Here is a 72089-nt window from a genome sequence, read left to right on the forward strand (position 1 = left end):
GGTCGTAACACATCTGAAATGTAACTTCCACTGTTCAAAGTGCCGTCAATGCGAACAAGAGGTGACCGAGACGTGTAACCCCATACCATCACGCCGGGTGATACGCCAGTATGGCGATGACGAATGCACGCTTCCAATGTGCGTTCACTGCGATGTCGCCAAACACGTATGCGACCATTGTGATGTTGCAAACAGAACCTGGATTCATCCGAAAAAATGACGTTTTGCCAATCTTGAACCCAGGTTTGTCGTTGAGTACACCATCGCATGCGCTCCTGTCTGTGATGCAGCGTCAAGAGTAACCGCAGCCATGGTCTCCGGGCTGGTAGTCCATGCTGCTGCCAACATTGTAGAACTGTTCGTGCAGATGGTTGTTGTCTTGCAAACTTTCCCATCTGTTGACTCAGGGCTGTACCATCCGTTACAACCATGTGGATAAGATGCCTGTCGTCTCGACCGCTAGTGATACGAGGCCGTTGGGATCCAGCACGGCGTTCCGTATTACCCTCCTGAACGCAATGATTCCATTTTCTGCTAACAGTCATTGGATCTCGACCAACGCGAGCAGCAATGTCGCAATACGATACACCACAGTCGCAATAGGCTGCAATCCGGCCTTTATGTGATGGTACGCATTTCTCCTCCTTACACGAGGCATCACAACAACGTTTCACCAGGCAACGCCGATCAACTGCTGTTGTGTATGAGAAATCGGTTGGAAATTTTCCTCGTGTTAGCACGTTGTAGGTGTCGCCACTGGCGCCAACCTTGTGTGAATGGTCTGAAAAGCTGATCATTTTTATATCACAGCATCTTCTTCCTGTTGGTTAAATTTGGCGTCTGTAGCACGTTATCTTCGCGGTAAAGCAATTTTAATGCCCAGTATCTATAGGTTTTGGTGAGTGAATTTCCGAGTATCTGATACTGTGACGAACACAGCCGCATCTTTTCATTGTATTGACTTAGAAACTGAAATTATTTACTTCGCCAAGGGGCCGTGGACTTTAGTACATGAATCAGGTTTCAAATTGTGGGTCTTGCTCTTCCAGAGAAAAATGTTTCTTATCAGTTGAACAGATAGATAGCGGGAACGAGAATGATCCTATAAGGGTTCCGATTTTACCGACTGAGGTGTGGAACCCCAATAATATAGATATGATGAAAATAAAGAGGTTTAGCAAACCTGAAACTAACCGTTTAGTTTAGAAAACAATGATGATGAGGTCCCATACTCCAAGGAGCGTAGGGGACGATGCGGGAGACCCGCACCGCCGTACTAGGCAAGATTCTAGCGGAGGTGGTTTGCCATTGCCTTCCTCCGACCGTAATGGGGATGAATGATGATGATGAAGGCGACACAACAACACCCAGTTAGAAAACAAAACTATTGTAAAAAATGGTCTCTAACTCGAAAGAAACTGAGAACGAAGAAGGAGGCTAGACCATCGTCAGGATGGCACGACCCGGTATTCCCTGGAGCAGCAAGGCGGGAGAGGCCGCTCCAGAGCTCGAAATGCCAAGGCCAGCTCACTGAGTGAAGCGGAGAGCGGGCACTCGAGCCATGCCCAACACCTGAAGACCTGCGCCCACGATGAACGCGTCGTATTCCCCGATTCTCACTCTCCCGCGATGCACCGCACAGCGGCGCCCACTATAAATACGCCGCGCAGCGCCGGCTGAGGCACACTCGGTCGCCGATCACAGCCTCCTCCGGAAGTCCATCAGCCACGATGCAAGTACTGGTGAGTATCGCTCAGGCCTCGAATAGCCAGGTTCTGCTCCCAGGGCACGCCCTTCGTGCCTTGTGGGATCCTTAGCGGGTGGGATTGACGGAGGACATAAAAAAGGGTGCAAAAAAGGGCAGCTCGTTTTGTATGATCACGTAATAGGGGAGAGAGTGTGCCAGATATGATAAGCGAATTGGGATGGAAGTCATTAAAGCAAAGATGTTTTTCGTCGCGGCGATATCTATTTACGAAATCTCAGTCACCAACTTTCTCTTCCGAATGCGAAAATATTTTGTTGAGCCCAACCTACAAAGGTAGGAATGATCATCAAAATAAGAGAAATCAGAGCTCGAACAAAAAGGTTTAGACGTTCGTTTTTCCAGCGCGCTGTTCGGGAGTGGAATGTTAGAGAGATAGTATGATTGTGGTTCGATGAACCCCCTGCCAAGCACTTAAATGTGAATTGCAGAGTAATCATGTAGATGCAGATGTAGATTCTTCTATACAGATGCGCTGAACGACGACATTCCTATGGCAACCTGTACTCTAACGTTTCTTTACTTTCTTTAAGAAAGATGCAAGTCGCTGGCAATTCTCTCACAGTGATGTTGTGCATATGAACAGTTTAGATTAACGCATTAGGCGATAATTAGCATTTCGTTGGGCAGTTCAGTTTTCGCTGTCACTTGCTAGCCTCACTACATCATTTCCGCTTCGCCCACATCTTGCGATTTTGTTTGTTTATTAGGACAACTACTTCACTATTTCCACTGTGGCTATGGTATCCACAGCACAAATGAGTGTACGTAATTCATGAGGTTAATGGTGACGAAGACTAATTTCGCTACGGTCGCAGGTTCGAATCCTGCTTCGGCATGGATGTTTGTGATGTCCTTAGGTTAGTTAGGTGGAAGTAGTTCTAGGTTCTACGGTGCTGATGACCTCAGATGTTAAGTCCCATAGTGCTCAGAACTATTTGAACCATTTTTTGAACTAATTTCCTTTCTTCAATAAGGATAATACCAGTGGGCGCTCATTCTTTTCTTTCTGCGTCCTTTTCTGACCATTTGATGAAGTAACAATAAATGTGAGCAAACACGTGCCAAAACATCGTTAACATATATCTCCTTAGATTTGGAGCTTTAATGTCACTCTACGTTGAAACTTCCTGGCAGATTACAACTGTGTGCCGGACCGAGACTCGAACTCGGGACCTTTGCCTTTCGCGGGCAATGCAGCAGAGCACTTGCCCTTGAAAGGCAAAGATCCCGAGTTAGAGTCTCGGTCCGGCATATAGTTTTAATCTGCCAGGAAGTTTCATATCAGCGCACACTCTGCTGCAGAGTGAAAATCTCATTCCGTTACCCTACGTCATTTAGTTTAGACGAGTATTATTTTGAATGGAGAAAAAGGCCATCATGTACTTTAAACTCTCCAAAACCTAAAATGGTTAAATTTTTCAGTCCAATTCCATTATAATCCCTCACACATCCGTAGAATTTCAGGTAGGACTGTGGAGCGCTAGCCAATACAGCGTTCGAAGCATTCATGGGTGTAAGGAAGCAGTCTCTAATCTCTAATTGTGGCCAGTTATCGTTTCCAAGAAGAAGAGACTGGATGATAGGACACCTGTAAAAACATCAGGGAAAATATTCCATATTACTAGAGGGAACTGTTGAATGTAAAATCAGTGGGATAAGAAGGGGATTGTAATACACCCAGCCTATGATTGACGCCATAGGTTGCAATCAGACGACTGATGACTAAAATAAAAGAAAATAGCAAAAAAAGAGGTCGAAGTCTGGTGAAGCCATGCTTACGAGGGCATGAAGCTAAGTTTTGTATCATTATTGCAGTTATAATACACACTGACTCATTTAGATGTACATCTATTTTATGTATATCTGTTTTACTGTTGGCCAACAGCCTTGCCGCAGTGGTGCCATCGGTTCCCGTCAGATCACGAAGATAAGGGCTGTCGGGGTGGGCTAGCACTTGGATGGGTGACCATGCGGTCTGACGAGCGCTGTTGGCAAGCGGGGTGCACTCAGCCCTTGTGAGTCAAACTGAGGAGCTACTTGATGGAGAAGTAGCGGCTGCGGTCTCGGAAACTGACATACGGCCGGGAGAGCAGTGTTCAAATGGATCAAATGAATCTGAGCACTATGGGACTTAACTTCTGAGGTTATCAGTCCCTTAGAACTTAGAACTACTTAAACCTGACTAACTTAAGGACATCACACACATCCATGCCCGAGGCAGGATTCGAACCTGCGACCGTAGCGGTCTCGCGGTTCCAGGCTGTAGTGCCTTGAACCGCTCGGCCACACTGGCCGGCTGAGAGCAGTGTGCTGACCACATCACCCTCCATATCCGTATGCTGTGACGCCTGTGGATTGAGGGTGACACGGCGGCCGGTCGGTACCGTCGGGCCTTGATGGCCTGTTCGGGAGGAATTAAGTTTAGTTATTTTACTGTTACTGCTTCTCCTCCCAGTCGAATGAGGTGGCGCACAACTTAGTGTTGTGCTGAACCCAGTTGTCTCATATAGGGTGCCTAGGAAACCTGCTTTCTCGGATCGCAAGACTACAATTCAAGCAAATCGTATTACTAGATTTTTATTACAGTAAGGTAAACGACAATACTTAACTCTGATAAATTTGCAGTGGGATGTCGCAAGCAAATTGCAACATGGAACATAAGCCATCTCTTCAGTATACTCAATTTCCAACACAAGCGACACAATACGCATGCTAAATCGCTACTGTAGCGTTCGTAAAAGGGCTAGTCTTCAACTGTATGTAGATGGTATCTGTACTTTCTGACATGTGAACAGATACCACCGGTGACCATGCAGTTCTCTTAGAATGAAATGATAATTAAATCAAGACCCTAAGCTATAGACAGGCGCTGATATACATCAGTGGAGACAGTCGAAAATGTGTGCCCCGATCGGGAATTGAACCCGGGATCTCCTACTTACATGGCAGACGCTCGATCCATCTGAGCCACAGAGGGCACAGTGTATAGCGTGACTGCAGTAATTTATACCTGGCACATTCCCTGTGAGACCCACATTCCAAACTTAATGGCCACACACTGCATTCGTAGTGTTCCTGCCCATTACACTCGTTACTCGCGGCAAACAATCTTATCGAGTACCGTAAGAGTTCTGCACAGAATCAGAAGGTCAATCGCCGGTTAGCTTTAACTATATGAAGATGGTATCTGTTCTCACGGAATTCGGTAAGGTGGTCTGCCGCGAGTAACGAGTGTAATGAGCAGCGGCACTACGAATGTAGTGTGTGGACATTAAGTTGGGAATGTGGGTCTCATGGGGAGCGTGCAAGGGATTAATTACTGCCGTCGCACTATCCTCTGTACCCTCGGTGACTCAGACGGATAGAGCGTCTGCCATGTATGCAGGATATCCCGGGTTCGAGTACCGGTCGGGGCACGCATTGTCAACCGTCCCCGTTGATGCATATCAGCGCCTGTCGACAGCTCAGGTTCTCGATTTAGTTACCATTTCAGTCTTCAACTGGGCCGTGGCCAGGCGCCGCGGTGCTCATGTCCTCCTCGTTCTGGTCCTCGTGCCAGCGCTTGGCTGTTCGCCGAAACATCTAGACTGGCAGTCGGGAGGTAGGTGGTTCAAGCCCTGGTCCGACCAGTAAGTTTTAGGTTTTCCGTAATTTCCGCAAATTGCTCTAGGCAGATGCTGGGATGGTTCCTTTGGAAGGACAAGGCTGATTTCTTTCCCTGTTCTTGAAACAATTCGAGCTTGTACTCTGTCTCTAATTACCTCGATGTCGATGGGATGTTAAAGTCTAATCTTCTTTACGTATATTCCACCAGTATCCTAATACACAATACCTTCAAGTTGAGTACGTGCACTGCTTAGGTTCTGTGGTGAAAGTATAGTTTTCTCTTGGAGCAGTTGTTGTTGCGTTTGAAACTTGTAAGCTTGTTTGTGTAGAGTTACTATTTACACTACTGGCTATTAGAATTGCTGCAACATGAAGATGACTTACTACAAACGCGGAATTTAACGAAGAGGAAGAAGATGCTGTGATATGCTAACGATAAGCTTTTCAGACAATTCACACATGGTTGGCGCCGGTGGCAACGCCTACAACGTGCTGACACGAGGAAAGTTTCCAACCGATTTCTCATACACAAACAGCAGTTGACCGGCGTTGGCTGGTGAAATTTTGTTGTGATGCCTCGTGTAAGGAGGAGAAATGGGTACCGTTTCCGACTTTGATAAAGGTTGGATTGCAGCCTATCGGGACTGCGGTTTATCGTTTTCGCGACATTGCTGCTCGCGTTGGTAGAGATCCAATGACTGTTGGCAGAATATGGAATCGGTGGGTTCAGGAGGGTAATATGGAACGCGGTGCTGGATCCCAACGGCCTCGTATCAGTAGCAGTGGAGATGACAGTCATCTTATCCGCATGGCTGTAACGGATCGTGCAGCCACGCCTCGATCCTTGAGTCAACAGATGGGGACGTTTGCAAGACAACAACCATCTGCACGAACAGTTGGACGACGTTTGCAGCAGCATGGACTATCAGCTCGGAGACCATGGCTGCGGTTACTCTTGACTCTGCATCACAGACAGGAGCGCCTGCGATGGTGTACTCAACGACGAACCTGGGTTCAAGAATGGCAAAACGTAATTTTTTCCGATGAATCCAAGTTCTGTTTGCAGCATCACAATGGTCGCATCCGTCTTTGGCGACATCGCGGTGAACGCACATTGGAAGCGTGCATTCGTCATCGCCATACTGGCGTATCACCCGGCGTGATGGTATGGGGTTACACGCCTCGGTCACCTCTTGTTCGCATTGACGGCACTTTGAACAGTGGAAGTTACATTTCAGATGTGTTACGACCCGTGGCTCTATCCTTCATTCGACTCCTGCGAAACAATGCATTTGAGCAGGATAATGCACGACCGCATGTGGCAGGTCCTGTACGGGCCTCTCTGGATACAGAAAATGTTCGACTGCTGCCCTGCCCAGCACACTCACGGGATCTCTCACCAACTGAAAACGTCTCGTCCATGGTGGCCCAGCAACTGGCTCGTCACAATACGGCAGTCACTACTCTCGATGAACTGCGGTATCGTGTTGAAGCCACATGGGCAGCTGTACCTGTTCATGCCATACAAGCTCTGTTTGACTCAATGTCCAGGGGTATGAAGGCCTTTATTACGGCCAGAGGTGGTTGTTCTGGGTACTGGTTTCTCAGGATCTATGCACCCAAATTGCTTGAAAATGTAATCACATGTCAGTTCTAGTAAAACATATCTGTCGAATGAATACATGGAACTTCAGCGCACACTCCGCTGGAAAGTGAAAATCTCATTCTGAATACCTGTTTATAATCTGCATTTCTTCTTGGTATAGCAATTTTAATGGCCAGTAGTGTAGTAGGCACAAGTGTACCAGTGTGCACGCATTAGTCGATCATCTGGCCGCCCGTTGCCTGCAGACGGTGCTGAGCTGCCTGCTGGCCGCCGCCATGGCGAGGCCCGGCTTCCTGGGCGCCGCCCCCGGCTTCTTGGGCGCGGGCTACGCCGGACCTGCCGCCTACGGCGGCTACGCGGGCGCACACCACTTCGCGCCGGCCAACATCGTGATCGGGCCCGGCGGCGTGCCTTTCGACACCCCCGAGGTGGCGGCCGCTCGCAAGGCGCACCTCACCTACGTGGCCGAGACGCGCGCCCGCGACGCCGCCGTCAACGCCGCCGACGCCGCCAGCGGCGCCGCCTACGGGGGCTACGCCGGCGCCACCTACGCAGCCGCTGCTGCCGCTTCTGCTGGCTACGCTGGAGCTGGAGCCTACGGTCCCGCCGGCCTGGGCTACGCGGGAGCCGGTCTGGCCGCCCCCAGCATCCTGGCGCTCAAGGCCGGTCACCACCTGGGCTGAGCCCCAGCCTTCCTGACCCTCCGAGACTGACCGACGGACGCGTGTAGCTATTTATGAAACACACCTCATATGTATTTGTACAAAGTTATTTATGAATAAATGTAGTTTTTGCAAGTGAACACAGTTTTGTTTTCTCCATTAACAGAACTTGATCAAGGTACACCAGCTCGCATCTAGTTCAGCTTCGTGTGTATGTGACTGCTAAACAGATGACGCCATATCTCCATCGGTAAAAGTAACGTTTTTTCGCTGATAAAAGGGACATTTTCGTCTTCTCAGTCTCATATCGACGAGAAGTTGCTTGAAGTAGCGTCTTCTTGAATGAGATTTTCACTCTGCAGCGGAGTGTGGCTCAAATGGCTCTGACCACTAGGGGACATAACAGCTTTGATCATCAGTCCCCTAGAACTTAGAACTACTTAAACCTAAGTAACCTAAGGACAGTACACAACACCCAGTCATCAAGAGGCAGAGAAAATCCCTTACCCCGCTGGGAATCGAATCCGGGAACGCAGCGCAGTGTGCGCTGATATGAATCTTCCTGGCTGATTAAAACTGTGTGCCGGACCGAGACTCGAACTCAGGATCGTAAGTCTTGCTTGGGTAGCTCAGTCGGTAGCGCACTTGCCCGCGAAAGGCAAAGATCCCGGCACACGGTTTTAATCTGCCGGGAAGTTTCATATCAGTGCACACTCCGCTGCAGAGTGAAAATCTCATTTTGTAAACATCCCCCAGTCTGTGGCTAAGCCACGTCTCCGCAATATCCTTTCTTTCAGGTGTGCTACTTCTGCAAGTTTCGCAGGAAAGCTTCTGTAAAGTTTGGAAGGAAGAAGACGAGGTACTGGCAGAAGGTGTGAGGACGGGTCGTGAGACGTGCTTAGGTAGCTCAGTTGGCAGAGCACTTACCCGCGAAAGGCAAACGTAAGGAGTTCGAGTCTCGGTCCGGCACACAGTTTTAATCTGCCAGGAAGTTTCATACTAGCGTAATGAATGGAGAGTGCTCCACTTTGTTCTCACTCAGCAGTTACATAGAGGATAAAGATAGGATGATTCAACACCGTAAAGGTCCTTAATCCTAATGAAGAAGTGACCAATATTTACACCGCCAGAAAAAGAAGCAGAACAACCAAGAAGAGTTTTCCAATTCATTCGCGACTCACTTAGTGGACATAATCATCTTGACAGATTCAGCAACTATTTACATATTTAAGATAATTCTCATTTATCGTTCCATTTCAATGGCACATTTTTTAATTGGATCATATGTCTCGATCACTCTGAATCACCTTCAAAGCTAAATAGTTGCGTCAGCAACTCCTCTTGTCTACTCAGAACCACGTATCAGAGTGGAGAAACACGCAGTACTCAGATATTTGGGTTTAAGTAGACACGACCGGTTGCTAAAGTGGCCACTTAGATCTGAAGATGATCCAGGGTGATCTAAACATATGATTTAATTAAAATTTGCAGCTAAGACGGAAAACGAATAAGAATTATTTTAATTATTCAAAAATGTTATAAAAATTGTACATGTAGAATAAATGGTATGATTGTATTTGCTGGAACATCCATATTGGTACGCAGTTTAGCCTCCAGAAGTGGCAAATTCAGTCAATGTCTCTGGCATGCAGTCGATCATAAAGGTAAATACTCTCTCGGGATATGTTATTCCATGCCGGCCGCGGTGGTCTCTCGTTTCTAGGCGCTCAGTCCGGAACCGCGCGACTGCTACGGTCGTAGGTTCGAATCCTGCCTCGGCCATGGATGTGTGTGATGTCCTTAGGTTGGTTAGGTTTAATTAGTTCTAAGTTCTAGGCGACTGATGACCACAGATGTTAAGTCGCATAGTGCTCAGAGCCATTTGAACCATTTTATGTTATTCCATGCCTGGTCGACTCGTTCATTGTACGGCTTATAGGTGAATGAGTCGTATGAGTCACATGGCGTATCAAATCTCACCCATGTTCGAATGGAGACAAGTCCAACGTCCATGATGGCCAGGGAAGTCACTACACGTCTTGTAGAGCAAGCTGAGTTTAATTGGCAGTATGTGGGTGAGTATTACATTGTTGGAACAGCACATCACCTTCCTGCAGCAAGAATCGCACAATAAGTAGTCAAACAGCACTATACATGTATCGAACCCTGGGGCGTTCTCTCCACAAACAGCAAATATGAACAAGAGTTGTAGCTTGTTGCATCTCAGACGCAAACGCAGTGGGTGGGACGAGTGAATTGTTCGAGACGGCGTTCGCCATGCAGACAAGGTCTGATTTAATCGGTGGAATCGACGGCGTGTCATTTCACTCTCCTGATATATTTCTGACGGAACCAGTCAAGCCGTTCACATTTTGAATTGAAGATGAGCCAAAGATTGTGCCGATCTACAGTGTATAGGTGAACGACCGTTACTTACATACAGGTAGCGTTACTTACATACAGGTAGCATCTGATTCAATCGCTGGAGACCACGGCGTGTCATTTCACCCTCCAGATTAATCGTTGATGTCACCAGACGAGCTGTTCATGTGGATATTGTGTTTTTCAAATGGCTCTGAGCACTATGGGATTTAACTTCTGAAGTCATCAGTCCCCTAGAACTTAGAACTACCTAAACCTAACTAACCTAAGGACATCACACACATCCATGCCCGAGGCACGATTCGAGCCTGCGAACGTAGCGGTCGCGCGGTTCCAGACTGTAGAGCCTAGAAGCGCTCGGCCACTCTGAACGGCTATTGTGCTGTGAGTGGAAGGTGTGCCCGTAGTCCCACTGATGGTAACGAGTTCACAACAGTTCGTGTTGACACTTATGAAGTCACATTTATTGAGTCTATGCTGTAGTCCGCCCCTGGTAGCTGAGTGGTCAGCGCGACGGAATGTCGTACCTAACGGGCCGAGTTCGATTGCCGGATGGATCGGAGATTTTCTTCGCTAGGGACTGGGTGTTGTGTCGTCCTTATCATCATCATTTCATCCCCATCGACACGCAAGTAGCCGAAGTGGCGTCAACTCTAAAGACCCGACGGGAGGCTCTAGCCACATGGCATTTCCATTATCTATGCTGTAGAAACCGTAAGATATGCCACTGCTTCACTTGCAATAGGCCAGTCTCGGCTGGCATCTATGCTGTGTGGACGACCACAATCTCGTCTACAAATGTAAGAATCCTCACACAACCACTGTTGCCACCACCGTTGCACAACTGAAGTGATACATCTAAGTTTTTTCAGAAATCTGCTACCAACGTGCCACTGGGAAAGCTACAGTGCTACTCTTCCCAAGCTCGTTAAGTTGACTACACGAAGCACGGGTTCCTCTCTATAACATGATGCCTACTTGCTCCATATGTCGGCACCATGCTGATCCGTATAACCATGGGTACGGTTACACACATAGCGTTCTGGTAGCTATGCCACTACCCCATCTCTTGGTGTATGACCTTAAAACCGTTATCAGTACACTCTCCGGGTAGTATATTCTGTCATCGAATCAAAATCTACATCGTCTTTCAAAGTGGTTTACTTTTTTCCTTTCTAGCAGCGTACTGGTCTTGTGGATACGCAGGTTACTCCGTAGGTATCTGATTAAATTTCCACCCATCCACCTCAGGTTAAAAAGTCTGGTAAGGGTATAATTTATGAATAAAACACTAAGAGCTTCCATGACTAAGCAGTGGCATTAACAAGAAATCTTCCAAGCAGGCATCAAATCAGATTGATTGATTCATGTTGTGAGCCACACTGCCGTATGATTTCCACCTATAATAAAAAAAACATTATCAATAACTGTGAAAATTCTCCTGATTGTACCGGCAGGAGTGGCCGAGCGGTTCTAGGCGCCCCAGTCTGGAACCGCGCGACCGCTGCGGTCGCAGGTTCGAATCCTCCTTCGGCCATGGATGTGTGTGATGTCCTTAGGGTACTTAGGTTTAAGTAGTTCTAAGTTCTAGGGGACTGATGACCTCAGAAGTTAAGTCCCATAGTGCTCAGAGCCCAAATCTCCTGATTGTAGCACTCAACATAGACAATCGCAGAACAGCTAGGTATAAACATATTATACAGTGAAGAGCCAAAGAAACTGGAACACCTGCTCAATAGCCCATGAGCACGCAGAAGTCCCGCAGCACGATGTAGCATGGACTCGACTAATGTCTGAAGTAGTGCTGGAGTGAACTGACACCATGAAACCTGCAGGGCTGACAATAGATTCGTATGAGTACGATAGGGTGGAGATGTCTCCTGAACAGCACCTTTCAAGGCATTCCAGATATACTCAGTAATGTTCAAGTCTGAGGAGTTTAGTGGCCAGCGAAAGTGTTTAAGCTCAGAATGTTCCTGTAGCCCCTCTGTAGCAATTCTAGAGTTGTGGAGTGTCGCATTGTCCTGCGGGAATTGCCCAAGTCCGTCGCAATGCACAGTGGACATGAATGGATTCCGGTGATCAGACAGGATACTCACCTACGTAGCGTCGTATCTACACGTATCAGGGGTCCCATATCACTCCACCTGCACACGTCCCACACCATTACAGAGCCTCCACCAGCTTTAACAGTCCTTTGCTGAACTGCAGGTGCCATTCATGAGGTTGTCTCCATACTCGTATGTCCAGGCAAAATGTTTCCAATCATCAACAGTTCAATGTCGGTGTTGAAAGACCCTGACGAGGCATAAAGCCATGTGTCGTGACGTCATTTTGCTATCAAAAGCTTGAAATTTTCATCAATTTGCTTATTTGCAGTCCAACAAATATACATTACTTCAGCTTTGCTCACTCAATTCAGGAAGCTTTTCTTCCAAATGACTGAAGACCCACAAGTAAATATAGCTGAAAAACTCAAAAATCTTATGTATTGTGACATATTAAAGGTAGATACGGGCTATATACACGGAAGTACGAACTAATTGATAAAATCACATGCCAGAAGCAAAATGGCTGATGAGTAGTGTTATTTTGTTGAATACGTTAGGTATGTGGGACAGAAAATCTATAATACAGTAAGGCATAAATAAGATAGTCAGTGAACTGTAACTCATTATTATTAATATGGCTCATCATGTCACATAGTTAGGGAATTAACACACTTAATCACATTTGTCAAATTGTTTGCTAGCCTCTCAGTGAATCATTCCATTAACTACGGTTCCGATGGCTTGTTATTACTTACGTTATTGGTTAATTAATTACTTAAATAAACATATTGTTAATATTTGTGGCCATTATCCTGAGCTTCTTTTTGTTGTTGTTGTTGTGGTCAACAGTCCTGAGACTGGTTTGATGGAGCTCTCCATGCTACTCTATCCTGTGCAACCTTCTTCATCTCCCAATACTTACTGCAACCTACATCCTTCTGAATCTGCTTAGTGCATTCATATCTTGATCTCCGTCTACAATTTTTACCCTCCACGCCGCCCTCCAATTGTTAAATTTGTGATCCCTTGATGCCTCAGAACATGACCTACCAACCGGTTCCTTCTTCTTGTCAAGTTGTGCCACAATCTCCTCCGCTTCTTTTAATTATATTTTATTATGTAGATAATAAACTTTATCTTTAACAGCTGAATGTTTTTTACATGTCTCAAACATTTTTCGTCGATTAATAATCTTCACTGCTCTACACAATGTACAAGAAAATTATTTATTTGTAACACATATTTTAATAAGAGATCTGTAGCGAATTTTGATAGCTCCTTCAAATTAAATATTTGCAACTATATCCTTGAATTTTCAGACTTACCTCTTTTTTTATCTTCTTTTCATTTATCCAAGTGTTCTTCTGTATGCACTAATTGCATAAAGATATAGTACACTTAGATTCCCATCGATAGGTCACATTCACATATGTTACTGCATTTAACCTATATCGCAACGGATCGCACATGATGGTCACATGCTTAAGGGCTGATTGAGGAGTCGCTGGAGCTGTTGAGATTAAGAGCAAAGTAGGGTGTTGGGGTGAGGATAGAGGGAGGGTAAGTGTTGTGGGACAGTGTGTGTGTGTTTATGTGTGTGTGTGTGTGTGTGTGTGTGTGTGTGTGTGTGTGTGGCATACAACTCACATACAATAATAGTAACATCTTCAATAAACAAAAAATTAATATAGCCTTGAAGCACGCAACAGAATAAACAAAAAACAGTTGCAGAAGGGAAATATCAGTAGAATAGTTCAGTAATATAATATAAATTAATATGTTAATATGTAATAACAGCAACTCTAAATCTATTTGGATCTTTTTTATATTTGGTGCAGAGAACATATAAGGGCACCGAAGAGTGAATGCACCCACTCCACATATCCAGAACATCTTATAAAGAAAATCACCATGTACAGTGACAGCTCCGCTTTCACACACCCCTCCAGGTGTCAGAATGCTCTGTATTGGCTGTACTGACTGATGGTTAAATCGCTTCCTATGGACTCATATGTTTTAATTTATCTGTAGCGCAATAGATAGGAAAAAGATGGCTATACAAACATGAAACAATTGGTGTCAAAACTCACAACATGAATTAAAAAGAGGGTCAACCAACTATGGAATGAAATAATGGTCCAGACTTGCTAAGAACATACATGAACAAGAATTAATCACAAAATCGTTTCGAGCATTAAAAATATAAAGAATACGAACACTGACACTGATATGAAATAGTTGTAATCCACCACTTAAATAACCTGGTGAAGACTGGATAGGAGTTAGGTGAATTGGAAAGAACGGCATCTTACAAATTCGCGGTGGACACATAATGATTGCCTAAATGCACCTTAAAACGGAAGACTTTTACAAGCAAACAATTTCACTGGTCAAGTCATAAGAATGAATCATCACTCGCTCAAAAAAAGTAGGAGATTTGCTGAACCTATTTGATCCTAACAACGCATCTACAAACGACCATCGCCTCGTAATAAGAAATTCAAGGACGGAATCGTTTAAAACTACTTCAGTAAAACTAGAAAGTAAGATCTCTCTCAAAACCATAAGAAATCTTGGTCTTGGGTTGAAGCTGGCTGTAACAAAAAAATTAGCATATAAGAATTTCATGAATTTCAAGGACGGAAGTATAAATGTAAAATCAGAATGCTGAATTCTGTTTCCAGCTATTTCCACAGAAACCAAAATGTAACCTAGCCGCTTTTTTCTTTTCGTGTCATCTCTTAACTCTGACTTAAGTTTTAATTTTTACTTCATCACTGCCATTCTCACTGATAGTACCAAATTCATTTCATCTACGTCTTTACGTCAAAAATGTAGACTTACTGTTGTTGTTGTTGTTGTCTTCAGTCCTGAGACTGGTTTGATGCAGCTCTCCATGCTACTCTATCCTGTGCAAGCTGCTTCATCTCCCAGTACCTACTGCAACCTACATCCTTCTGAATCTGCTTAGTGTACTCATCTCTCGGTCTCCCTCTACGATTTTTACCCTCCACGCTGCCCTCCAATGCTAAATTTGTGATCCCTTGATGCCTCAAAACATGTCCTGCCAACCGATCCCTTCTTCTAGTCAAGTTGTGCCACAAACTTCTCTTCTCCCCAATCCTATTCAATACCTCCTCATTAGTTACGTGATCTATCCACCTTATCTTCAGTATTCTTCTGTAGCACCACATTTCGAAAGCTTCTATTCTCTTCTTGTCCAAACTAGTTATCGTCCATGTTTCACTTCCATACATGGCTACACTCCAAACAAATACTTTCAGAAACGACTTCCTGATACATAAATCTATATTCGATGTTAACAAATTTCTCTTCTTCAGAAACGCTTTCCTTGCCATTGCCAGTCTACATTTTATATCCTCTCTACTTCGACCATCATCAGTTATTTTACTTCCTAAATAGCAAAACTCCTTTACTACTTTAAGTGTCAAATTTCCTAATCTAATTCCCTCAGCATCACCCGATTTAATTTGACTACATTCCATTATCCTCGTTTTGCTTTTGTTAATGTTCATCTTATATCCTCCTTTCAAGACACTGTCCATTCCGTTCAACTGCTCTTCCAAGTCCTTTGCCGTCTCTGACAGAATTACAATGTCATCGGCGAACCTCAAAGTTTTTACTTCGTCTCCATGAATTTTAATACCTACTCCAAATTTTTCTTTTATTTCCTTTACTGCTTGCTCAATATACAGATTGAATAACATCGGGGAGAGGCTACAACCCTGTCTCACTCCTTTCCCAACCACTGCTTCCCTTTCATGCCCCTCGACTCTTATTACTGCCATCTGGTTTCTGTACAAATTATAAATAGCCTTTCGCTCCCTGTATTTTACCCCTGCCACCTTTATAATTTGAAAAAGAGTATTCCAGTCAACATTGTCAAAAGCTTTCTCTAAGTCTACAAATGCTAGAAACGTAGGTTTGCCTTTTCTTAATCTTTCTTCTAAGATAAGTCGTAAGGTCAGTATTGCCTCACGTGTTCCAACATTTCGACGGAATCCAAACTGATCCTCCCCGAGGTCTGCATCTACCAGTTTTTCCATTCGTCTGTAAAGAATTCGCGTTAGTATTTTGCAGCCGTGGCTTATTAAACTGATAGTTCGGTAATTTTCACATCTGTCAGCACCTGCTTTCTTTGGGATTGGAATTATTATATTCTTCTTGAAGTCTGAGGGTATTTCGCCTGTCTCATACATCTTGTTCACCAGCTGGTAGAGTTTTGTCATGACTGGCTCTCCCAAGGCCGTCAGTAGTTCTAATGGAATGTTGTCTACTCCGGGGGCCTTGTTTCGACTCAGGTCTTTCAGTGCTCTGTCAAACTCTTCACGCAGTATCGTATCTCCCATTTCGTCTTCATCTACATCCTCTTCTATTTCCATAATATTGTCCTCAAGTACATCGCCCTTGTATAAACCTTCTATATACTCCTTCCACCTTTCTGCCTTCCCTTCTTTGCTTAGAACTGGGCTGCCATCTGAGCTCTTGATATTCATACACGTGGTTCTCTTCTCTCCAAAGGTCTCTTTAATTTTCCTGTAGGCAGTATCTATCTTACCCCTAGTGAGATAAGCTTCTACATCCTTACATTTGTCCTCTAGCCATCCCTGTTTAGCCATTTTGCACTTCCTGTCGATCTCATTTTTTAGACGTTTGTATTCCTTTTTGCCTGCTTCATTTACTGCATTTTTATATTTTCTCCTTTCATCAATTAGATTCAATATTTCTTCTGTTACCCAAGGATTTCTAGCAGCCCTCGTCTTTGTACCTACTTTATCCTCTGCTGCCTTCACTACTACATCCCTCAGAGCTCCCCATTCTTCTTCTACTGTTTTTCTTTCCTCCATTCCTGTCAATTGTTCCCTTATGCTCTCCCTGAAACTCTCTAGAATCTCTGGTTCTTTCAGTTTATCCAGGTCCCATCTCCTTAATTTCCCACATTTTTGCAGTTTACTGTATATAAAGGATTATTATTAGTAGGTTACTATTATAGTTGCTAGTACGATTATTACTGGGATATTTAGGGTTACTGGAACATCTAATTACACATAAGAGTTTAACGAAAAGACCTCATTAGATGTAGAACAGAACCTGAAGACGGTAATGGTGTCGTGTAAAATAAATACATTGTTAGAAAATAACAATGTGCCATATACTGAAACACACGAGAGCGGTTCGGGAAGTTGAGCCTGTATTCCCGAAAGCATTTTTTGAACGACAGGTATTAACCAGAAGCGCTTTAGGAAAGATCAGAACAACAAAATTCGCCTCGCCTTACTGAGATTTCAGTAGTCAACCTAGTGAAGATCTATCCTGCTTGGTTTTGGCCACACACAGTAGGCTACTTTCGTAAAAGCACACCAAAACAGCACAAAACGAAGTAAAATACGCCTTTTTGCATCACCCAAAAACAGTTTTAAGTATTTGGCTCTCCCGTTGTTCGATTTTTAACGTCACACTTTCTCTGGTGCCTTGATGATCGCCGGCCCGAGTGGCCGAGCGGTTCCAGGCGCTACAGTCTAGAACTGCGCGACCGCTACGGTCGCAGGTTCGAATCCTGCCTCGGGCATGGATGTGTGTGATGTCCTTAGGTTAGTTAGGTTTAAGTAGCTCCAAGTTCTAGGGGATTGATGACCTCAGAAGTTGAGTCCCATAGTGCTCAGAGCCATTTGAACCATTTGAACGTTGATGCTCGTCTGAATACACATAAATTCTGGCCAATGTTCAGAAAAGCAGCATAGAAAAGAGGGAAACTGTACCTAAATTGATTATATTCCGAGATGACATTCGTATCAGTAAGATTTTACGCATGAAATTAACGTATTCAACATATACGTTACGTATTTTCATGTCATAATTAATTTAAATTATACAGTTCCCTCCGGAAATTCAGGACATTAAGAAACAATAAGTTCGCTAACATTCACTTGTAAAGAGTAGTTAAATTGCAGCGGATAAGAAATCTAATTATTCAACATTAATCTTTATTTCAACACAGCAGAAGAAAACATAACACAACTCTCTGTTAATGATCTATGTATTTAAAGAAGTTTAACCTTTTTCAAATTTATAATATTTTTCATCACAAAAGTTGTTTTCCTCTCACAAATTTACATGATTTATTCAGAAATATTGTAAATAGAGAACTCGCCATGATTTTAGCACAATTGTTGATATTGCATTTATATTGGGCTTTTTCTATAGTGAAATCAAATTTGAAAAATACACTTAGGAACAATCATACCTTAACGTAGCCTATCTGAGCAACAAAGCCTAACTGTGTGCATTATGAGCACCTTCTTAACAGCAAGTTCGTCCACATGTGGAACGTAATGCAGTAGCAAATCCAGTGGCATGAATTCGAAAATTCAGTGGTAGGTTAGTTGAGATACGCGGCTCAAAATGTCTACGCAGAGGTCATGCATGCCCGCAGATTTGATGACTGAGACATCACGTGACTTCACTATCATGCTTCTCAAACGAGTGTACCTCTATTGTGGGCTTGTGATAGTTATCCTGCTGGAAGATACAGTCGTCGTGGAAGATGCAGTCGCTGGGGAAGATGCAGTTGTCAGGGAAGATACAATCGTCAGGGAAGATGCAGTCATTGGGGAAAATGCAGACGTTGGGGAAGATGCAGTCGTCAGGGAAGAAGAAGAAGTCGTCAGGGAAGATGCAGTCGTCAGGGAAGGTGCAGTCGTCGGGAAAGATGCAGTGGTCCGGGAAAATGCAGTCGTCAGGGAAGATGCAGCTGTCAGGGAAGATGCAGTCGTTGGGGAAGATGCAGCTGTCAGGGAAGATGCAGTCGTTGGGGAAGATGCAGTCGTCAGGCAACATACAATCGGCTGCGCATATGCAATAATCGGAGAAGAGATCATCCAGTAGAAGATGCAGGTAGTCTGAAATAATGTTCACGTAATCCACAGCTTTCAGACGGACTTCGATTGCTACCATATCTCCCGTGGAAGCACTGATGAATCTCACCCACAGCATAAAACTGCCACATAAGGCCTGCATATGCTGTGGGTAGTAGTGCATGTTTCGAGTATCTGTTCTCCTGGATGACAGTGTATTCCAACGGGACCATTGACAAGATGTAACGAGAAGCGTGAGTCATCTGACCAGGCCACCAATCTCTACAATACCAAAATTATTTTGTTGGTTCAACATGGGAACAACTTTACATAGCAGGCAAGTCTCCTTCCTCTGTGTTCTGTGATGAAACTTCGACGTCCAACCAACACGTTGTCGGGTAACGGAGGTTACATCGTCCTTCAGCTGCTTTCCACAGATGCTCGCGGCAGTAAAACGCGAATAGCCGACCTCCATCACCATTTGTGGGGTGCTCGTTTCCAGGCCAAACTGCTCTTCCTCAAGTAGATTATGCCAGTGGATTTCTCCACCTACGGCCTCTGTAGACTTTAGTATGATTCCACTTTCGTCTCTGCTCATGTCACATATTTTTCTCAGCACTTCATTTACTTGCTACCTCATCAGGGGCGTTCAATTTCTCGGTGGGCATTGATCATAACGTTCCGACTCATCTAAGCATATTTGGTGTTTTCACGAAGTGCCCACTGCTTTATAGTCGGGACCTAGGCCATCTGCTTCATTGAGCGTCAGCTCCAGACGATACTCCTATTTAGACGTGTGGCGGAGGCCACAATGAGCACATGCACATAAAAATGCCCTATTACCTATTTTTAAACGAAAAACAAACCGTCGACATTATCATGAAGCTATTGCTAGAAAGAAAACATGTACGGAGCAAAGCTCGCATGTGCGGACGACGTAATGTTACTTAACAGAGGATGTGTAGACTGCAGTCAGACAGCTCGAGATATTTAAAAATGGGCAGGAAAACGTAGGTTTATACATTCCATTGGAGAAAACTGAATTCTTAAGTTTAAAGAGAGAAATTGTAGGCCTGAAAAAAAAACGGCAAAATCAACAAAGTCCCGTACTTACATCGGAAAACTCATCCAAAATGTCGAAAAATATTCAGATTAGTCCATAATCTCTACAATAAAAAATCCACGTCGTCTGCACTAGAACATACTAACAAAACCAAAAGTCGTCTACGCATGTGAAACACTGACACTTGACAGAAACCACGAACTTGAAGGAATCAAAAAAGAAGGGAGGGAGATCATGAGGAACATTTTAGGAGTAAGACATACCAAAGACGGTCACAGGGTGCAATCAATCAAAGCAACAAACAGGTTTTCAAGCGTGGAAACTGACACAGAGACAAGGCGAATGAAATTCTTTGGTCATCTCAACAGACTACTAGTAAAGGGACTAACAAAAAGAATAATAAGCTGTGTACCATAACTTAAGAACTCTACATCTTGACTGAAAGAAATTCGAAAGGATTTAAAAAACGGAAACCGACAGCATCAGACACAAAGTAGACAAATGAGAATTTACATCAGAGCAACCAAAACAAAAACAATACACACCAAAGTGATCGAAAGAGCGTAAACAAGACTTCTCAGAAACAATGAAATCCTACTGGAAAACCAAGAAGAACCTACAGAAAAGATGACAGAGTCATTTGCTTAACTTTTCCATTGATTCGGAGAATTCGTTAAAATATATTAATAACAGTAATAATCATCGTTTGAGTCGTTATTGTTGTCGTCATCCAGTTTACATCCATCCTCGATCAAAGATCTTGGTACACTTTTCAGAGCGCAACGGAAGAGCTATATGTCACCATGTTATTGCTGTATATTTCGCAACGAAATATACCAATTTTACACTAGGTCCTTATTTCAGCATTTTCATACGTGTTTAAATCCGGAATATAGCTTCATTAGTCCAACCATTCGTGCGGTTATATGTAACATCCTCATCTTCTTTACAAGCACTGCAGTTTATTCCTTGATGAATCTTTTTACCTGTCCGTTTTTCCCTGTAATTCGCAACATAGAACTCTGTGATGGTCACTGACCAGCTTTCAGCTCTTCAGTTCCCTTCGCGTTAAAAGTACATGTTCCATTCGCATTTAATTCTACACCTACATCTGCATCTAGTACATACTCCGCAATCCACCATACGGTGCATGGCGGAGAGTACCTCTTACCACAACTAGCATCTTCTCCCCCTGTTCCACTCCCAAACAGAAAGAGGGAAAATGACAGCCTATATGCCTCTGTACGAGCCATAGTCTCTCTTACCTTATCTTTGTGGTCTCTTCGCGAAATGTAAGTTGGCGGCAGTAAAATTGTACTGCAGTCAACCTCAAATGCTTGTTCTCTAAATTTCCTCAGTAGCGATTCACGCCTCCTTTCCTCTAGAGACTCCCACCCGTGTTCCTGAAACATTTCCGTAACACTCACGTGATGTTCAAACCTACCAGTAACAAATCAGGCAGCCCGCCTCTGAATTGCTTCTATGTCCTCCCTCAATCTGACCTCATGGGGATCCCAAACTCTCGGGCAGTAAAGTATAGGTCGTATTAGTGTTTTATAAGCGGTCTCCTTTACAGATGAACCAAACCTCCCTAAATTCTACCAATGAACCGAAGACGACTATCCGCCTTCCCCACAACTGCCATTACATGCTTGTCCCACTTAATATCGCTCTGCAATGTTACTCCCAAATATTTAGTCGACACGACTGTGTCAAGCGCTACACTACTAGTGGAGTATTCAAACATTACAGGATTCTTTTTCCTATTCATCTGCATTAATTTAGATTTATCTATATTTCGAGTTATCTGCCATTCTTTACACCAATCACAAGTCCTGTCCAAATCATCTTGTATCCTCCTACAGTCACTCAACGACGACACCTTCCCGTACACCACAGCATCATCAGCAAACAGCCGCACATTGCTATCCACCCTATCAAAAAGATCATTTATGTAGATAGAAAACAACAGCGGACCTACCACACTTCCCTGGGGCACTCCAGATGATACCCTCACCTCCGATGAACACTCACCATCGAGGACAACGTACTCGGTTCTATTACTTAACAAGTCTTCGAACCACTCACATACGTGGGAACCAATCCCATATGCTCGTACCTTAGTTAGGAGTCTGCAGTCGGGCACTGAGTCAAACGTTTTCCCGAAGTCAAGGAGTATGGCATCCGTCTGATATCCTTACGTACTCTTAATTGCTGTCAGCTGTTTTGCGATGACGACATTCACTGTCATTCTGTACGTCTGCTAAAGATTAGCATTAGCGTATACGAACATGTACACGTCAAACGTCTAGAATCGCTACACCACATTTATCCTGGCCAGTAGGTGGAAGTCACGATCCTAGGTCGCCTAGGGCACAGTTACTCAGACGTTCTGCTGCAAGTAATTTTCTCACGAGTCTAGTTTCGCGGAGTGTGAGTGCAGGTTATGACGACATCGGCATACCGCTATTAACTGCTCGGCACGTAACATCGTCAGCAAGGTACGTGGTCATCGCGATGTGTCTCTGCTTAACGAGCGGTGTCGGGTAATTAGCGCAACTGCGGTTCAGAACTGAAGCTACTCGAGCGGTCAGGGTTATGACCCCACAGAAAGTGATATGTAGTGTGTGTACAGTGGGTACTTCCCGTAATAGTGAAGCGCGAGGGACAGTTCCCGCGGTCGAAATGTCAAGGCTGGCGTCCATGGCCCACGCCCCTCCCGCCTGCTCCTCACGCCCTCTGGGGAGGGACGGAGGCGGCTGGGAGGAGACTTTCTCGCGATGAACCCTGGCCTGGCCGGGCTTCGCTATAAAAGCGCCAACGGCCGGTACACAGAGCGCAGTCGCTCCCAGTCGTCCCTGGTCGTACAACCATCCCCCAGCCAACCATGCAGATTCTGGTGAGTAGCGCAGCAGCAAAGCGGCACCATCTCTTCTCTTTCTAGTAGAACTTTCCTGTTATCTCCTTTCTACATCTACTCCCATTCATCCTGAAATCGTACTTCATTCACTTAACTTTGTTATGCACTATCATTCGAAACAATCTAACTTCTCAACACCGCAGTAACTTTCTATCTGACTTGCTTAGTGTACGCATTTTGCATTCATGCAGTCCTGCAATTAAGGTGTACGGTATCAGAAACGCCACCCTTAGTTATCAGAACATAAATCCAGAATCTTTGATTGCAGAACGCCTGCAGTGTGACGATTCTTTTGAAAACCTAAAATTCTCAGGGAACAGCATTTTACCAAAGAAACCAAGGCAAATCTCAGAAAATTTCAGAATTTATTAAGATCTCGAGAAATTTTGTGCTCTTAAACTAAGATTGGATTTTAATTTTATTGAGCTTTATAAACCATAGATTTTGAAACACTGGGTGATCAAAAAGTCAGTATAAATTTGAAAACTCAATAAACCACGGAACAATGTAGATAGAGAGGTAAAAATTGACACACGTGCTTGGAATGACATGGAGTTTTATTAGAACAAAAAAAATATTGCTATACACGTGAAAGATCTGTAGCGCGCGTCGTTTGGTGATGATCGTGTGCTCAGCCGCCACTTTCGTCATGCTTGGCCTCCCAGGTCCCCACACCTCAGTCCGTGGGATTATTGGCTTTGGGGTTACATGAAGTCGCAAGTGTATCGTGATCGACCGACATCTCTAGGTATGCTGAAAGACGACATCCAACGCCAATGCCTTACCATAACTCCCGACATGCTTTACAGTGCTGTTCACAATATTATTCCTCGACTACAGCTATTGTTGAGGAATGATGGTGGACATATTGAGCATTTCCTGTAAAGAACATCATCTTTGCTTTGTCTTACATTGTTATGCTAATTATTGCTATTTTGATCAGATGAAGCGCCATCTGTCGGACATTTCTTGAACGTTTGATTTTTTTGGTCCTAAAAAAACCCTATGTCACTCCAAGCATGTGTCTCAACTTGTACCTCTCTATCTACATTATTCCGTGATTTATTCAGTTTTCAAATTTATACTGACTTTTCGATCACCCGGTACTCTATATTTGAATGGGCGTTTATTATTTGAACGTTAGTCCATATACATCATAAGTGTTTAAGAAATGCGGTCTTGGCACACTCTAGAAGAGGAAAAGTCGTTATTGTGAGATGCTCACCCCCCCATCCCCACCCCTCACTCAAACCCTCCCCCGCTCTTTGCTCAGTGTTAATTTCTCAGGAGATTCTTATGAAGTACCTGTAATTATTAGCGAATTTATTTTTTCAATTCTGAGTAGCTACCGTGCCGTACAGCTTGTGCACTTTAGACTAGTTTTGATTTGATCATCTTAAAATACTTTTTAATCGTGATCCTGTGAAAAACGGAACTTAAACACGCTAATTTTGTCTTGGAAGTTCCTGAACGATTGAAACCATGACCTTGCCAAGGACACGATCCTGTCACTTCCTTCGGCGGAAATTCTCTTTGTGAAACCAGTCACGAATGCCTCACAAAAACAAACCCACCACCTCAACTCTTTCAGTATCTTTCACGGTCTTCCCGAAGAGAATAGAATCTCTCTGCTATTCCACTCATGCGAAAGAGACTTGCAATTTGTAAAAGGAATGGGAGCCAACCTATCTCATCAAAACTAAAAAAAAGTGGGGGAGGGGAGGCATGCTCCTTTTTTGTAGAATTAACTAATTCTCCTTGACTAGGCTCACGTTAGCCCACATCACTGTACCTGTGTGGAGATCCCGCAAAGAAAGATTAACAGGACTTAAATTCCACACGATCTCACAGAAACCGAGGAGCTGCAGAGCCAGTCTACTAGCATAACCCACCTCTGCTTTTAAGGCGATGTTCCGGTTCCTCGCTAACTTTTGTTGGGCGTGCTGGATGTGGCGTGTCGCCTTCTTCCAATTCCGCGGAATGATTTCCGGATTAATTTGCTCTGGAAAAATGTCATTAATAGACCTAAAGGTAGCTGAAGGGAAATTCACCTGACAAGCAAATATAAATGAGACTGGGGAGGCCTTAAATGACTCATGTTGAGGCGTATTGAAGGTTAAATTGAGACATGATATCGCAAGATCCCACTTCCTTTGCAACTCCCACGAAAAACGATTAGTGATGCCTTAAAATTACGAATGACCTATTCCGCAAAGGAGGGTTGCGAATTGTATGGAGTGGTGGTGATAAGTTTAACAGTATTCTCAAAACAAAACCTTTTCAACGCTTTAGAAGCTAAAGCTGAAGCATTATAGCTGAAAAGAGACGTAGGTGGTTCAAAGTAGGAAAAACGCAAACGAACCGTAACATTGCTACTCAGAATCAAACGGAGCAACGGAGAAAGGCATCAGCAACCACCAGAACATACCAATTACCAGCACAAGTACAAGAGAAGAGCACTACGTAGTCGATAAAAAGTTTTTACATAAGACAATCCTCCATATTCGACTGAAAAAACACCTGATGCGAGTTAAAATTGAGCTTAGCTTGCACATTCCCCCACCAATATCTGAATGTCCTTACGAAGGGTAGGCCAAGTAACATGTTCCTTAACGTAAGCAACTGCCACGAACCACGGTATCGTGAAAGTATTGAAACGCTGAACGAAAAGTTCCATGAGCTAAGAAATCTTAGATTCACGCTCTCCACAGCGAATATAACGAAGTATGCCTTTGTGGAGGCTATACCCAAGGAACTGTTCCCCCTGTAATAACCTCCGTTTAATCCCAGGAATTTTAGGGCCAAGACCTGGCTTTCCCTTCAAGTCAGTAAAGAGTTGAGAGACCTTCGTAAAATTCCCTGCTTCCCAATCCTCGGAAGATCCCCCGCGTATTCAGGGCATGGTTATCCATTTCTGGAATAAACTACCAGTGATCCAGATGAAACCTAAATTTATCGAGGGCAAAGAGGACTGCCAATGTTTACCATTCAGAACGGAATATTTAGTTACAGGGGGTAGCAACCTTCTAGAAGCGTAAGAGGTGGGACGCCGTTCCCCGGTTTGTTGTTGCAGAAGAACCTCCGCTATTCCACAAGTACAAGCACCCGTTTGGATGCCTGATGCCACTCGTCCCAGTGGGAAACAACCCCCTTCTTAGGAACGTCATTAACGGGCCCAGCTAACTAAGTAAAATTTGGAAAGAACTTACAAAAAAAATTGTCTTGCCAATAAACATCGTTACTGCCTTCTTCTTCCCAGGCACAAGGAATCTATCAAAATCCCTAGTACGACCTTGAATGATCCTGATACCGCCAGCAGAAACTAAATGCCCCAAAAATGATATCTGCCAACGCGCCAACGTGATCGCTTGACGTCCAACCCTGCCCCCCTCTAGGACGCTCCAGAACCGCCTCCAGGTGTTTCTAATGATCAGCGAAAATACCACTGTAAACTAGAACGTTATATACACATTTAAACTTCAGATCACTCGAGACACTATCTGAAAGGCGGGATAAAACAGATTCACTAGTGGACAAGCCAAAAGGAACACTGTTGAATTCGGAAGTTCCAGTCCGTACAGAAGGCGGTAATATGTTTAGAATCCTCAGCTAAAGGACTGTAATAGAAGGTCCGTTTAAGATCAAGAAAGGCAAAGAACTTGGCTCCATGAACCACATAAAGCAATTATGTAAATTAGACAAAGGTATCGATTCTAAAACAAGAATTTGCTTAACTAATCTATAGTCAGCGAACTCCCCAATCTTGACCTCATTTACAAGAAATATGGGCGATATGTACGGCTATATAGAGGGTCTGATAACTCCATCACGTAACATGCCCCCAATCGAAGAACGTAAGTTCTTCATTTTCGGAGGGAATAGCTTATATGGAGCTTGCCCAACTGGCACCTCATCAGTAAAGATGATCTTGTACAATACTAAATCTTATTCGTTATCCTCTGTATGTCATATAAAAACAGTTTGAAACGACTAAGTAACTGGCCTCAAATTTTCTAGAGGGGCATAACACAGTACAGACTTCCAGAGAACTATGACTGGAACACAAGGCAAGTCTCTCAACAGAACGAAACTTGAGGTAAAAAGTTCTATTCCGATAATCGAAATTAACCCAATATTCTGGATAAAATAGTGTTCCAAAATTAAATTGACGGACAAGTCCTTGACCTCCAGTAAATAGGTCGGCCATGAAACTTACCTGTGCTTAACTCGGCTCTCAATTCGCCAAACAGAGACAAGACCTGCCCTTTAACAGCCGAACGTCTCCGGGAGGAAGCGCTCAAGCTAGGTAATTTAAGGCAGTCCTGTATTCCAAATACCACTCGCAGTCAGGAAGGAAACTGAACTACCAGAATCAATAAGTGGGAAAATAGGCTCTTACAAAGTAAGTGCTCCCCTACTATAGACGTGATGTGGCGATAGAATTTCGGCAGCGTATATCGTACCCCTACTGTTTCGATCTCTCCCTCGGTTGAATTGGACACACGATCCAAAACGTGCCCAAGACCTGTCCGTTTTTAAGGAATCATCTTTCTATTCTTTAGAATCCACACGGCCGTCCTGACGATAATGTTTCCGCTATTCTATTAGTCTGCAAAACCTAACCCCTCTATCATGGAAACCAAGGCATCCGATACAAGGAAGAGGGAAGGTCTTTTAGCGACGGTAATGCGCGAACTGTCGGCCGGGCTCATACCCTCAAATATATTATTAACTACTGTGGTTTTAGTAACCTGCAGTTCCAAGGCTGAGACTTAGGTCTGAATTTGCTCACTGTACCTAGCCAAAGTAATATTGGTAGCCTGAAACCACCAAAAGTGCTTTTGCTGAAGTTCATTTTTAATACGGGGTGAAAATTTAATCTCAATAACACGCTTTCGCAGACCCTTTAGCCCACTTTGTCCAGGAAAATTTCGGAAAATAGACGGCTTAACACCCCACAAGTCAAAGGATACAATAGCTGAAGTACAATATCATGTGACGTCCCCAGAGATCTAGCGTGGAATTCAAACTTAACAGCAAGCTACAAAACGGATTCTACCACGCTCTGATTCTCCATTAAGAGTTGCTTAACACCGTGAAGCAAAAAACCATTGGGGTGAGGCAACTTAGCCCAGCTGGTTTCTGAACCCCGCCTACCAGCTGACCACAGCTTTGGAGCATTAGCTACTCATACGAAGATCGCTGCTCGCCACTCACCTTTTCCAAGTCGTCTGAATCGAAACGGCTTCACTAGCTTCTAAATTCCGCACCTACGCAATGCAAATATTAAACGAGTTTACCATCTTCAGAGCTAAGTTAAAACTGTCGAACTTCGCTCAAACGGTTGTCCCTATAAACTTGTTTACGGGTGGGCTGACTAGTTCGCGAACGTCTACATTCTGTCGTAAGGACGCTACAGCAGCAGCGCTGTCAGCTAGTACGGCACCTATGTCGCCTATGGTGCCAATGGTAAGGAGCAACAGTCTGTACAAGGCTGTACGCAAACGAGCCACTAACTCAGTGACACCTCCATCGGAACGGATTTGTCGCATCCTGACCTCATAGGCCAAACAATCTCTCTTAAGAAGGGAAACGCCAGGACAACTGCGCCACGCCATGCTTGGAAATAATCCTGCAAATAGGAGAGAATAAATTACAACAAAGAATTACAATAAACAAATATAATAAAAACAGAAATGAGTAAAAGTACTGTCGCAGGAAATGGTGAGCGATGCAATAGGAAAAATTCTCTATCTTCACCAAGAAAACTACACTCTGAATGAGCATTGAAATCTGACCTTTCATAGTGCGGATTAACCAATATCAAACACGTTAAAGAACTGGGGCCGGCCGCGGTGGTCTCGCGGTTCTAGGCGCGCAGTCCGGAACCGTGCGACTGGTACGGTCGCAGGTTCGAATCCTGCCTCGGGCGTCGCTGTGTGTGATGTCCTTAGGTTAGTTAGGTTTAAGTAGTTCTAAGTTTTAGAGGACTAATGACCACAGCAGTTGAGTCCCATAGTGCTCAGAGCCATTTGAAAGAACTGGGCCATGATTTTAAGTACACATCATTCATCATCTGACAGACTTCATTATCACTTTTTTTTAAAAAAAAAAAAGCTAAGTATACTAAGAGAACAATTTGTATGATCAGCAACAAATATATTTAACATCAATGGGGGAAAAAGGGAACAACAGTCTTGATACTAGCAACAGTTATAAATGAAATAGGGTCGTTTATCAAATCATAAGTCGCTGTAGACAAGCCCAAGAAACTGTAAACCTATAATGCCAAATTATGGTAAAATGTTACTATCATTTAAACCACAGACTGTAGCAATTTCCACACAAGACTTTGCTTGGGAGAACAGTAACGGGCGCAAATAAGCCAAATACAATGTTCCATAACTTTTGACAAGAACGTTACAAACTTGCCCCAGTGGGCTGACTCAAGAATTAATCAAACATGAAACTAGGTTGCAACAACCTGAGTTTAGAATTTAAAAAAAAGGAAATATGAAAGTTCATGAGTAGGCACTGCCTGCGCTGTATCTAACCTTAGAATTCAATGAATGGAAAAAAAACAGTATCTGGTGTTGCAGCCTTTTCTTTTGGTTTAGCGGAATCTAATAAGAGACAAAGCGTATAATCTGAATCAGGTGGCTTCAACCTTGTACCTAGGCGATGTATCTCTGCCGAACATTCTTGCCCCGCGTTGTTAGGGATAGAGTTCCTTGATATTCAACTACTTTTTCCTTTCTTTTGTGGAAGGAAAGGGAGCCGACACGGTTCAGTGGCGAAATGTTGTAGGCAGACCGTGAGCGGTGCTTACGATACCTAAGCATTTTTTTAAAATTTTAAACTGTAGTTATTGAAGTACTTTTTGTAAAAAAAAATGCTATTTTGAATTTTCTTCCTTAAATTTCTCCACTCATAATGGTACTCGCTTCAAGCAGCATTTATGAGCCTTTATGCACACACAGAAACCACTGTGAAGTGAATGGCAGACGTTTCTCCCCACTGTAACAAGTATCAACGTTTCTTCCCGCTCCATTCGCGTATCGAGGAAAGAAAAAAATCTGTGCTAAAATGTGTGCCGTATTTAGTCTAAATGTGTTTTCGCGACCCTTAGGGAGTGATTAGTGGGGGACAGTGGAATGTTACTAAGTTCCTCATTTAATACTAATTTATTCGAAAACGAATTCCCTGCTTATTGTATGCTGCAAGGTAATTATTATCGTATCTGAATACATCCGGAGTTCTTCACGTAATCTTATTCTGTTCTAAACATTGCTAGTAGGTTAACAGATTTTACCTTTCAATTTAAGTAATTTTGCCAGTTTATTCACAAAACAGTCAAGGCTTTGGTAACCTTGTTTCATAGCTGAAAGAGAAGCAAAACAGCCGTAGATTATGGTTCCATTCTTTTTACTACAGCGTAATATCTATCTTTCATTACCTTGTGAACCAGTCACGCTCTAGCGATTAGGTCAAAAAGTAACTCGATAAATGAAATTTAATTCCCGTCGACGAAACGCCCGTTATAGCTCTTTCCTCGACTAAAATCTGATAATGCTGTTTTTAAGCGTTTAAAATCGTAACTTCGAGGGTTTTGTCAGAGTATAACAGACAATGCAGCCGGTTCCCCCACCTACATTTTAACAACTTAAACTGTTGTATAGTTGCATAATTGTGTGCGTAATAGGCTAGTAGTTACATTGTTCGGTTCCTTCTTCATTCATGTTCAAGTCGTAAAACGAGAACAGTTGTCTGGACGTCTTCTGTACTACTTGGTGCTATTGTCTGCACTTGTCATTCGTGTAGGCGTTTCTCGTGCTTTGTGTTATGTCTTTGTGGTAAGGTAGATAGTTCGTGTGCTTGTTTAGACAGGGAGGTACATTGTACCACGCGATCTAATATGCTCTGCACCCTCTTCCAAATGTCTCTCGTGACTTTCCAGAGAGGTCCGTTTTGTATCGTCATCCACGGACCATAGTCAGTAATGTGATTTTTGAAGTATTCAAAATCATAGCTTGAGGTCCTTATCAGTGCTATTTATCTGAGTGAATATGACGGGCAGGTAGAAAGTAATATCCCTTATCTCCTATAATATAATCGTTTTTTCAAACACTTATCGTTCTGTTTATATGATTCAACAATTGCTTCCTAATTACTTTCTTCACCAAACAAAATTATTTAAAAAGGTGCCAGTTACTAAGACTGTACATCCGCTGTCACTTAGCACTAAGAAAAATACCTCTATGCATACTTTAAGCAGTACAGTTGTCACAGTCAAAGTAAAATATGACGTACGAAAGGTGTACGTGACATAAAAGTTTACTATTTTACCGCTTGATATAATCGCAGCGTCATTGTGAACTTTATCCACTAAGCTACTTTGTCTTCAAAATATTCTCACACTTACATGCAGAGTAGCGTCAAAATATTTCCGCGAAAGCTTTCTTCTGTCTTATTGTAGGTCTTTTTACTGTTTGATTTTGCTTTTCCCTTTACGGCAGCAACAGCCTTCAAGAATATTCAAAGATATTGACTCCGATACTCTGTAGTTGTTGCTCATTCCCACTGATTATTACCCAGCGAGGCGGCGCAGTGGTTAGCACACTGGACTCGCATTCGGGAGGATGACGGTTCAATCCCGTCTCCAGCCACCCTGATTTAGGTTTTCCATGATTACCCTAAATCGTTTCAGGCAAATGCCGGGATGGTTCCTTTGAAAGGGCACGGCCGATTTCCGTCCTAACCCTTCCCTAACCTGAGCTTTCGCTCCGTCTCTAATGACCTCGTTGTCGACGGGACGTTAAACACTAACCACCACCACCACCACCGATTATTCGTGCAGTAAGAGTGTATTGTTGCTTTCGTATTTCTGAGATGGTGAAACACTAAGAAAACTATTGTTTGCTACGGAACCTTGTTAACTCAAGTACTTGTAGTATACTGTGAGCTCCTATTGCTGTCCATCTCGTCTGCTGTGACGACGACAGTGCAGCAGTACATAAGTGCGACACGCTAGAACACACACGGACAACGTTTCGTGACCTGCAGGCCTGGTTCACATACTTATATAACCTTACTGGCCCTACCGTCATGACACGAGAACAATCCTCCTGGCACTAAAATCTTAACTATAGCGTCGGTGACTAATGTTTGTTGGATAACAAACTGATACGAATCGCATCCCTTTCCCGATACGTCATGGGAAAAAATTATGCTTCAAAGCTCGTGGTTCTGAGAAAACTTTCATTTGAAGCTCACTCGGAATTTCTCCCGAGTGCCAGATTGAAACCCACTGCGGGCCGGATGTGGTCCGCGAGCCGCTGGTTGTTCACCTGTGCAATACAGTAATAAGACTGGTTGTCTGACGGTATGAAACTTTACGCCCAATTCAGCTATTGTATTCTAGACATCTTCATTCAAATTTCCTGTATAAGATGCAGTCAGATTCCTGTTTCCATTTAACTCTAACTGACTCACTCTCTGATGAGTTCAAAATTAGTGCTGGAACAGGTGTCCAGCTAATCTCACAGGCTCCAGTATTTTTTATTAAGAAGTGGAGCCCCTTCACGCCCACATAGACATGATGGCCAACTCGGTCTACTGCTATGTCTGCATAGGGGTCAATTTTCACTTACGTGAGGTGTCTCAGGATGTATGTACTGCGATGTTTGCTTACGTCTGGTTAACGTTAACTATTACAAGACGCTCATCTGAGGATAGACAGGGTCGAAAGTCGAACGAAGGGTAGCGGTTTGGAGGGGAGAGGAAAAAAAAGTGCCAAGGTAAGAGCCAAGGGAAAAAAACTTCTGCGATAGTTTGGTCGAATAGTAGGAACAGTAGCGCATGTCTGGCTGCCAGCGAAAGGTCAGGCAAGGGTAGGCTTTGTTAGTAGTGGGTGTCATGCAGGTCGATACCTTTGACGTAGTGCGGTGGTGTTACTCGGCGGCTGACGCTGGATTTTGGTGTTGATCTCTCGGTCAACGTCAGCATACATGTAACAGGTTCATCATACACTCCTGGAAATTGAAATAAGAACACCGTGAATTCATTGTCCCAGGAAGGGGAAACTTTATTGACACATTCCTGGGGTCAGATACATCACATGATCACACTGACAGAAACACAGGCACATAGACACAGGCAACAGAGCATGCACAATGTCGGCACTAGTACAGTGTATATCCACCTTTCGCAGCAATGCAGGCTGCTATTCTCCCATGGAGACGATCGTAGAGATGCTGGATGTAGTCCTGTGGAACGGCTTGCCATGCCATTTCCACCTGGCGCCTCAGTTGGACCAGCGTTCGTGCTGGACGTGCAGACCGCGTGAGACGACGCTTCATCCAGTCCCAAACATGCTCAATGGGCGACAGATCCGGAGATCTTGCTGGCCAGGGTAGTTGACTTACACCTTCTAGAGCACGTTGGGTGGCACGGGATACATGCGGACGTGCATTGTCTTGTTGGAACAGCAAGTTCCCTTGCCGGTCTAGGAATGGTAGAACGATGGGTTCGATGACGGTTTGGATGTACCGTGCACTATTCAGTGTCCCCTCGACGATCACCAGAGGTGTACGGCCAGTGTAGGAGATCGCTCCACACACCATGATGCCGGGTGTTGGCCCTGTGTGCCTCGGTCGTATGCAGTCCTGATTGTGGCGCTCACGTGCACGGCGCCAAACACGCATACGACCATCATTGGCACCAAGGCAGAAGCGACTCTCATCGCTGAAGACGACACGTCTCCATTCGTCCCTCCATTCACGCCTGTAGCGACACCACTGGAGGCGGGCTGCACGATGTTGGGGCGTGAGCGGAAGACGGGCTAACGGTGTGCGGGACCGTAGCCCAGCTTCATGGAGACGGTTGCGAATGGTCCTCGCCGATACCCCAGGAGCAACAGTGTCCCTAATTTGCTGGGAAGTGACGGTGCGGTCTCCTACGGCACTGCGTAGGATCCTACGGTCTTGGCGTGCATCCGTGCGTCGCTGCGGTCCGGTCCCAGGTCGACGGGCACGTGCACCTTCCGCCGACCACTGGCGACAACATCGATGTACTGTGGAGACCTCACGCCCCACGTGTTGAGCAATTCGGCGGTACGTCCACCCGGTCTCCCGCATGCCCACTATACGCCATCGCTCAAAGTACGTCAACTGCACATACGGTTCACGTCCACGCTGTCGCGGCATGCTACCAGTGTTAAAGACTGCGATGGAGCTCCGTATGCCACGGCAAACTGGTTGACACTGACGGCGGCGGTGCACAAATGCTGCGCAGCTAGCGCCATTCGACGGCCAACACCGCGGTTCCTGGTGTGTCCGCTGTGCCGTGCGTGTGATCATTGCTTGTACAGCTCTCTCGCAGTGTCCGAAGCAGGTATTGTGGGTCTGACACACCGGTGTCGATGTGTTCTTTTTTCCATTTCCAGGAATGTAGTTTTGTGTCCGATAGGTCATACATCAGAAGCACAGTGTAGGGTAGTGCGAGCTCGTCGGTTTCCCTGCTGTAGCCTGTTGATCGGCTTTAATAGCAGCTGACATATTCAGTCAACTTTGGGAATTGCCGTCGTCTGTTGCTTGTTGGTGTATTTTAGCTGGCCATAGGTGGTTATGCCCTACCTAGTAGTGTCTTTGGTCGCTTACATTTCCACCTATGGTTGTGATCATAGTTTCCCAGAGTAAGGATGAAAGGATTGTTCGAGTGTGTCAAGTTCGTGTATAGTCATGTGGCGTGTTTTTTGAATACTTCCTTGAGGGTTTCAAGGCGGTATTCATGGTGAAGATACACGTCAGGTTTTGTTGAATTGTGTGTTAGAAACTGTAAAAACTGACTCTTGCTGGGATTTAGCGTTAGTTTATTTTCTACAAGCCACGAACTTAGGTCATGAACTGCACTATTTGAAACCGAGACAATATTGCACACAACATCCTTTACTACCAGAGTTGTGTCATCAGTAAACAGAAATATTTTGGAGTTATCCATAATACTAGAGGGAATATCATTTATATAAATAAGGAACAGGAGTGGCCCCAACACTGATCCCTGGGGCACCGCCCACTTGACAGTACCCCACTCACATTCCACATCTCAGCCGTTATCAACATTATGAATAATGACCTTTTTTGCCTGTTGCTAAAGTAAGAGGTGAACCAATTGTGAGCTTCTCCCCATATTCTGCAATGGTCCAACTTCTGGAGCAATATTTTGTGATCAACACAATCAAATGAATCAGTTAAAAAAATATGCCAAGAGTTCGAAACCTTTTGTTTAACCCATCCACTACCTCATAGAGATAACAGAATATAGCATTTTCAGTTGTTAAACGACTTCTCAAGCCGAACTGTACATTTGATAGCAAATGATCAATTATCCTTGAATACATAGCATTTTCAATAACTTTTGCAAACACTGATGGCATAGAAATAGGTCTAAAATTATCTACATTATCCCTTTTTATTATTACTGGGTACTTTAATCGGTCAGGAAACTTAGCATTGCTAAAGGAAAAATTACACATATTGCTAAATACAGAGCTAACATGTGCAGCACAGTACTTCAATATTCTGCTAGACACTCCATCATAACCATGAGAGTCCTTAGTCTTCAGTGATATAATTATTGACTCAATCTCCCTCTTGTCTGTATCACAGAGTAGTATTTCAGACATCAATCTCATAAAGGCATTTGCCGAGAGATATGATTTCTTGTAGAAACTATATTGTTATTTAAGTCACCAGCAATTCTCAGAAAATGATTGTTAAATACTGTACATAAATCTGATTTATCAGTAACAGAAATATTTTTAATGCGAACTAACTTTATCGTCGACCTTGTGCTGCTGACCAGGCACTTCCTTCACAACTGACCACATGTGTTAGCGTCGTGAAGGTTCTACTTCAACAGTGGCTAAACTTTTCAAGTTGAGAGTGAAGCGAAATGGCTTTTCGTTGCAGACGGTGCTGAGCTGCCTGCTGGCCGCCGCCGTGGCTAAGCCGGGCTTCCTGGGCGGCGCCGCCCCCGGCCTCCTGGGGGCGGGCTACGCGGGACCCGCCGCCTACGCCGGCTACGCGGGCTACGCTGGCCCCGGACACTTGGCTCCCGCCAACATCGTCATCGGTCCGGGAGGCGTGCCCCTCGACACGCCGGAGGTGGCGGCCGCGCGCAAGGCGCACCTGGCCACCGTCGCCGCGACGCGCGCCCGCGACGCCGCCATCAACGGCGCCGCCCCCGCCTACGCGGGCTACGCCGGCGCCGCCCCCGCCTATGCTGGCTACGCGGGCTCTGGCGCCGCCGCCGCCGCTGCCGCAGCCGCTGCTGCCGCTTCTGCTGGCTACGCTGCAGCTGGCGCCTACGGTCCCGCCGGCCTGGGCTACGCAGGAGCCGGTCTGGCCGCCCCCAGCATCCTGGCGCTCAAGGCCGGACACCACCTGGGCTGAGCCCCAGCCTTCCTGACCCTCCGAGACTGACCGACGGACGCGTATATCTATGTGTGAAACACACCTCTTATGTATTTGTACAAAGTTATTTATAAATAAATGTAGTCTTGCAAACTAACAGTACTTTCTGGCCTTTTTTAAGTGAACCTGATCTAGGTACTCCACTTCACTTCTAGTTGAGCTTCTGGTGTATGTGACTGCTAACCACATGATACCAAATCTCCGTTGACAGTCCTAGAGTTACACTACTGGCCATTAAAATTGCTACACCAAGAAGAAATGCAGATAATAACCGGGTATTCATTGGACAAATATATTATACTAGAACTGACATGTGATTACATTTCACACAATTTGGGTGTCTAGATCCTGAAAAATCAGTACCCAGAACGACCACTTCTGACCGTAATAACTGCCTTGATAAACCTGGGCATTGAGTCAAACACAACTTGCATGGCGTGTAGAGGTACAGATACACATGCAGCTTCAACACGATACTGCAGTTCATCAACAGTAGTGACTGGCGTATTGTGACGAGCCAGTTACTCGGCCACCATTGACCAGACGTTTTCAGTTGGCGAGAGTCCTGGAGAATGTGCTGGCCAGAGCAGCAGTCGAACATTTTCCGTTTCCATAAAGGCCCGTACAGGACCTGCAACATGCGGACGTGCATTATCCTGCTGAAATGTATGGTTTCGCAGGGATCGAATTAAGGGTAGAGCCACGGATGGTAACACATCTGAAATGTATCGTCCACTGTTCGAAGTGCCTTCAATGCGAACAAGAGGTGACCGAAACGTGTCACCAATCATGCCGGGCGATACGCCAGTATGATGATGACGAATACATGCTCCCAATGTGCGTTCACCGCGATGTCGCCAAACACGGATGCGACCATCATGATGCTGTAAACCTGGATTCATCCGAAAAAATGACGTCTTGCCATTCGTGTACCCAGTCTCGTCGTTGAGTACACCATGGCAGGTGCACCTGTCAGTGATAGAGCAGCCATGGTCTCCGAGCTGACAGTCCCTGCTGCTAGAAACGTCGTCGAACTGTTCGTGCAGATGGTTGTTGTCTTGCAAACTTCCCCATCTGTTGACTCAGGCATCGAGACGTGTATGCACTATCCGTTACAGCCATGCGGATAAGATGCCTGTCATCTCGACTGCTAGTGATACGAGGCCGTTGGATTCCAGCACGGCGTTCAGTATTACCCACCTGAACCCACCGATTCTATATTCTGCTAACAGTCATTGGATCTCGACTAACGCCAGCAGCAATGTTGCTATACGATAAATCGCAATCGCGATAGGCTACAATCCCGACCTTTCTCAGTCGGAAACGTGATGGTACGCATTTCTCCTCCTTACACGAGGCATCACAACAACGTCCCACCAGGCAACGCCGGTCAAGTGCTGTCTGTGTACGACAAATCGGTTGGAAACTTGCCTCATGTCAGCACGTTGTAGGTGTCGCCACCGGCGCCGACCTTGTGTGAATGCTCTGAGAAGCTAATCATTTGCATATCACAGCATCTTCCTCCTGCCGGTTAAGTTTGGCGGCTGTAACATGTCGTCTCCGTGTTGTAGCAATTTTAATGGCCAGTAGTGTATTTCGCAGGTAAAAGTGGTAGAGTTTGTGTCGTTAGTCTCGTATCGTCGAGAAGGTGCTTGAAGTAGTGGTTCCTGTTTTGCAAGCTGACAATAATGACTGGAAGAATGCCCTGCTTGGTTCTCTGTCAGCGGTTTCAAAGAGAGTGAAGCTAGGTGCGTGAGCCCTCAATTCTAATGAAGAAAGTAATATCTACACTGCCAGAAAAAAAAGAAAACTTCAAAGCACAGTTTTAAAATTTCTTCAAAAATATTGTAGAAAAAGCATATAGTTTGCTTTTTTTTCAAGTTGAGAAATCTAAATACCCCAAAAACGACGCACCGTAAAATGAGATATAGAATTATATGCGTTGGTTCATAATTCAAAACACAGACAGTCCCGATATTTGTCGATTACAGCTTCACCTATCACGAATGGAAAACATTGGTTTGAGTAAACTACGTATTTTGGCGTAAAATCCAAATATACACTAAAAATTTGGCGTTCTCATTTCAAAATACAACTTTGATCCCGCCCACGCAGGACGTGTGGATGGGAGGTGGCCAATTGTAGCACAGACAGATGTTCCCTTTAGTAATATTTTATTTCCTCTGGGAACATCTTTTTCATATGATGTGTCGTTTTGCAGATGTTTGGTTGTCTGAAGTTAAGAAGACACCCTGTTTGTGGAATAAAGGGAATGATTACATTTACAGACCAGTTAGATCAGCCAGTTTCGAGGTACCAGATATGGACCCACGCCGAAACACGCATACCAGTATTCCGCATAGCCTCCACAATTGGCAGGTACTGTCTTTGTCTTGCAGTGAGCCATAAAAGTGACGGGTACTGTTCTAGGATGCCTTCCTGTTGCAAGAAATGCAGGTTACAGTACGCTTGTTCGCCCAATGCTTGAATACTGCTCAGCAGTGTGGGATCCGTACCAGATAGGATTGATAGAAGAGATAGAGAAGATCCAACGGAGAGCAGTGCCCTTCGTTACAGGATCATTTAGTAATCGCGAAAGCGTTACGTAGATGATAGATAAACTCCAGTAGAAGACTCTGCAGGAGAGACGCTCAGTAGTTCGGTACGGGCTTTTGTTAAAGTTCGGGAACATACCTTCACCGAAGAGTCAAGCAGTATATTGCTTCCTCCTACGTATATCTCGCGAAGAGACAGTCAGAGAGATTAGAGCCCACACAGAAGCATACCGACAATCCTTCTTTCCACGAACAATACGAGACTGGAATAGAAGGGAGAACCGATAGAGGTACTCAGGGTACCATCCGCCACACACCGTCAGGTGGCTTGCGGAGTATGCATGTAGATGTAGATGTAGATAAGCTGTCGAACAATATTGTGCATGTATCGTATGGTAGTGTGTTCCCTCCGCAAACACCGAAGATGAACGACAGTTGGCAGCTTATTCATCAGACTGTAAGGCATATGGTGGAACCAATGTGTCTCGCAATAATGCATATTCTGGGACAGCACTCAGAGGATTTACATTGCATGCATGAACGACAGTCATCTGCCTGCAAAGAGAACTTTAACTGCTGGAGACCATGTCGCACCATTTCATCCTCCACACACACAAATGACTCTCTGGTAGCTATGTCACCACTTCATCTGCTGCTGGATGACGCTCAAAAATCATATCGGTACATCTAGCATTCTCCAGGTAGCATATTCTGTAACCAGACCAAAATCTACACCTTCTTTCAAGGTGTCCTACTTTTTTGCTTCTGGCAGTGTACTAGTTCTGTGGATAAGGGGTTACCGACAAGGTGCCTGATTGAATTCCGACCCTCTCATCTCAGGTTTAAGCGTCTGAGAACTTTCTTGAGTGAATAAGCAGTAACATTAACACAAAATCTGCCAAGTAGGCAACAAATGGGTAAGGTGTTTCGCACAATACAGTATTATTTCCAGTAATAACAATAAAGCATTATCTCTTGATTGTACCGCTGAAAGGAGACAATCGCAAAAGAGATAGGTGTAAGCGTAATACGCTTGTATTTGGCGTTAAAGGTATGCAATGGCTTCCTGTGTTCATCTATAAGGACATTTCTGGGCACTGTTCTCACTTTATGAGATAGAGTATTGTGGCTGCTCTCCCATACTGGATTAGAAATTCTAACATATGTAAGACTGGTTCCGATCTACCTTCCTAACATAGTTATGCTCAGATGCTGTGTGAGTGTTTTAGGAATTTGGTGTTGAACCTATGGCTTGAAAGGTAGGTACACCTCTCATGCATGCAGAGTTCAGAAGGGTGCAGCAGTGTGGACAGTGATGTAATCAAACAACGATCTCAATATTGTTTCCACTACATGCCCTGTAAAGGAAACATTATCGTTAACAGAAATTAGTGTACGGGTTCAGGCGTAACTATATGTTAGCAAAAATGAAAATCTTAGATTTTCGTTATTATGGTTTATGACTATTATGGTTTATGACTTCATAAAATAGCAATGTTAGCAACATTACTTACACGGTGGTAAAATATAGATATTGGGTGTTGTTTACAACCGTGAAGCGAAATTTCTAACTATTATAAGGTTCTTTAATTGTAACATGGTTGATGACCATGTCTGGGGTCGACTAAAATACAAAAAAATTAAATACAGTTTGGAACAGAAATATCAATTACGCTAAAGTGCACAATGAAAATACCCAAAATTGAATGGGGGTCGGTAAAGAGCAATCAAAAAGAAGTACACAGTTTAAACAATTCCGTAACTTAAAAGAGTATAAAGCACTCTACAGTGGCTGATCAATTCTGTTCGTTAAATCGGATATCTCGTATCTCTGCTTCAATAAAGTCTAACAATCGTGGATATGTTTATCCAAAGGTAATGGCAGAATATACAAAACTTAGGAGAGACAGAGAGGACCGCCGTTCTGGGTGTCAATTGAGTATCACTCGGTGGTGTAGTGCAAACTCGCGTGTTTACCTTCCGTCGGCGGCGGCGGTGGCTGCTATCGGCTCGAGATGTGAACCTGAGAATCTATTCTCAATTTCTCTAGACTCTTAAATACCAGCTGGATATTTTTCCTACGGCTTCGGTGAAGCTGAGGCTCCTAGTTACTCCCTAGCTAAGTTAATTGGCATGATACACGCTATTTGGGCGCAATAGCGCATAGTCGATGCCGTTAAATAGCTTGCAAGCGCTGTCAGTACTCGTTGCGATTCTCTGTACTAGGCGACTTTGCAGTTTAACTCTTTACGCCGAATTAAGACGAGCCTGTGTACAGATGTTCAGATAATGACTCTAGCAATCGTCGCAGGGCGGTGCGAGTTGCCTTGCTCAAACACTCAGTGATTTTCTGCAAGAGTAGAAGTGAATTACTCTGTTTGCAATTTGCATATATCAAAGCCGGTGACCACGCATTTTATTTCTGGCCAATCAGTGCGTTTTTACTTGTTATAACTCCACCCACTATAGTTTCTGTAGCCTACCACAGCATTGTTTCTTTCGTAGGACAGAGTTTAACTCCTGCTGCGTAATACTGAGATAAACAGCTTTTTCTTTTATGTGAGTTTTAACACAGGTGGCTACAGCGAGTCAACAGTGTTCTGAGTTTGGTTTTTCTGGATGTTTATCTGGCATCTTCCACCATGTTCCTGTGGAAAGGCTTTCCGAAGGGTCGTCGTTAAAAGCACGGACAAGGGCTGCTTTTACCACTGGCCTACGCCGTGGTTCTGGCGTCTCATTCTGTCCACCAAGTGTCACGCTGTGAATGTTTTTGGCCTACACGAGATGGGCGTTGCTATCATAAGATTGTCCTTTCCTCAGAACTGCGTCTTGTAGCTCGGGTCTAGGAAATTACTTGCTTGCAATTACTAGTGTGAGTGTTGTTAGTTTGTATTCCCAAAATGTCGGATAGTTTATTTACTTTGCCTATCAATAAAATTCGTACATTTTCACAGAACTATATCGTATGTCATATTGAGTTAACCGGAATTCTTTTAGGTATTCAATGTAAGGTGTGTTATTTGTTTCACACTTTACAAGATTTTTGACAGTAAGAAGGTGGCTCATATAACACATATGTATGTAGATACAGGTAGGAGCACATTTCACAAGGGGATAGACAGATAACGCCTTCAGGAAAACTGAACAGGCTTTTGGAGAAAAGAAAAGCAGCTGTTTGAATACCAAGACCTCAGATGGAAAACCAGTAATAAGGAAAGAAGGGAATGCAGAAAAGTTGGAGTATATCATAAAGTGATGAACCTGAAGGTAGTATTATAGAAATGGAAGAGGAGATAGGTTATGACGAGACTGGAGATATGATACTGCGAAAAGCATTTGACAGGGCGATGAAAGACCTAAGTAGAAAAAACATGGGCTTGGGATTAGGCGTCAGTCCGTGAGAACTAATGATAGCCTTGGGAGAACCAACCATGACAAAGCTCTTCCATCTGGTGTGTAAGATGTATGAGACAGGCGAAATACACTCACACTTCAAGCACAATCTATTAATTCCAATCCCAAAGACAGCAATTGTTGGCAGTTGTGAATATTAGCGAATTATCAAGTTACTATGTCATAGTTGCAAAACACTAACATAAATTGTTTACAGAAGTGTGGGAAAGCAGATAGAATACGACCCAGTAAAGAGCAATTTACTGCAACAAACAAGACTTCAGATTGAAGATTACAACATTAACACATAGATACAGTGTAATCCAAATACATAACTTTGAATGCTGAAGTTTTTATTCATTCTGATGCGTTTTAACTGTTTGAATGTTTTTCCTCTGTAGTGGAGAAAGGCGACCAGCCAAGATGACTGTGTGCATAAACCACTTGGATATGTCACCCGCGATGTACCGGTGCAGTTCACCAGACCAAACGTCACACCGATTCAGCATGCAAGCGACTCAGCGCTTTGCCATGCAACCTGTCATTGCAATAAGCTGCATGATGTGACCTCCGGCATCATTTCTAGTAAGACTATAAAAAATCATTGAAACATTAAAGTTCATGGTCTACCAGACGACTCTTCACGAGCACAGTCACAGTTTAAGATAAACGTTAAGATCCAAATATCTATGAAAGACTAATCGGTGTTTATGAGCCATATATGAGCTGCATCCATTAATACTTAAAGTGTTAATTTTTTATTTTATTTTACTGGAGAAATACTTACAAATTGCTCAGTGAAAGTTAGAAACGCATTTTAGGGGTTAGTGATCACTTTAGTATTTATCGACAGCGTTCAGTGTTGAACGCAATTTACAGAACCACCTCACACAATTCATGCATTTGTGCAAAGGCCGTCATCGGAATTAGCAATCAAGAGAGAATACATTGTGGCGATAATATTTAATTCTCGTCCTGAAACGTTAATTATACAAGGTGAGTGCGATAAATACTGAACACTATTTGAAATACAGACATGTGTGGCACGTAGACAGCTACTTCTGACCGCTCTGTCTCATTAAACCATTTAAAATAAAATTCGATAGATATTATTGATGAGTATTATTCCATACTATGCATTAAATGCATTCTCATTGTAATCAGAAAATGTTCAGCTACATAAAGCATGAACCTGAGAACTAGTAAATTATCTTCCATAATTTTACAAAAATGTTCTCAAATTAGCTCGTTTCTAGACGATCATTGTAGTTCATTCTCTTTCTTGTTCGTTGCAAAGTAATCTCAGCAGATGAGTTCTTTGTGCAGTAGCTACGAGGAGGTCTCCAGGCCGGCCGCGGTGACCGAGCGGTTCTAGGCGCTACAGTCCGGAACCGCGCTGCTGCTACGGTCGCAGGTTCGATTCCTGCCTCGGGCATGGATGTGTGTGTAGTCCTTAGGTTAGTTAGGTTTCCGTAGTTCTTAGTTCTAGGGGAATGATGACCTAAGATGTTAAGTACCATAGTGCTCCGAGCCATTTGAACCGTTTGAACCATTTGAGGTCTCCAGGTCTTCTATCTACATACATTAAGAGATTGCAGGATTGTATATTCTTTTCGAAAAATTTTTACTGTCATAATACCCTTTCAATGTAACACAGTCCATTCAACTTACTGCTATCACTTTGGACTGACAATCATGAGTACAACTCCGCTGCAACTGACTCATACCAAAAACTTACACACACTGGTTGTTGACGAAATCAGAGCCCTAACAGTGTTAGTACAAAGGTATGTGTATACAAGCGATAGAATGGATATAACCAAAGAATTGAACTTCATTAATATTTCATAGAAAAAAATCATATACCTAATAATCTTTGTAATAATTATAGAAACAATAATTAAGATTAGAATTCGAACTTTAAATGTTTATCATTTCGAATATGAATATAACTGAAACACATGGTAAATATAAAAATCAGTATGTGTCTCATACAATAATTAATCTTACATCTACATCTCGCTTTACTTCTGTTTATAAAATGTATGATTATTTTGGCTGTAACGGCGAAATTATAGTAAATGCAGTGACAATTTCGAACTTAGTGGATTGTGCTATGACCTAATTTGTATCGCTTTCTCGAATACATGACGAAAAAAGAAGGAGCACTATTCAGGTCAATTACATACTGTATTAAAACATTTACTGATTACAGTAACGAGCAGTATTCAAGGAAATCATGTAAGTGATGGACATCATTACTTGTCACCTAGTCAATACAGTTAAAATTTGTGTACCAGCGTAATCAGATTGCATTCCCATCATCATGAAAAGGTAAGTGCCAATGTAATAGTCATCAAGTATTCATTAACATCAAAATATCAGATCCATGTCCAGAAAATGTGGCAATGCTATTTACGTGTTGGTGTACGAAGCCTCCACTACGTCCATATCGCCACATAAAAATATACACCTGTTGACCAGTAATCACGATATCCTTATGAAGGAATTCACGGTCATTAATTTTAGAGTTTTTTTAATTGTCTCGAATGCTACAATGGTTTATTTAAAGTGCTCTCTTCTATGTAAACATGCCTACTCGTAAACATAAGTAAAGGTCGTGGAGTTGTCTTGTCTAAGGTGTAGATGCTCAATTTAACTGATATTTTAAGGATTCGCTTCAATGAAAATGTTGCTGAAAATGATATAAATAAAAGAGTATGTTGAAGTTGTGCACTTTATCTCATGAAAGACATATCTCATGCATCGAAACGTCTGAGGTACATGCACTATCTCCTGGAGCATCGTTCATTTTGTCAGAAACGATTCCAACAACTTGTACATATTGTGAGAATGCACCTACGATTTCCGCTCTTCACATGTGGCTGTTCTCTCATAAGTCTCGCACATGAGTTCATTGTCATTGTGTCAAGCGATCTATATTTCATACCGCTAGCTGGCTGACGGCTGACGGAAAATTTAGCTTACTACACTCGGCGTAAAAATAGCGTAAGGAATCCCTACAATGATGTTGGTTCGTTTCAAATATATTTTAAAATATTCTTGGTCTGAATTGACATGAGCCTGATATCGGTAGTAACATTTCTAAATAAAATTAAGCACAAAGTTACTAAAATGCCATTTATGCAAAATGTCGTTATTACATATATCAAAATTGAAATGATACAGACTGAACAAAAGATATATCTTAACTGCACTCTTTAACAAGTAATGATAATTGCCTGTAGCATTTACAGTGAAGCACCAAAGAAACTAGTATAGGCATGCATATTCAAATACAGAGATATGTAAACAGGCAGAATATGGCGATGCGATCTGCAATTCCAATAATAGACAAAAAGTATCTGGTGCAGTTGTTAGATCGGTCACTGCTGCTACAATGGAAGATTATCAAGACTTAAGTGACTTTGAATGTAGTGTTATAGCTGCCACACTAGCGATGGAACACAGCATCTCCGAGGTGGCGATGCAGTGGAGATTTTCCAGTTCGATAATTTCATGAGTATACCGTGAATATCAGGAATCCGGTAAAACATCAGATCTCCGACATTGCTGCGGCTGGAAAAAGAGCCTGCCAGAACGGGACCAGCAACGACTGAAGAGAATAGTTCAAAGTGACAGAGGTGCAACACTTCTGCAAATTGCTGCAGATTTCAATGCCGGGCCATCAACAAGTGTCAGCGCACGACTCAACGAAAATCATCGATGTGGCCTTGCGAAGCCGAAGGCCCATTCGTGTAACCTTGATCAAAGTACGAAGCAAAGCTTTGCGCCTCGTCTGAGCCCGTCAACACCTACATTGTACTGTTGATGACTGGAAACAGGTTGCCTGGTCGGACGAGTGTCGTTACAAATTGTATCGAGCGGAAGGACGCGTACAGGTATGGAGACAACCTCATGAATCTGTGGCACCAGCACGTCATCAGGGGACTGTTAAAGCTGGTAGAGGATCTGTAATGGTGTGGGACTGTGCAGTTGGAGTGATATGGGACCCCTCATACGTCTAGATACTACTCTGACACGTAGCACGTAGTTAAGTATCCTGTCTGATCACCTACATCCATCGACGTCCATAGTGCATTCCGGCGGACATGGGCAATTCCAGGAGGACAATGCGTCACTCCACACATCTAGAATTGCTACAGAGTGGCTACAGGAACACTCTTCTGAGCTTAAACACTTCCGCTGGCCTCTAAACTCCTCAGACATGAACATTTTGAGTATATTTGGGACGCCCTGCAACGTGCTGTTCAGAAGACACCTCCACCCGTCGTACTCTTACGAATTTATTGTCAGCCTGGAAGGATTCATAGTGTCGATTCATTCCAGCACTACTTAGTCGAGTCCATGCTACATCTTGTTGCGGAACTTCTGCGTGGTCGCGGGTCCCCACACGATATTAGGCAGGTGTGCCAGTTTATTTGGCTCTTCAGTGTATATGGACATGTCGTCGTTTTCGACACCGTATGTCTGCCTTTGGGCATATGGCTCTGAAATCGAAATACGTAGATGCTCTGAAGTAAGTCGCGAGTGAAAAAGAATGAATACCGTGATAACTAGAATAATATTTCACGAGGGACTAGCTCAGTTCTACTGGAGAACTGAGGAACAGACAGAAATGAGCTGACTCCTGTATTAAGCAATGTGATTGCGTTGTTCAAGCTCTGGGATTAGTTATCAGATGCTCACTCAACCAGGGAAGTTTCCATCTAAGCAAATGTGAACTGGGAAGGCAGCAGATTTCATGGGTACCATCCACTCTGTACGAGGACCATGACAATATCTAATCCACAGAAATGGCTGGCTCCAGAAGTACGAATGCAAAGAAGGAGACACGAAGGACACCAGACAGTATAAAAAGAAATATGTAATGAGCGAAAGAGGTGTCAGAGGCCCGTCTGTACGGTGAGCACAACCAAAAAGTTTCGTAAAATGCGCTTAGGAGAGTGAATATAGGTTTTTGAAAGAACAGAAACTTGTCAAAGAGGGCCTCACTTCAGCGCTAACTTAGACGTCGATTTACTGTTCATGCTTACCATGGTGCCAAAGGAGAGTAGCAGTGAGCAAGTTTATATTAATAATACGGTATACGGTAGCCAAATATGTTCTTGGATAACACACTAAAATATTTCGTGTGAATTTTCGGCTGCATTAAACTTTATTGTTCGGTTATTCATCTCTTACCAAACCTCACATGAAGTGTTTATTGAAGTAATATCCCAAATCATTGTTCGTTCACGTACATTGAAAATCAGAAGTAACAAGTCTCAAGTCTTGTGAATCAGCTACTTATTGTATAATTACTGAGTAGTGGTGGGCAGGAAATCGCGTATCTGTTAGAAATCACAGTGATTCAGAAGTCACATATATCACAGTAACAACTTTACAAAATCTAACTGCGATTTCAGTCACAGTTAGCAGTCGCAAGTAGCATTTCACAATAAACGCCGTGAGCCATCTGTTGGCCGAATTCCATACTGCTTTCTGCGATTTCCGTGACAAATCGCAACTAAGAGTCGAAAGTAGCAACTAAAAAGCGCAGTTAACGTTCTTTTCCTAGTGCCATCTGTTGAACGACGTACGTACTTCGTTATAAGAGCCTTGTGCCTCACGAGATCCGTGTGCTGTGTGTACGCATGAAGGACTTATTTCATTAGTGGTACAAGTCCATTTTTGTTCATTTTGGGATACGGAGTCGTAAAGTTAAATGAGCGCTGAAAAATCTACAGTTGAGGTACCAGAAATATTCAAGCATATGGCTTCTTGCTAGAAATAAACCTTTATTAATGTTTGTTTGAATCACTAATTTCAGAAGCATTATAGACAGAAAAGTGGAGGTAATGACTTGTACCACTATTGAAATAAGCCCTTCACATTATATGACGACATGCACATTCAGCATGACTTATGATTGGTCAAACACAGCTGTGACTCTGAATGTATTATATTAATAAGAAGCAACATTGCCTTTTTCTCCTGAAAATATCAAGTAACGTAACAAATGTGATTCTGCTTCCAATATGACAATTTTGGTTGATACTCCACATGTCTACAGGACTTTGCAATGTTAACACAGCAGAACTCAGACATCTGTATAAGTGTAGTGAAATGAAAACAGCATTATTGAGTCATATGAATGCCTCACTTTTATTCCGGCACAGTTCAAGACTCGGGATAAAAGTTTTGCTCCTGGTGTTCTACATGGCAACTTCACACACACGAACTTTTTGCCGACACTACAACCACCTACATAAGTAAGCTTTTCCTGTGTTACTTTCAAGTACTGCACTTAAGCTATTCCTGATTTAACTGGAAGATCTGTACTTTCCACTTTCATATCAACAGCCTCAAAATGCATATTCTATACCTCGGGCTATGTTACAGGTCAGTGTCACACCAAGATTGTGGAGAAGGGGGGGTGGGGGCGGCGGTATGTCACTCTTCAACTAGTGTTTACCAGTAAATATGTGGCGGAAAATTACGGGTATAGGACGGCTTAAACATGTGGAAAATGAGATTTTCATTATTCAATCACTGTATTTAACATTTATTATTCCTTTAAAATCGCATAACAGCTTCAATAAAACACAGTTTAATCACTCATTTGCACACTTATTTTACAATTATGTCACTTTTAAACTGCAAATACTCTAAGATCTGTCATGAATCTTCACGAGTCTCTCTCAATAGCCTTAATGTGGATAAATACGTACAGCAACCAGTAATCAAGAGTCAGAACTGTGTCGTCAAAATCACAAGGATTATTAAACAATTTTTGCTGTCACTAATTACAAGCAATATAATTGACAGAGTAGATTGCTGATATTTGCTGTAATGAAAGCCACTCAATGGGGTATATTTCACATTTGCAAGAACGATCTCACTGGAGTAATTAAGTCCATCGAAACACTTAGAAACTAAACTTTCGTCTGACGAAAACGGTCTAAAGACGCAGTGGCAATTTCTCCAGATCTGTTGACAATGATATTTTGAGTTATCAATTTACTGAGTGACTGAAATGTAGTTCGGGTACCTGTGAACGTAACAATATCTTAGAATTCATTTTGTAAACACAAACTATTACGCTACTGTATGGCTACTTACATATTAATTACACTATTAAAATTTCTAAGTTCTTTCTTTAATACATAATTAAAGCCAACGGAAGAAAAAACGTAAAACTTACTTACCAATGACAGATTTGTTGAGATGCAATTTTCTGTGTGGGCAGATGTAACTTTTTCATAGGGTGGTAAGTCGCAGAAATCGCAGAAGTCACAGAAATCGCAGAAGTCACAGAAATCCCAGAAATAGCAGAAATCGCAGAAGTAGCAGAAGTCACAGAAATCGCGGAAGTAGCAGAAATCGCAGAAATAGCAGTGGCGGAGGGATATGCGACCTACGTTACTTAGCTGCGACTGTTAACTGCGACAAATCACAGTTGAGAATAGCAGATACTGAAAAGTAGCATTCACAGAAATCACTGATATCGGAAAATCGCAGTTTAGCCCATCACTATTACTGAGCAAATGCAGCTGCAGGCAATCACCTGCAGCTGGTTCACTGCCTACAATAAGGTGCGGAGCACATAAAAAAAGCTGCTTTGCCTGTACCTGCGCATATGGCGCGGTAGGGGAGGTAACACCCTTAGCTAGGGGAAGAGGGGGGGGGGGGGGGCAGGGTTCCGTTGTGAACTGCCGCTGCGTGGTAGAGGAGGTGCATTTGAACAGATGAAGCCTATGCATAATAAGAGCATATGTTGCATAATATATAAGCTACAGCCAGCGTGTCTGCAAACGATCACGTTAACAGGTCATGATAGTACAATCAATAATTCGCCAAGTACATGTGTTGAAATTTAATAGTTCCTACTAAAGAACCAAAAACTAAATAATCGCATTTAAAAAGGGTCAACCAATGAGAGACAAGTCCATCCAATTACTGCCAAAAGAGAACATATAAAACAAAAGTAAAAAATGTAGCACAGTAGATGACATGGCTTGCTATAATACTGGAAATGTAAAATAAAGAATGTGGTGTTGGCCGAGGAGTTCTAGGCGCTACAGTCTGGAACCGCGCGACCGGTACGGTCGCAGTTTCGAATCCTGCCTCGCGCATGGATGTATGTGAAGTCCTTAGATTAGTTAGGTTTAAGTAGTTCTAGGGGACTGATGACCTCAGAAGTTAAGTCCCATAGTGCTCAGAGCCGTTTGAATTAAAGAATGTGCGTGCCGTGGAAATTATGTGTACCAAATATGCACCTGACTCGTCACAAGGTGAGACAACAGTAATCTTGATAAGAACCTAAATACTCTCTTACTACACGTACTGTACTGTTAACAACCATATCAGCCATTTGACTCTGTGATAGAAGCCTCTTGAATGGGAAAACGTTTGACCTCTGTATACAGTTCACATTCTATGTAGCTCTTAATTATTTTCATTCAGTAAAAGTGGGAATGCATATCTTAAATATTTCATCTCAGATTATATACACTCATTTATTCAGAACATCGTGGATTCCTAACTGTTTACAGCGTACAGTAATGAGCTTAAATAGAATCACTGTCCACTGCTGGATCGGATGATGCCTGGCGGTGTTGTGGGCGCATAGCGTGGATACGAATATAAGCAGATCAGTGCCAGGACAAATGGGGAATGATAAATCCATTACGCCAAGAACACCCACATTCACTCCATAAGGACCAAAGTTCTCCTGTGCAGTAGAGCTTCCGTGAAATTTGAAAGATAGAAGAGGACGTACTGGCGGAAGTAAGGCTCTCAGGACGACTCGTGAGTCGTGCTTGGGTAGCTCAGTTGGTGGAACCCTCGCATATGATAGGCAAAGGTGCCGAGTTCGAATTTCGGCCGGGCACACAGTTATAATCCGCTCGGAAGTTTCATATCAGCGCCCACGCCACTGCAGAGTGAAAATTTCATTCTTGGAATTGTGTCAATATTTACCTGTAATTCGTAGTTTAGTTGTAGTGGGTGATAATTGCAATTATCCTAGCTTCATCTTTACTTCATTACACCAGAAAAAAGCTGGTTTGATGACATTTTAAGCAACTAAAAATTTAAATATGTGTAAACGCTGTTCACGTTTATAATGTTCTTCAACTCTTAAAGTTGTTCTCCACACACACACATTTCAGTGATTTATGATTTCCATGGTTTCGAGATATTCTGAAACCGGAACGTCCATTTTATAGCAAACCTCACAAGCATTATAAAACATCCGTCTTAACGGCCTCCATACCGAGCTTAAACTCGTTTCCAATCACGACTGAAGAACACATTTAAGAACAATCACACCCTCATATAGCCTAGCTGCGTAACGTTGCGTAGCTACGTACACTCATGCGTCAAAACAATTTGACCATCTTCTCAACAGCCTCTTAGTCCACCTTTGAAACACAATATAGCAGTAATTCTACGCGACATGAATTCGAAAAGTCCTTGGTAGGCTTCTGCAGATGTGTCGCACCAAATGTGTACGCAGGCGTCAGTCTATTCCCGTACTTTTCGTGGACGAGACATAAAAGGGACGTCAACATCATACTCTTCAAAGGACTACAGCAAGATGGTTGCCTTGTGACACGGACAGTTGTCCAACAGTAAGATGCAATCGTCGTCATGGAAGAAATCAAGCATTAGGAGATGCAGGTAGTCCGAAATAACGCTCATGTAGTCCATAACTGTCATGTAGACTTCGTTTAGTGGTTTAGGTCCAATAGAACCTATTATGAATGTCTCCATTAGCATGATACTGCCCTCTATGGCTTCCATCTGCGCGGGAGGCGCTGCATGTTTCGAGCATCCGTTGACTGGACAACAGCGTATCCCAAAGCGAAAACAGACCTGATGTAGCAAGAACCGTGATTCATCCGACCAAGCCACACGCTTCCGTTGTTTCACCGACCAGTCTTTCTGATATTGTAATTGACTATTTTGTTGGGTCGACATGGGAACACACAGAAATCGTCCACCCCAGAGCCGATGTTCACAGTGTGCGATGAACGGTGAGTTCTGTCCTGAAGAGTCTGCTCCGAAACACTTGTGTTTGCACCAGCATTGTACCCAGTCGTCATGTTTCCCCACGAATCTCTGCCTATTCTGTTTCACGTAGCAGGAAGGCCTCCTCCATCCATCTTCCGTGATGACACGTGGACGTCCGGAACCTTGCCTCCTAGCCGTGATTTCAGCGTCCTTCAGCCATATTCCACAGATGCCCACGACAGTGGCATGCGAGCAACAGAACATCTCCATTCCCGAGATGTTCGTTCCCAGGCCCAGGACTGCCGCCTAGACCTGATTTCAGCGTCCTTCAGCCACATTCCACAGATGCTGACGACAATGGCATGCGAGCAACCGAACATCTCCGTTCCCGAGATGTTCGTTCCCAAGCCCAGGACTTCCGCCTAGCCGTGATTTCAGCGTCCTTCAGCCACATTCCACAGATGCCCACGACAGTGGCATGCGAGCAACAGAACATCTCCATTCCCGAGATGTTCGTTCCCAGGGCCAGGACTTCCGCCTAAACCTGATTTCAGCGTCCTTCAGCCACATTCCACAGATGCTGACGACAATGGCGTGCGAGCAACCGAATATCTCCGTTCCCGAGATGTTCGTTCCCAGACCCAGTACTGCCACCTAGCCGTGATTTCAGCGTCCTTCAGCCACATTCCACAGATGCTCATGACAGTGGCTTGCGAACAACCGAACATCTCCGTTCCCGAGATGTTCGTTCCCAGGCCGAGGACTGCCACCTAACCATGATTTCAACGTCCTTCAGCCACATTCCACAGATGCTCACGACAGTGGCATGCTAGCAGCCGAACATCTTCGTTCCCGAGATGTTCGTTCCCAGGCCCAGGACTGCCTCCTAGCCATAATTTCAACGTCCTTCAGCCACATTCCACAGATGCTCATGACAGTGGCAAGCGAGCAACCGAACGTCTCCATTCCCGAGATGTTCGTTCCCAGACCAAGGACTGCCGCCTAGCCGTGATTTCAACGTCCATCAGCCACATTCCACAGATGCTCACGACAGTGGCATGCGAGCAACCGAATATCTCCGCTCCCGAGATGTTCGTTCCCAGACCCAGGACTACCGCCTATCCGTGATGTCAGCGTCCTGCAGCCACATTCCACAGATGCCCACGACAGTGGCATGCGAGCAGACTAACATCTCCGTTCCCGAGATGTTCGTTCCCAGGCCCAGGACTGCCGCCTAGCCGTGATTTCAATGTTCTTCAGCCACATTCAACAGAAGCTCACGACAGTGGCAGGCGATCAACCGCACCTCTCCGTTCCCGAGATGTTCGTTCCCAGGCCGAGGACTGCCGCCTAGCCGTGATTTCAACGTCCTTCAGCCACATTCCACAGATGCTCATGACAGTGGCATGCGAGCAACCGAACGTCTCCATTCCCGAGATGTTCGTTCCCAGACCCAGGACTGCCTCCTAGCCATGATTTCAACGTCCTTCTGGCACATTCCACAGATGCACATGACAGTGGCATGCGAGCAACCGAACGTCTCCATTCCCGAGATGTTCGTTCCCAGACCAAGGACTGCCGCCTAGCCGTGATTTCAACGTCCTTCAGCCACATTCCACAGATGCTCACGACAGTGGCATGCGAGCAACCGAATATCTCCGCGCCCGAGATGTTCGTTCCCAGACCCAGGACTACCGCCTATCCGTGATGTCAGCGTCCTGCAGCCACATTCCACAGATTCTCACGACAGTGGCATGCGAGCAGACTAACATCTCCGTTCCCGAGAAGTTCGTTCACAGGCCGAGGACTGCCGCCTAGCCGTGATTTCAACGTCCTTCAGCCACATTCCACAGACGCTCAGGACAGTGGCATGCTAGCAGCCGAACATCTCCGTTCCCGAGATGTTCGTTCCCAGGCCCATGACTGCCGCCTAGCCGTGATTTCAACGTGCTTCAGCCACATTCCACAGATGCTCACGGCAGTGGCATGCTAGCAGCCGAACTTCTCCGTTCCCGAGATGTTCGTTCCCAGGCCCAGGACTGCCGCCTACCCGTGATTTCAACGTCCTTCAGCCATATTCCACAGATGCCCACGACAGTGGCATGCTATCAGCCGAACATCTCCGTTCCCGAGATGTTCGTTCCCAGGCCCAGGACTGCCGCCTAGCCGTGATTTCAATGTCCTTCAGCCACATTCCACAGATGCTCACGACAGTGGCAAGCGATCAACCGAACATCTCCGTTCCCGAGATGTTCGTTCCCAGGCGCAGGACTGCCGCCTAGCCGTGATTTCAACGTCCTTCAGCCACATTCCACTGATGCTCACGACAGTGGCAGGCGATCAACCGAACATCTCCGTTCCCGAGATGTTCGTTCCCAGGCCCAGGACTGCCGCCTAGCCGTGATTTCAATGTCCTTCAGCCACATTCCACAGATGCTCACGACAGTGGCAGGCGATTAACCGAACATCTCTGTCCCGAGATGTTCGTTCCCAGGCTGAGGACTGCCGCCTAGCCGTGATTTCAACGTCCTTCAGCCACATTCCACAGATGCTCACGACAGTGGCATGCTAGCAGCCGAACTTCTCCGTTCCCGAGATGTTCGTTCCCAGGCCCAGGACTGCCGCCTAGCCGTGATTTCAATGTCCTTCAGCCACATTCCACAGATGCCCACGACAGTGGCAGGCGATCAACCGAACATCTCCGTTCCCGAGATGTTCGTTCCCAGGCCCAGGACTGCCGCCTAGCCGGGATTTCAATGTCCGTCAGCCACATTCCACAGATGCTCACGACAGTGGCAGGCGATTAACCGAACATCTCTGTCCCGAGATGTTCGTTCCCAGGCTGAGGACTGCCGCCTAGCCGTGATTTCAACGTCCTTCAGCCACATTCCACAAATGCTCACGACAGTGGCATGCTAGCAGCCGAACTTCTCCGTTCCCGAGATGTTCGTTCCCAGGCCAAGGACTGCCGCCTAGCCGTGATTTCAATGTCCTTCAGCCACATTCCACAGATGCTCACGACAGTGGCAAGCGATCAACCGAACATCTCCGTTCCCGAGATGTTCGTTCCCAGGCCCAGGACTGCCGCCTAGCCGTGATTTCAATGTCCTTCAGCCACATTCCACAGATGCTCACGACAGTGGCAGGCGATCAACCGAACATCTCCGTTCCCGAGATATTCGTTCCCAGGCCCAGGACTGCCGCCTAGCCGGGATTTCAATGTCCGTCAGCCACATTCCACAGATGCTCACGACAGTGGCAGGCGATTAACCGAACATCTCTGTCCCGAGATGTTCGTTCCCAGGCTGAGGACTGCCGCCTAGCCGTGATTTCAACGTGCTTCAGCCACATTGCACATATGCTCACGGCAGTGGCATGCTAGCAGCCGAACTTCTCCGTTCCCGAGATGTTCGTTCCCAGGCCCAGGACTGCCGCCTACCCGTGATTTCAACGTCCTTCAGCCATATTCCACAGATGCTCACGACAGTGGCATGCTATCAGCCGAACATCTCCGTTCCCGAGATGTTCGTTCCCAGGCCCAGGACTGCCGCCTAGCCGTGATTTCAATGTCCTTCAGCCACATTCCACAGATGCTCACGACAGTGGCAAGCGATCAACCGAACATCCCCGTTCCCGAGATGTTCGTTCCCAGGCCCAGGACTGCCGCCTAGCCGTGATTTCAATGTCCTTCAGCCACATTCCACAGATGCCCACGACAGTGGCATGCGAGCAGACTAACATCTCCGTTCCCGAGATGTTCGTTCCCAGGCCCAGGACTGCCGCCTAGCCGGGATTTCAATGTCCGTCAGCCACATTCCACAGATGCTCACGACAGTGGCAGGCGATTAACCGAACATCTCTGTCCCGAGATGTTCGTTCCCAGGCTGAGGACTGCCGCCTAGCCGTGATTTCAACGTCCTTCAGCCACATTCCTCAGATGCTCACGACAGTGGCATGCTAGCAGCCGAACTTCTCCGTTCCCGAGATGTTCGTTCCCAGGCCCAGGACTGCCGCCTAGCCGTGATTTCAATGTCCTTCAGCCACATTCCACAGATGCTCACGACAGTGGCAGGCGATCAGCAGAACATCTCCGTTCCCGAGATGTTCGTTCCCAGGCCCAGGACTGCCGCCTAGCCGGGATTTCAATGTCCGTCAGCCACGTTCCACAGATGCTCACGACAGTGGCAGGCGGTTAACCGAACATCTCTGTCCCGAGATGTTCGTTCCCAGGCTGAGGACTGCCGCCTAGCCGTGATTTCAACGTCCTTCAGCCACATTCCACAGATGCTCACGACAGTGGCATGCTAGCAGCCGAACTTCTCCGTTCCCGAGATGTTCGTTCCCAGGCCCAGGACTGCCGCCTAGCCGTGATTTCAATGTCCTTCAGCCACATTCCACAGATTCTCACGACAGTGGCAGGCGATTAACCGAACATCTCTGTTCCCGAGATGTTCGTTCCCAGGCTGAGGGCTGCCGCCTAGCCGTGATTTCAACGTCCTTCAGCCACATTCCACAGATGCTCACGACAGTGGCATGCTAGCAGCCGAACTTCTCCGTTCCCGAGATGTTCGTTCCCAGGCCCAGGACTGCCGCCTAGCCGTGATTTCAATGTCCTTCAGCCACATTCCACAGATGCTCACGACAGTGGCAGGCGATCAACCGAACATCTCCGTTCCCAGGCCCAGCACTGCCGCCTAGCCATGATTTCAATGTTCTTCAGCCACATTCAACAGATGCTCACGACTGTGGCAGGCGATCAACCGCACATCTCCGTTCCCGAGATGTTCGTTCCCAGGCCGAGGACTGCCGCCTAGCCGTGATTTCAAACGTCCTTCAGCCACATTCCACAGATGCTCATGACAGTGGCATGCGAGCAACCGAACGTCTCCATTCCCGAGATGTTCGTTCCCAGGCCCAGGACTGCCTCCTAGCCATGATTTCAACGTCCTTCAGCCACATTCCACAGATGCTCATGACAGTGGCATGCGAGCAACCGAACGTCTCCATTCCCGAGATGTTCGTTCCCAGACCAAGGACTGCCGCCTAGCCGTGATTTCAACGTCCTTCAGCCACAATCCACAGACGCTCACGACAGTGGCATGCTAGCAGCCGAACATCTCCGTTCCCGAGATGTTCGTTCCCAGGCCCATGACTGCCGCCTAGCCGTGATTTCAACGTGCTTCAGCCACATTCCACAGATGCTCACGGCAGTGGCATGCTTGCAGCTGAACTTCTCCGTTCCCGAGATGTTCGTTCCTAGGCCCAGGACTGCCGCCTACCCGTGATTTCAACGTCCTTCAGCCATATTCCACAGATGCTCACGACAGTGGCATGCTATCAGCCGAACATCTCCGTTCCCGAGATGTTCGTTCCCAGGCCCAGGACTGCCGCCTAGCCGTGATTTCAATGTCCTTCAGCCACATTCCACAGATGCACACGACAGTGGCAAGCGATCAACCGAACATCTCCGTTCCCGAGATGTTCGTTCCCAGGCCCAGGTCTGCCGCCTAGCCGTGATTTCAATGTCCTTCAGCAACATTCCACTGATGCTCACGACAGTGGCAGGCGATCAACCGAACATCTCCGTTCCCGAGATGTTCGTTCCCAGGCCCAGGACTGCCGCCTAGCCGTGATTTCAATGTCCTTCAGCCACATTCCACAGATGCTCACGACAGTGGCAGGCGATCAACCGAACATCTCTGTTCCCGAGATGTTCGTTCCCAGGCTGAGGACTGCCGCCTAGCCGTGATTTCAATGTCCGTCAGCCACGTTCCACAGATGCTCACGACAGTGGCAGGCGGTTAACCGAACATCTCTGTCCCGAGATATTCGTTCCCAGGCTGAGGACTGCCGCCTAGCCGTGATTTCAACGTCCTTCAGCCACATTCCACAGATGCTCACGACAGTGGCATGCTAGCAGCCGAACTTCTCCGTTCCCGAGATGTTCGTTCCCAGGCCCAGGACTGCCGCCTAGCCGTGATTTCAATGTCCTTCAGCCACATTCCACAGATGCTCACGACAGTGGCAGGCGATTAACCGAACATCTCTGTTCCCGAGATGTTCGTTCCCAGGCTGAGGACTGCCGCCTAGCCGTGATTTCAACGTCCTTCAGCCACATTCCACAGATGCTCACGACAGTGGCATGCTAGCAGCCGAACTTCTCCGTTCCCGAGATGTTCGTTCCCAGGCCCAGGACTGCCGCCTAGCCGTGATTTCAATGTCCTTCAGCCCCATTCCACAGATGCTCACGACAGTGGCAGGCGATCAACCGAACATCTCCGTTCCCAGGCCCAGCACTGCCGCCTAGCCATGATTTCAATGTTCTTCAGCCACATTCAACAGATGCTCACGACTGTGGCAGGCGATCAACGGCACATCTCTGTTCCCGAGATGTTCGTTCCCAGGCCGAGGACTGCCGCCTAGCCGTGATTTCAACGTCCTTCAGCCACATTCCACAGATGCTCATGACAGTGGCATGCGAGCAACCGAACGTCTCCATTCCCGAGATGTTCGTTCCCAGGCCCAGGACTGCCTCCTAGCCATGATTTCAACGTCCTTCAGCCACATTCCACAGATGCTCATGACAGTGGAATGCGAGCAACCGAACGTCTCCATTCCCGAGATGTTCGTTCCCAGACCAAGGACTGCCGCCTAGCCGTGATTTCAACGTCCTTCAGCCACATTCCACAGACGCTCACGACAGTGGCATGCTAGCAGCCGAACATCTCCGTTCCCGAGATGTTCGTTCCCAGGCCCATGACTGCCGCCTAGCCGTGATTTCAACGTGCTTCAGCCACATTCCACAGATGCTCACGGCAGTGGCATGCTTGCAGCTGAACTTCTCCGTTCCCGAGATGTTCGTTCCTAGGCCCAGGACTGCCGCCTACCCGTGATTTCAACGTCCTTCAGCCATATTCCACAGATGCTCACGACAGTGGCATGCTATCAGCCGAACATCTCCGTTCCCGAGATGTTCGTTCCCAGGCCCAGGACTGCCGCCTAGCCGTGATTTCAATGTCCTTCAGCCACATTCCACAGATGCTCACGACAGTGGCAAGCGATCAACCGAACATCTCCGTTCCCGAGATGTTCGTTCCCAGGCCCAGGTCTGCCGCCTAGCCGTGATTTCAATGTCCTTCAGCAACATTCCACTGATGCTCACGACAGTGGCAGGCGATCAACCGAACATCTCCGTTCCCGAGATGTTCGTTCCCAGGCCCAGGACTGCCGCCTAGCCGTGATTTCAATGTCCTTCAGCCACATTCCACAGATGCTCACGACAGTGGCAGGCGATCAACCGAACATCTCTGTTCCCGAGATGTTCGTTCCCAGGCTGAGGACTGCCGCCTAGCCGTGATTTCAACGTCCTTCAGCCACATTCCACAGATGCTCACGACAGTGGCATGCTAGCAGCCGAACATCTCCGTTCCCGAGATGTTCGTTCCCAGGCCCAGGACTGCCGCCTAGCCGTGATTTCAATGTCCTTCAGCCACATTCCACAGATGCTCACGACAGTGGCAGGCGATCAACCGAACATCTCCGTTCCCGAGATGTTCGTTCCCAGGCTGAGGACTGCCGCCTAGCCGTGATTTCAACGTCCTTCAGCCACATTCCACAGATGCTCACGACAGTGGCATGCTAGCAGCCGAAGATCTCCGTTCCCGAGATGTTCGTTCCCAGGCCCAGGACTGCCGCCTACCCGTGATTTCAATGTCCTTCAGCCACATTCCACAAATGCTCACGACAGTGGCAAGCGGTCAACCGAACATCTCCGTTCCCGAGATGTTCGTTCCCAGGCTGAGGACTGCCGCCTAGCCGTGATTTCAACGTCCTTCAGCCACATTCCACAGATGCTCACGACAGTGGCATGCTAGCAGCCGAACTTCTCCGTTCCCGAGATGTTCGTTCCCAGGCCCAGGACTGCCGCCTAGCCGTGATTTCAATGTCCTTCAGCCACATTCCACAGATGCTCACGACAGTGGCAGGCGATCAACCGAACATCTCCGTTCCCGAGATGTTCGTTCCCAGGCTGAGGACTGCCGCCTAGCCGTGATTTCAACGTCCTTCAGCCACATTCCACAGATGCTCACGACAGTGGCATGCTAGCAGCCGAACTTCTCCGTTCCCAAGATGTTCGTTCCCAGGCCCAGGACTGCCGCCTAGCCGTGATTTCAATGTCCTTCAGCCACATTCCACAGATGCTCACGACAGTGGCAGGCGATCAACCGAACATCTCCGTTCCCGAGATGTTCGTTCCCAGGCCCAGGACTGCCGCCTAGCCATGATTTCAATGTCCTTCAGCCACATTCCACAGATGCTCACGACAGTGGCAAGCGATCAACCGAACATCTCTGTTCCCGAGATGTTCGTTCCCAGGCTCAGGACTGCCGCCTAGCCGTTATTTCAACGTCCTTCAGCCACATTCCACAGATGCTCACGACAGTGGCATGCTAGCAGCCGAACATCTCCGTTCCCGAGATGTTCGTTCCCAGGCCCAAGACTGCCGCCTAGCCGTGATTTCAATGTCCTTCAGCCACATTCCACAGATGCTCACGACAGTGGCAAGCGATCAACCGAAGATCTCCGTTCCCAAGATGTTCGTTCCCAGGCTGAGGACTGCCGCCTAGCCGTGATTTCAACATCCTTCAGCCACATTCCACAGATGCTCACGACATTGGCGTGCTAGCAGCCGAACTTCTCCGTTCCCGAGATGTTCGTTCCCAGGCCCAGGACTGCCGCCTAGCCGTGATTTCAATGTTCTTCAGCCACATTCCACAGATGCTCACGACAGTGGCAGGCGATTAACCGAACATCTCTGTTCCTGAGATGTTCGTTCCCAGGCTGAGGACTGCCGCCTAGCCGTGATTTCAACGTCCTTCAGCCACATTCCACAGATGCTCACGACAGTGGCATGCTAGCAGCCGAACTTCTCCGTTCCCGAGATGTTCGTTCCCAGGCCCAGGACTGCCGCCTAGCCGTAATTTCAATGCCCTTCAGCCACATTCCACAGATGCTCACGACAGTGGCAGGCGATCAACCGAACATCTCCGTTCCCGATATGTTCGTTCCCAGGCTGAGGACGACCGCCTAGCCGTGATTTCAACGTCCTTCAGGCACATTCCACAGATGCTCACGACTGTGGCATGCTAGCAGCCGAACATCTCCGTTCCCGAGATGTTCGTTCCCAGGCCCAGGACTGCCGCCTAGCCGTGATTTCAATGTCCTTCAGCCACACTCCACAGATGCTCACTACAATGGCAAGTGATCAACCGAACATCTCCGTTCCCGAGATGTTCGTTCCCAGGCTGAGGACTGCCGCCTAGCCGTGATTTCAACATCCTTCAGCCACATTCCACAGATGCTCACGACAGTGGCATGCTAGCAGCCGAACTTCTCCGTTCCCGAGATGTTCGTTCCCAAGCCCAGGACTTCCGCCTAGCCGTGATTTCAGCGTCCTTCAGCCACATTCCACAGATGCTCATGACAGTGGCATGCGAGCAACCGAACGTCTCCATTCCCGAAATGTTCGTTCCCAGACCAAGGACTGCCGCCTAGCCGTGATTTCAACGTCCTTCAGCCACATTCCACAGACGCTCACGACAGTGGCATGCGAGCAACCGAATATCTCCGCTCCCGAGATGTTCGTTCCAAGACCCAGGACTACCGCCTATCCGTGATGTCAGCGTCCTGCAGCCACATTCCACAGATGCCCACGACAGTGGCATGCGAGCAGACTAACATCTCCGTTCCCGAGATGTTCGTTCCCAGGCCCAGGACTGCCGCCTAGCCGTGATTTCAATGTTCTTCAGCCACATTCAACAGATGCTCACGACAGTGGCAGGCGATCAACCGCACCTCTCCGTTCCCGAGATGTTCGTTCCCAGGCCGAGGACTGCCGCCTAGCCGTGATTTCAACGTCCTTCAGCCACATTCCACAGATGCTCATGACAGTGGCATGCGAGCAACCGAACGTCTCCATTCCCGAGATGTTCGTTCCCAGACCAAGGACTGCCGCCTAGCCGTGATTTCAACGTCCTTCAGCCACATTCCACAGATGCTCACGACAGTGGCATGCGAGCAACCGAATATCTCCGCGCCCGAGATGTTCGTTCCCAGACCCAGGACTACCGCCTATCCGTGATGTCAGCGTCCTGCAGCCACATTCCACAGATTCCCACGACAGTGGCATGCGAGGAGACTAACATCTCCGTTCCCGAGAAGTTCGTTCCCAGGCCGAGGACTGCCGCCTAGCCGTGATTTCAACGTCCTTCACCCACATTCCACAGACGCTCACGACAGTGGCATGCTAGCAGCCGAACATCTCCGTTCCCGAGATGTTCGTTCCCAGGCCCATGACTGCCACCTAGCCGTGATTTCAACGTGCTTCAGCCACATTCCACAGATGCTCACGGCAGTGGCATGCTAGCAGCCGAACTTCTCCGTTCCCGAGATGTTCGTTCCCAGGCCCAGGACTGCCGCCTACCCGTGATTTCAACGTACTTCAGCCATATTCCACAGATGCTCACGACAGTGGCATGCTATCAGCCGAACATCTCCGTTCCCGAGATGTTCGTTCCCAGGCCCAGGACTGCCGCCTAGCCGTGATTTCAATGTCCTTCAGCCACATTCCACAGATGCTCACGACAGTGGCAAGCGATCAACCGAACATCTCCGTTCCCGAGATGTTCGTTCCCAGGCGCAGGACTGCCGCCTAGCCGTGATTTCAACGTCCTTCAGCCACATTCCACTGATGCTCACGACAGTGGCAGGCGATCAACCGAACATCTCCGTTCCCGAGATGTTCGTTCCCAGGCCCAGGACTGCCGCCTAGCCGTGATTTCAATGTCCTTCAGCCACATTCCACAGATGCTCACGACAGTGGCAGGCGATTAACCGAACATCTCTGTCCCGAGATGTTCGTTCCCAGGCTGAGGACTGCCGCCTAGCCGTGATTTCAACGTCCTTCAGCCACATTCCACAGATGCTCACGACAGTGGCATGCTAGCAGCCGAACTTCTCCGTTCCCGAGATGTTCGTTCCCAGGCCCAGGACTGCCGCCTAGCCGTGATTTCAATGTCCTTCAGCCACATTCCACAGATGCTCACGACAGTGGCAGGCGATCAACCGAACATCTCCGTTCCCGAGATGTTCGTTCCCAGGCCCAGGACTGCCGCCTAGCCGTGATTTCAATGTCCTTCAGCCACATTCCACAGATGCTCACGACAGTGGCAGGCGATCAACCGAACATCTCCGTTCCCGAGATGTTCGTTCCCAGGCCCAGGACTGCCGCCTAGCCGGGATTTCAATGTCCGTCAGCCACATTCCACAGATGCTCACGACAGTGGCAGGCGATTAACCGAACATCTCTGTCCCGAGATGTTCGTTCCCAGGCTGAGGACTGCCGCCTAGCCGTGATTTCAACGTGCTTGAGCCACATTCCACAGATGCTCACGGCAGTGGCATGCTAGCAGCCGAACTTCTCCGTTCCCGAGATGTTCGTTCCCAGGCCCATGACTGCCGCCTACCCGTGATTTCAACGTCCTTCAGCCATATTCCACAGATGCTCACGACAGTGGCATGCTATCAGCCGAACATCTCCGTTCCCGAGATGTTCGTTCCCAGGCCCAGGACTGCCGCCTTGCCGTGATTTCAATGTCCTTCAGCCACATTCCACAGATGCTCACGACAGTGGCAAGCGTTCAACCGAACATCCCCGTTCCCGAGATGTTCGTTCCCAGGCCCAGGACTGCCGCCTAGCCGTGATTTCAATGTCCTTCAGCCACATTCCACAGATGCTCACGACAGTGGCAGGCGATCAACCGAACATCTCCGTTCCCGAGATGTTCGTTCCCAGGCCCAGGACTGCCGCCTAGCCGGGATTTCAATGTCCGTCAGCCACATTCCACAGATGCTCACGACAGTGGCAGGCGATTAACCGAACATCTCTGTCCCGAGATGTTCGTTCCCAGGCTGAGGACTGCCGCCTAGCCGTGATTTCAACGTCCTTCAGCCACATTCCACAGATGCTCACGACAGTGGCATGCTAGCAGCCGAACTTCTCCGTTCCCGAGATGTTCGTTCCCAGGCCCAGGACTGCCGCCTAGCCGTGATTTCAATGTCCTTCAGCCACATTCCACAGATGCTCACGACAGTGGCAGGCGATCAACCGAACATCTCCGTTCCCGAGATGTTCGTTCCCAGGCCCAGGACTGCCGCCTAGCCGGGATTTCAATGTCCGTCAGCCACATTCCACAGATGCTCACGACAGTGGCAGGCGATTAACCGAACATCTCTGTCCCGAGATGTTCGTTCCCAGGCTGAGGACTGCCGCCTAGCCGTGATTTCAACGTCCTTCAGCCACATTCCACAGATGCTCACGACAGTGGCATGATAGCAGCCGAACTTCTCCGTTCCCGAGATGTTCGTTCCCAGGCCCAGGACTGCCGCCTAGCCGTGATTTCAATGTCCTTCAGCCACATTCCACAGATGCTCACGACAGTGGCAGGCGATTAACCGAACATCTCTGTTCCCGAGATGTTCGTTCCCAGGCTGAGGACTGCCGCCTAGCCGTGATTTCAACGTCCTTCAGCCACATTCCACAGATGCTCACGACAGTGGCATGCTAGCAGCCGAACTTCTCCGTTCCCGAGATGTTCGTTCCCAGGCCCAGGACTGCCGCCTAGCCGTGATTTCAATGTCCTTCAGCCACATTCCACAGATGCTCACGACAGTGGCAGGCGATCAACCGAACATCTCCGTTCCCAGGCCCAGGACTGCCGCCTAGCCATGATTTCAATGTTCTTCAGCCACATTCAACAGATGCTCACGACAGTGGCAGGCGATCAACCGCACATCTCCGTTCCCGAGATGTTCGTTCCCAGGCCGAGGACTGCCGCCTAGCCGTGATTTCAACGTCCTTCAGCCACATTCCACAGATGCTCATGACAGTGGCATGCGAGCAACCGAACGTCTCCATTCCCGAGATGTTCGTTCCCAGGCCCAGGACTGCCTCCTAGCCATGATTTCAACGTCCTTCAGCCACATTCCACAGATGCTCATGACAGTGGCATGCGAGCAACCGAACGTCTCCATTCCCGAGATGTTCGTTCCCAGACCAAGGACTGTCGCCTAGCCGTGATTTCAACGTCCTTCAGCCACATTCCACAGACGCTCACGACAGTGGCATGCTAGCAGCCGAACATCTCCGTTCCCGAGATGTTCGTTCCCAGGCCCATGACTGCCGCCTAGCCGTGATTTCAACGTGCTTCAGCCACATTCCACAGATGCTCACGGCAGTGGCATGCTTGCAGCTGAACTTCTCCGTTCCCGAGATGTTCGTTCCTAGGCCCAGGACTGCCGCCTACCCGTGCTTTCAACGTCCTTCAGCCATATTCCACAGATGCTCACGACAGTGGCATGCTATCAGCCGAACATCTCCGTTCCCGAGATGTTCGTTCCCAGGCCCAGGACTGCCGCCTAGCCGTGATTTCAATGTCCTTCAGCCACATTCCACAGATGCTCACGACAGTGGCAAGCGATCAACCGAACATCTCCGTTCCCGAGATGTTCGTTCCCAGGCCCAGGTCTGCCGCCTAGCCGTGATTTCAATGTCCTTCAGCCAAATTCCACAGATGCTCACGACAGTGGCAGGCGATCAACCGAACATCTCTGTTCCCGAGATGTTCGTTCCCAGGCTGAGGACTGCCGCCTAGCTGTGATTTCAACGTCCTTCAGCCACATTCCACAGATGCTCACGACAGTGGCATGCTAGCAGCCGAACTTCTCCGTTTCCGAGATGTCCGTTCCCAGGCCCAGGACTGCCGCCTAGCCGTGATTTCAATGTCCTTCAGCCACATTCCACAGATGCTCACGACAGTGGCAGGCGATCAACCGAACATCTCCGTTCCCGAGATGTTCGTTCCCAGGCTGAGGACTGCCGCCTAGCCGTGATTTCAACGTCCTTCAGCCACATTCCACAGATGCTCACGACAGTGGCATGCTAGCAGCCGAAGATCTCCGTTCCCGAGATGTTCGTTCCCAGGCCCAGGACTGCCGCCTAGCCGTGATTTCAATGTCCTTCAGCCACATTCCACAAATGCTCACGACAGTGGCACGCGATCAACCGAACATCTCCGTTCCCGAGATGTTCGTTCCCAGGCTGAGGACTGCCGCCTAGCCGTGATTTCAACGTCCTTCAGCCACATTCCACAGATGCTCACGACAGTGGCATGCTAGCAGCCGAACTTCTCCGTTCCCAAGATGTTCGTTCCCAGGCCCAGGACTGCCGCCTAGCCGTGATTTCAATGTCCTTCAGCCACATTCCACAGATGCTCACGGCAGTGGCAGGCGAGTAACCGAACATCTCTGTTCCCGAGATGTTCGTTCCCAGGCTGAGGACTGCCGCCTAGCCGTGATTTCAACGTCCTTCAGCCACATTCCACAGATGCTCACGACAGTGGCATGCTAGCAGCCGAACATCTCCGTTCCCGAGATGTTCGTTCCCAGGCCCAGGACTGCCGCCTAGCCGTGATTTCAATGTCCTTCAGCCACATTCCACAAATGCTCACGACAGTGGCAAGCGATCAACCGAACATCTCCGTTCCCGAGATGTTCGTTCCCAGGCTGAGGACTGCCGCCTAGCTGTGATTTCAACGTCCTTCAGCCACATTCCACAGATGCTCACGACAGTGGCATGCTAGCAGCCGAACATCTCCGTTCCTGAGATGTTCGTTCCCAGGCCCAGGACTGCCGCCTAGCCGTGATTTCAACGTCCTTCAGCCACATTCCACAAATGCTCACGACAGTGGCAAGCGATCAACCGAACATCTCCGTTCCCGAGATGTTCGTTCCCAGGCCCAGGACTGCCGCCTAGCCGTGATTTCAACGTCCTTCAGCCACATTCCACAGATGCTCACGACAGTGGCATGCTAGCAGCCGAACTTCTCCGTTCCCAAGATGTTCGTTCCCAGGCCCAGGACTGCCGCCTAGCCGTGATTTCAATGTCCTTCAGCCACATTCCACAGATGCTCACGAGAGTGGCAGGCGATCAACCGAACATCTCCGTTCCCGAGATGTTCGTTCCCAGGCCCAGGACTGCCGCCTAGCCATGATTTCAATGTCCTTCAGCCACATTCCACAGATGCTAACGACAGTGGCCTGCGAACAACCGAACATCTCCGTTCCCGAGATGTTCGTTCCCAGGCTCAGGACTGCCGCCTAGCCGTGATTTCAACGTCCTTCAGCCACATTCCACAGATGCTCACGACAGTGGCATGCTAGCAGCCGAACATCTCCGTTCCCGAGATGTTCGTTCCCAGGCCCAGGACTGCCGCCTAGCCGTGATTTCAATGTCCTTCAGCCACATTCCACAGATGCTCATGACAGTGGCAAGCGATCAACCGAAGATCTCCGTTCCCAAGATGTTCGTTCCCAGGCTGAGGACTGCCGCCTAGCCGTGATTTCAACATCCTTCAGCCACATTCCACAGATGCTCACGACAGTGGCATGCTAGCAGCCGAACTTCTCCGTTCCCGAGATGTTCGTTCCCAGGCCCAGGACTGCCGCCTAGCCGTGATTTCAATGTCCTTCAGCCACATTCCACAGATGCTCACGACAGTGGCAGGCGATTAACCGAACATCTCTGTTCCTGAGATGTTCGTTCCCAGGCTGAGGACTGCCGCCTAGCCGAGATTTCAACGTCCTTCAGCCACATTCCACAGATGCTCACGACAGTGGCATGCTAGCAGCCGAACTTCTCCGTTCCTGAGATGTTCGTTCCCAGGCCCAGGACTGCCGCCTAGCCGTAATTTCAATGCCCTTCAGCCACATTCCACAGATGCTCACGAAAGTGGCAGGCGATCAACCGAACATCTCCGTTCCCGATATGTTCGTTCCCAGGCTGAGGACGACCGCCTAGCCGTGATTTCAACGTCCTTCAGCCACATTCCACAGATGCTCACGACAGTGGCATGCTAGCAGCCGAACATCTCCGTTCCCGAGATGTTCGTTCCCAGGCCCAGGACTGCCGCCTAGCCGTGATTTCAATGTCCTTCAGCCACACTCCACAGATGCTCACTACAATGGCAAGTGATCAACCGAACATCTCCGTTCCCGAGATGTTCGTTCCCAGGCTGAGGACTGCCGCCTAGCCGTGATTTCAACGTCCTTCAGCCACATTCCACAGATGCTCACGACAGTGGCATGCTAGCAGACGAACTTCTCCGTTCACGAGATGTTCGTTCCCAGGCCCTGGACTGCCGCCTAGCCGTGATTTCAATGTCCTTCAGCCACATTCCACAGATGCTCACGACAGTGGCAGGCGATTAACCGAACATCTCTGTTCCCGAGATGTTCGTTCCCAGGCTGAGGACTGCCGCCTAGCCGTGATTTCAACGTCCTTCAGCCACATTCCACAGATGCTCAAGACAGTGGCATGCTAGCAGCCGAACATCTCCGTTCCCGAGATGTTCGTTCCCAGGCCCAGGACTGCCGCCTAGCCGTGATTTCAATGTCCTTCAGCCACATTCCACAGATGCTCACGACAGTGGCAAGCGATCAACCGAACATCTCCGTTCCCGAGATGTTCGTTACCAGGCTGAGGACTGCCGCCTAGCCGGGATTTCAATGTCCGTCAGCCACATTCCACAGATGCTCACGACAGTGGCAGGCGATTAACCGAACATCTCTGTCCCGAGATGTTCGTTCCCAGGCTGAGGACTGCCGCCTAACCGTGATTTCAACGTCCTTCAGCCACATTCCACAGATGCTCACGACAGTGGCATGCTAGCAGCCGAACTTCTCCGTTCCCGAGATGTTCGTTCCCAGGCCCAGGACTGCCGCCTAGCCGTGATTTCAATGTCCTTCAGCCACATTCCACAGATGCTCACGACAGTGGCAGGCGATTAACCGAACATCTCTGTTCCCGAGATGTTCGTTCCCAGGCTGAGGACTGCCGCCTAGCCGTGATTTCAACGTCCTTCAGCCACATTCCACAGATGCTCACGACAGTGGCATGCTAGCAGCCGAACATCTCCGTTCCCGCGATGTTCGTTCCCAGGCCCAGGACTGCCGCCTAGCCGTGATTTCAATGTCCTTCAGCCACATTCCACAGATGCTCACGACAGTGGCATGCTAGCAGCCGAAGATCTCCGTTCCCGAGATGTTCGTTCCCAGGCCCAGGACTGCCGCCTAGCCGTGATTTCAATGTCCTTCAGCCACATTCCACAAATGCTCACGACAGTGGCAAGCGATCAACCGAACATCTCCGTTCCCGAGATGTTCGTTCCCAGGCTGAGGACTGCCGCCTAGCCGTGATTTCAACGTCCTTCAGCCACATTCCACAGATGCTCACGACAGTGGCATGCTAGCAGCCGAACTTCTCCGTTCCCAAGATGTTCGTTCCCAGGCCCAGGACTGCCGCCTAGCCGTGATTTCAATGTCCTTCAGCCACATTCCACAGATGCTCACGGCAGTGGCAGGCGAGTAACCGAACATCTCTGTTCCCGAGATGTTCGTTCCCAGGCTGAGGACTCCCGCCTAGCCGTGATTTCAACGTCCTTCAGCCACATTCCACAGATGCTCACGACAGTGGCATGCTAGCAGCCGAACATCTCCGTTCCCGAGATGTTCGTTCCCAGGCCCAGGACTGCCGCCTAGCCGTGATTTCAATGTCCTTCAGCCACATTCCACAAATGCTCACGACAGTGGCAAGCGATCAACCGAACATCTCCGTTCCCGAGATGTTCGTTCCCAGGCTGAGGACTGCCGCCTAGCCGTGATTTCAACGTCCTTCAGCCACATTCCACAGATGCTCACGACAGTGGCATGCTAGCAGCCGAACATCTCCGTTCCCAAGATGTTCGTTCCCAGGCCCAGGACTGCCGCCTAGCCGTGATTTCAACGTCCTTCAGCCACATTCCACAAATGCTCACGACAGTGGCAAGCGATCAACCGAACATCTCCGTTCCCGAGATGTTCGTTCCCAGGCTGAGGACTGCCGCCTAGCCGTGATTTCAACGTCCTTCAGCCACATTCCACAGATGCTCACGACAGTGGCATGCTAGCAGCCGAACTTCTCCATTCCCAAGATGTTCGTTCCCAGGCCCAGGACTGCCGCCTAGCCGTGATTTCAATGTCCTTCAGCCACATTCCACAGATGCTCACGAGAGTGGCAGGCGATCAACCGAACATCTCCGTTCCCGAGATGTTCGTTCCCAGGCCCAGGACTGCCGCCTAGCCATGATTTCAATGTCCTTCAGCCACATTCCACAGATGCTCACGACAGTGGCAGGCGATCAACCGAACATCTCCGTTCCCGAGATGTTCGTTCCCAGGCTCAGGACTGCCGCCTAGCCGTGATTTCAACGTCCTTCAGCCACATTCCACAGATGCTCACGACAGTGGCATGCTAGCAGCCGAACATCTCCGTTCCCGAGATGTTCGTTCCCAGGCCCAGGACTGCCGCCTAGCCGTGATTTCAATGTCCTTCAGCCACATTCCACAGATGCTCATGACAGTGGCAAGCGATCAACCGAAGATCTCCGTTCCCAAGATGTTCGTTCCCAGGCTGAGGACTGCCGCCTAGCCGTGATTTCAACATCCTTCAGCCACATTCCACAGATGCTCACGACAGTGGCATGCTAGCAGCCGAACTTCTCCGTTCCCGAGATGTTCGTTCCCAGGCCCAGGACTGCCGCCTAGCTGTGATTTCAATGTCCTTCAGCCACATTCCACAGATGCTCACGACAGTGGCAGGCGATTAACCGAACATCTCTGTTCCTGAGATGTTCGTTCCCAGGCTGAGGACTGCCGCCTAGCCGTGAATTCAACGTCCTTCAGCCACATTCCACAGATGCTCACGACAGTGGCATGCTAGCAGCCGAACTTCTCCGTTCCTGAGATGTTCGTTCCCAGGCCCAGGACTGCCGCCTAGCCGTAATTTCAATGCCCTTCAGCCACATTCCACAGATGCTCACGACAGTGGCAGGCGATCAACCGAACATCTCCGTTCCCGATATGTTCGTTCCCAGGCTGAGGACGACCGCCTAGCCGTGATTTCAACGTCCTTCAGCCACATTCCACAGATGCTCACGACAGTGGCATGCTAGCAGCCGAACATCTCCGTTCCCGAGATGTTCGTTCCCAGGCCCAGGACTGCCGCCTAGCCGTGATTTCAATGTCCTTCAGCCACACTCCACAGATGCTCACGACAGTGGCAAGCGATCAACCGAACATCTCCGTTCCCGAGATGTTCGTTACCAGGCTGAGGACTGCCGCCTAGCCGGGATTTCAATGTCCGTCAGCCACATTCCACAGATGCCCACGACAGTGGCAGGCGATTAACCGAACATCTCTGTCCCGAGATGTTCGTTCCCAGGCTGAGGACTGCCGCCTAACCGTGATTTCAACGTCCTTCAGCCACATTCCACAGATGCTCACGACAGTGGCATGCTAGCAGCCGAACTTCTCCGTTCCCGAGATGTTCGTTCCCAGGCCCAGGACTGCCGCCTAGCCGTGATTTCAATGTCCTTCAGCCACATTCCACAGATGCTCACGACAGTGGCAGGCGATTAACCGAACATCTCTGTTCCCGAGATGTTCGTTCCCAGGCTGAGGACTGCCGCCTAGCCGTGATTTCAACGTCCTTCAGCCACATTCCACAGATGCTCACGACAGTGGCATGCTAGCAGCCGAACATCTCCGTTCCCGCGATGTTCG

General features: G+C 47.0%; 2 protein-coding genes across 3 annotated transcripts; both read left to right on the top strand.

The window, feature by feature from the left end:
* Positions 1 to 1686: 1686 nt before the first annotated feature.
* LOC126355483 (spidroin-1-like) lies at positions 1687 to 7782 on the top strand. Of its 2 annotated transcripts, XM_050005800.1 has the most exons (3): positions 1687 to 1742; positions 7226 to 7510; positions 7556 to 7782. In XM_050005800.1, exons 1-3 carry the CDS (start codon positions 1731 to 1733, stop codon positions 7661 to 7663), a joined length of 405 nt encoding a protein of 134 aa, XP_049861757.1. In that variant the 5' UTR covers positions 1687 to 1730; the 3' UTR covers positions 7664 to 7782. The 2 variants fall into 2 exon arrangements, with proteins under 2 accessions (XP_049861757.1, XP_049861756.1); XM_050005799.1 differs by having other exon boundaries at positions 7226 to 7782.
* A 15052-nt stretch (positions 7783 to 22834) lies between these two features.
* LOC126355486 (spidroin-2-like) lies at positions 22835 to 36502 on the top strand. The gene is made up of 2 exons (XM_050005802.1): positions 22835 to 22912; positions 35902 to 36502. The coding sequence occupies exons 1-2, from the start codon at positions 22901 to 22903 to the stop codon at positions 36382 to 36384; spliced, it is 495 nt and encodes a 164-aa protein (XP_049861759.1). The 5' UTR covers positions 22835 to 22900; the 3' UTR covers positions 36385 to 36502.
* Positions 36503 to 72089: the final 35587 nt, after the last annotated feature.

Source organism: Schistocerca gregaria, chromosome 3 (assembly GCF_023897955.1).
Source record: "Schistocerca gregaria isolate iqSchGreg1 chromosome 3, iqSchGreg1.2, whole genome shotgun sequence".
In the NCBI taxonomy this organism is placed as follows: domain Eukaryota; kingdom Metazoa; phylum Arthropoda; class Insecta; order Orthoptera; family Acrididae; genus Schistocerca; species Schistocerca gregaria.